We start from the raw sequence: 72,089 nt of genomic DNA on the forward strand, positions 1-72,089 counted from the left end.
ACCGCAGGTGCGAGACCGCAGAAGCGGTCCATCTATCGCAGAAGTGGCCCAAGGCCAGGCAGCCCAAGACCGCAGATACGGCCCTAAATCCGCAGAAGCGGAATCGCAAAAGCAGTGGGCTTGTCCGCAGAAGCGGTCTTCTTTCTGCAGAAGCGGTGGTCGCAGGTGCGGCCCAGGACCACACATGTGGAAATCGCAGAAGGCAGTGGCCTTCATTTATTCGGGCTCTAGGCCATTTTTGTTCATTTTCACTCATTTCTTGGGCGATTTTGGGAGCTCTTGGAGGGGTGATTCCGCCTAGCATTGTGAGGTACGTTATTTCTAATTAATGTGAGTTTAATACTTGAGTTTTGGGTAGATTAACACATAAAAATTAGTGAAAATCATGGGAATAGAGTAAAACCTAGGGTTTTGTTAAAAACAACAAGCAACCACGAAATTTGTTGTAGAATGAAGTAGAAATCATATATTCTTGATCCTTAGGTTATAAAGAACAACTTTCTTCAAAAAATTTTGTAATCCGGGCACGTGGGCCCAGGGTCGGATTTTAGGAAACTTGTGTTTAAGGTTGGAAAATTGCTTAAATAGTTAGAATGCGATCTTGCGAGCTTGTATCGACTAGTTCTTACCTCGTTTATCTAGTTTTGGATCGTTCGGCTCCAAATTGAGAGTTTGAGCTCGTTCTTGGTATTGGAAGTACGCTTTGGAGCGAGGTGAGTCTCCTTTCTAACCTTGTAAGAGGAGATTGTCCCCATAGGTAAAATAATTGATTATGTGCTCCTATTTGTGGGGGCTACGTACGCACGAGGTGACGAGAGTCCGTGCGTAGCTACTAATATGTGTAAGTCCGGGTAGTCTAAGACCCAGAAGCATGCTATACTTGGAATATCTGAAATCTTATTGACAGTTAAATTTCTTAAATCCTATCGAATTGGTAAATGAATTTCTAAGAGAATTAAACTTCATTTTTCTTAAATCGTTGAAAGAGAATTGACTTTTATTTGGATAAAATATTCCCCGATAAATTCTTAATTTGCTGTTTGAGCGTGTATTTCTATGCGTACTTGCGTCGCATGTGTGATTCGCGAGCAGAGTGCTTGTTTACCTAAATTTGACCGCGTCGCATGTATGATTCGCGAGCAGGGTAATAGATGCATCTATGGTTAGCGTCGTTCGACCATTGGCAGTGCATATTTTACATTTATGTTGGATCGGGCCGTACGACCTCGGCATGAATTGCGCATGCTTGTATTGCTTGCCTTGATATTTATTGATACTGATATCTGCTCTCCCCGACTTGAGAAAATGGTTAATTAGTGGATTATGAATCCGGAGACTTTCAATAAAAAGGAACCTTTACCTGTTCGTGACTCAATCGAATTTACTGTCGTTCTTAATAAATCCGTGATTTATCGCATTAATAATATTATTATTGGACCATTAGTAAGTGTCGAAGTTTCCATCTCGTCTCTACTTCTTCGAGATTAGGCGGGATACTTACTGAGTACACGTTATTTTCGTACTCATGCTACACCTGTTGTGTATTTGGTTGCACAGGTGCAGGTACTTCTAGTGGCCCACTGGGCGTTGCAGTATGGGCGACACGGAGACTAGGTGAGCTGTATTTCCTCGAGGCGACCCGCAGCTAGTATAGTCTCTCTCAGAATTTTATTTACTTTCTGTCCAATTTGTATTCCGGACAGCTATTGTACTTTATTCGATTTCTTAGAAATTGCTCATGCACTTGTGACGCCGGGTTCTGGGATGGTTATAAAGTATTTTGTATCAATTGCTTATCATTTAATTTGATTTGAGACGATTATCTTTTTAATTGGTAAATTTGAAGGAAAATCATAGATTCCAAGAGTATTAAAACGAGAATTTAATTATGTATTTTGGTTGGCTTGCCTGACAGTGGTGTCCAGCGCCATCACAACCCTTTTTGGATTTTGGGTCGTGACACCATGCAAAGTTTATCTAAACCAATGAAATAACACCCGATCAGACGAGGTAGTCATATTGATATCATGAAATTGTTACCTTGATTTTCGTCTCATGCTGTTGATTTTGGATAGCTAGAACCATTTAGATAAGAAATACCACTATCTCCGGAGTTCTGCTTGTAAGATGGTCCATACATTGATTCAGTTGATGAGAACTTTGGATAAGATGCCAGAGGAGGTAAAGTTTTATGGTACTTTTTAAATACAGGCTTTATTATTCATTAACAGTTCGTGTCTCATTTTTTTGTAAATTAATTTTGTTTACAATATCAAATTCTTTTCCTCCTTCATTATTTTCTCACCAAACAATACTGATATGCCCTTCACTCAACTTTTGTAGCCTTTCCTCTCTTCCGTTACATGTATGATTTTAACAAGATTTACCAGAATCTTTTGGCTGTGCAGCCTGGTGATTATGAGCCTCCTTTCTTTAGAAGCTGCAGTGAAGAGGAAGCTTTCAATCCATGGACCAAAAGTCCTTTAAAAATGGACGTCGGCAATGTTAAACAGCAAGCATTTTGTATTAGCTCTCAAGGTATGGGGCAGTTATTGCAGGAAGGATACAGTAGTTTTCGGTTAAATGTTCAACCAATTCACATTCTGTGATTTCTTCTTAGCTTGAGAGCATGCTTGATCCCTGTGAGGATGAGAATGACAATAATCAAGACAGTATTGTGAGCTTGGGAGCTGATTCCTTCCTGGGAGATGACTGTGAGGTATAACATTTTTCTCCTTGCTTTGGTACTTCATAAATTTCTTTGGTTGGACTAAAATCTGCGTAATGGTGATGATTTCAGTTCAGTCACTCTGATATTGATTGGTAGTACATATATCTGTACTTTATTTAGTATCATAGCTTCGCATTATTTTTCAATGATATATCCTAATCTGTTATTTATGGTACGTTCACCATTTTCTGAATTTACACATTGTTGGTTGCTAACTTCTCTACTCTGAAATCACTTGTTATTATAGCTAACACCTAACAGGATCCTGTTACAACACAAGAACAATGTCTTACTGTTTCTGTAAAACTAGCTTTGATAAATTCATAGAGAGGTTTAGGCTGTAATTTCTAAGTTAGCAAGTTATGTCATGTGTCATTTACATAGTTCCTCCTTGGTTCTGAAAAACAGATGGGGAACTTGCAGGGCGGCTCAAGGGGAGGCAAGTAAAGCCTTTGCTTTAGGCACCCTAAATTTTGGGGCCCCATAAATATTTTTAATTGTGGATTTACTATCTTATTTTCGTCTAGACAATATTGAAGTTTAAAGAAAAAGAATACAAAATCCTTACAAAAATGGGAAGAAAGACTGTCTATTTTTTAACAATAAAAATATTTTAGAACTATACCTAGCAACAAGTCGTCCATGATTTAGTGTGGCATTATTGAGATGTTAGCCGTAATTATATATAGTTGGGAAAGATTCATTACCATCGTCTAAACGGAGATTGAAAAGTAGAAATTCACAAAGATTGAAGTTTTAAATTCAAATTCTTGCACCTTTAGGTGGCCCATTAAGTGTTAATTTTATGGATCGTCACTCAATTTCACTTTATTATATACACCAAAACTCTTGAACTTGTATCTGCATTCGATATTTGTACCAATGAATGCTTGTGATGCATCAATTAAAAAATATAATATTAATACTATATTTTATAAGATAACTACACTATAGACAAAAAAGAAAAGAAAAATTGAGGCCCCTTGTTAAATTTTGGCGTAGGCCATGAGTTTTATTGAGAGCCTTTGGTAACTTACTGCCATCTACTTCATACAAATTTGCTAATGTTAGAGTCTTTGTTCGAAGAAATATAAATCTGTTCCAGCTCGAGGTAACTTTTTTCTGCTAAACCTGTTATGGTACCAGCCCCCTTTCAATTCTCTGCGTTAATTCTCTGCTCTAACAGTCCTTTTCATTTGTAGGTGTGTTCGATGCATTGCAGAAATATTTTAAAAGACGTTTGTCTTGGGTGTGCGAAATAACACATTAGCCAAAGGATGCTGATAACCAAAATGTGCGGACAACCAGTTCATCTAGTGCTCTCCCTTTGAGTGGATCCAGTCTCACACATGCTATACAAGAGACACCATCAAGCACACATGAGATTGGCAGCAGTAGCGTCTGTCCGGCATCCTCAAAGACGCTGAAAGAAGCTGCGAAGTCCATCCCGAAGTTATTTCCAGTTCTAGTTGTCAAGAGCAGGAAGGATTTCTACAATATGGTGCACGAACAAGATGAGGCCTCAGGTGCAGTCTTTATCCAACTGGATGTGACTGTAGACGATGAGCTACTGCTCCAATTGAATATCTTTGCGCTACAACATGACAACCTTTATGTCCTTCCAAGGAAGACAGATCCTCGATACATTGAAGCTCCTCTTGAAAAATTACAACTCTTCCTGCAAAAATTTGGACAAATCAAATGAATACGAGTGCTAATTAAATACAGGAATAGAAGCAGGAACAAGCCTACCTTCTTAATTGAGCTATGTATTCTTGTTGTGTCATGTTTTTTATTTTCCTACTGCGTTAGAGGTTTTAAAAAATTATATGACAACATAAACAAATAAAATACAGTTGATAAATAATCTTTATATACTACTGCATACCGTGAAATTTATATGTTGAGAGTCCCTAGTACTTCAGTGCTACCAAGTCATATGATCTTGCAGCTTTTTCTTCCACGTCATACCCACCTAGATTTATGATATTTATGATCATCTCGTTAACAACAAGATAGATATATACGGTCATGGCTCAATCATTTCACAGAATATACAACGTATACAGAAATTTAAATCAAGATTTACCTAGATAGACTGAAAAAATCGACATGCATCCCTAACAATAATCATGAAGGAGAAAAAAGAAGCAAGTTTGTACCAGTCCAGAGAAACAACTCACCAGAAGCTATAAAAAGCAAATCCATTAAAGAAAAGTTTGAAACTAACATTGCCTTCCTTTCCTGCTCTGCCCTTCTTTCTTACAACTCTTGTCCCATAGATGAGCTTCGTATCTCCCAGTCCATCTATGCCTAATTCAAAAGAAATATAACTAACAAGATCATGGTGTCTACCTTTTATTATGAAAAAACATATAACCACTTAAATATTACAGAATAAAGGTCATCGAAATTAAAGAAAACAAAATAGGATAAAGGGGAAGATCTAACCTAGTGACGCCTCGATACTATGAGGTTCTTTGGCCAAAAGTATCAATGGATTTCCTATGAACAATTTGCTTTTGATGATCCACCTTCTTAAGCCCTGTTTTCTTTGTTTCCATGGCAATATTATCCGCAACGGTTGGAGAGATTTGCTGCGTTCCACTGACACAACTTGATTGAGAGCCAGGGCTCATTGATAAGCTAAATGACATAAAATCTCCGTATGTTATTGCACCACTAGACCCAGATTCTCCACTATTATCAGCCATGCAGCCTACCATATTCTGCTCTAATACATGCCCTTTTAGATTTCGATAGTTTCTTGACAGCCAGTTATTAATGCCAGACATTTCATCAACTGGCATTGTTGGGACCTGAGGATTGCACTCTGTTTTCCCCTGATCAGTAGAGTGATATGCTGAGAAATCTGGGTAGTGTTGTTTTTGTTGTTGCTGCCTAGAGGTTTCTTGAACAAGTTCGAGAAATCTTGGCTGCTGGTGGTCTCATTTTCTTGGTGTTGGTTAATATTTTTTTTTTTTGGTAAGGAAAAATTTTATTAAATAAAAAAGGTACCAAAATGGTACAAATATAATAGGCCAGCAACTAACACAAAACTGATCTCCTACATATCACTTAACTCCACTAAAAGATTCATTTACTGTTCCAAATTTCCACAACACTTCTTTTGCAACAGTAATACAGATTTATCAAACATATCATGTTTAATCCTGGAAACATGTTGTCTTCTTCCTTCAAAGCAGACCCTATGTCTCTCCAACCATGTTGTCCATAAAACACATAGAGGAGTTCTTCTCCACACAGCCAATTGACTCCTTGCCATCTTTTGAAGTTGCCAAGTTTCCAGTAAGCTTTTCACATTTGAGGGCATTGCCCATCTGACTCCATACATATTTAGAAAGAGCTCCCATTATTGTTTTGCCACTTTGCAATGAATAAAGAGATGATTAACAGTTTCTAAATCTTCTTCACACATATAGCATCTTTTAATCAGAGTAGTACCTCTTCTTTGCAGATTTTCCTGAGTTACAAGCTTTCTTTGCCGCCACCCACCCAAAACAAGCTACTTTACAGGTGCTTTAGATTTCCAAATTGCTTTCCATGGCCAATCTGAATCATGCATCCTCTGTTGCTTTTCCAATACAGTGTAGCATTTGTTGACAGTGAATTTTCCATCACCACTTGCTGCCCAGATAAATGGATCTCTTATTATCCTACAAACTAACACTGTCCAGCAACTGCAGCAATTGAGCATATTCATCTATTTCCAAGTCATTTGAGGCCTCTCCTAAACATCAGTTGCCAGCCATTATTTGAGTACAGATCTGCTATATTTCCTTTTTTGTTTGTGGAGAAACTATATAAAACGGGAAATCTTGATCTGAAGCTCTAATTTCCCATCCGTACATCATACCAGAATAAAATATTATTGCCATTCCCCAATTTCAGCTTAACAAGCTGACTGTATTCACCCTTTAGATTGCTAATGGTACTCCAAACTCCTCCTTTAGAAGAAGACTGAATTGCACAAGGAGCCCAATAATCCTTCCTTCCATATTTGACTTCTACAAGCTGCTTCCATAGTCCGTTGCTGCCATCATTAAACCTCCAAACCCTTTCTTGGTGTTGATTATAGTAAATCTTGCTGTCTAAGGTGTGAACCCTCATCCGTTACAACCTTCATGGTGATGGGTTCCCATTGCTGCATCACCAAAGAAGTCCTCCAGTTTAGGTGTTGAAACTTACCATACCTTCAAACTAAAGTCACAAGGATATTCATAAAATAAGCAAGAATCCCAAAGCATAAAACAGAAAAAAGACCCCATTTAAAGACAGGACAAGTTTTGAGCTGAAAATAACCTTTTGGTTGTTCTGACCTGTTGAATGCTTTCATAATGCATAATGAACCATCAGACTTGAGAGGCATCGCAGAAAATGAAGAGAAAAAGGCTGCATCGTCACCTTCAATATTATAGTACATGCCTGGATAGTTTAGATGAGTTGGACAAAATCTAATGCGGACTGAACTTGGAACATTGCTTGAGCCAGGTTGATTGTGATGGTGATGAGGAGGAGGACCCTCTAAGCTGTTTATGTGAGGGGAGAATGAATAACCAAGCCAGTAGCTGTTGCTGTTAGTGTTGCCGCTATTGTCATCATTACTCAGAAGACTTCATTTTCGTTGCTATGGGATTGAAAAAATCCTGACACTTATTAAGAGATTCAGAGCAAGTTTCTCTTGGAGCAAGGCGGCAAGTCAATCATTGGGAGACAAATAAGCTAATCATACTCCACCCTTTCTTTTGTTCCCTCCATTTGAAACTTTTTTCTATTTTTGTTTTCTAGCCATAAATCTAAAAATAAAGTCAAAAACAACTGAATGGGCTCTGTGTGTGTGTGTGTATCACACTGAAAAGATTACCAAGGAGAACTAAGGGAGTCCCTTTAAACTAAAAAACGAAAAGAATAGGATCCAGCAAGTAATGTCGTGCATCCTTCCTGCATTCCGTTGGGATCTGTGTTGAGAAAGACGTCTTTTTTGCTTTTCTTATGCTCCACCCCCTGCATCCTTCTTTGCTTTTGCTTTTCTCCCTTTTGCTTTCTGCACGACTATATATGTACTAGTATTACATAAGGAGACTGTTGATTCGAATCTAACCCTCGTGGATTAGTGCTTCTTTTCTGTGGATAAGGGATATTATATAAAAATGTGAACCAACAAAAGTCTCTTCTTGCTAAGCAGAACTTACCTCTGCCACTTATAAGAAAGAAAACAAGAGCAGGCGTTGCTGAAGAAAACTGTACAAGTACGTACCAGCGTACTGGTTAATTTAATTGATCTAAAACCAAAGTAAAATTCCATCATCTATCTGTTGGAATTTAATGAGAAATAAGAGAAATCAATGGTCATTTTAGTAAATGCGGCAGAGGAAAAAGATTGGAGTTAATGTGGCCATAAAACTAGAAATATTAATAAGACATGATATTACAATCAATTAGCTGCGCCTGTTGCCTTTTACAGTCTTCCAACTGCATCAGGGAAGCTTAGACTAAGATCTTCACAAGAAGCAGAATTCAGAAATATCTGGTCACTTCATAGAATAGTCAATATAGCGTGCTAGGCATCTACCTCTCCCTTATTGGCGACTCCAGTTTATGTGAACATAGAGAATAGGAATAATGCCACAATCAAAAGAAAGATATAGTCTTTCAACACCTAATTTTGAAATAGAATGCATCCATTGGTCAAATTCACTAGAAAAATTTACTCACGTAAGGTGAATTGTAGGTACATATATAGTCACGTACGGAAAACATGTACCCACAATGATTTGAAGAAAGGGATTCATGGATTGTACGGGATTAATTTACTCACGTAAGGTGAATCACATTGGAATGCTAGGAAATACGGTTATGGAAGTATAGTATATATTGTCCCCAGGTGGGTCAAGAAAATCACTTCAAATGTTCCTCAATGCCACGTGAGCCCTAGTGATTACGTAAGAAGTTTCAAGTTATCATGGTAAATTGTAGATCAATGTTGAGGTGAATCAACAACGGATGGACAAAAGTCACAAAGTATGAGATGAGATTAGGCCGTCATCCTTTAGGTGAAGGATAATAAGGAAGCATTAAAGGACTTGGATTCATACATATGGGATAAGCAACGAAAGTAACCGGGAATTGGTAGCAGACCTCAGTAACGATAAAACAAAGTAAGAGTTATAGTATAATATGACCTACCTTGATGCAGTAAAGTCATACGGATGGATAACTAGGTCTATGAAATAAGATATAACAATATTCGTAAGTTCGACAAAGTATCGAGCGAAGAACTTCAGTATACCTATAGATGCCCAGAAGGACATCTTATTAAGCTCTATATATGTTTAAAAAGTGAGGACTAGAGATTGGCTAAAAGCAGAAGGAAAAAAGGACAGAAGAGTCGCATAGGCGCACTTACAGGGAAAAAGTCGTACAGACTGCATGATAGAAGGTTGCAACAATTACGAGATTGAAAGGAATTCGATCACAAGTCATGGCGTGGGAAAGAGGCCTAAAGGGGGAATGCCTTGGCCTTTAGATTTATTCACAAAATAACTGCGTAAATGGCAAGGAGAGTATTGAGGTATTCACAAGAGCTATAAGTTATGAAAATGATAAGAGCATCAGTCAACATTCGAGGACGAATGTTCCAAAGGGGGGAATGATGTTACGCCCCGCAATATTACGTCGATATTAAGCCTCGCAATTTATTACGTTGATGTTACACCTTGCAGTATTACATTATGATGATGTTACGCTTCGCAGTATTAAATTACGATGATGTTGCACCCTGTAGTATTGTACGCTGATAGTAAGGGCAACATGTATGGTTGTGAGGGTTAATCCCAAACATGTCAAGGCATCTGAATTGTAATGTAGGCATAGAGGCAAAGAGATATTTCCACCTTCTAGATAAAATGCTCGTCCTAGGAGCATCTATTACTGTCAAATGTGCAAGAATGGAAGACAAAACATCATCTGGTAGCTGGCTGAATTGATCCTCCTTTGCATCATGAACCTAATTGCATTACAAGTGGAGACACGGATTTTTAAAGAGAGAATTTATAAAAAGTTACGTTATCCCAACAAAAAAAAAAACTACAAAAAAAATGCCCTTCCCACGCTTATGAGGATAAAAATTACTACTAGTATATTTGATTATTGGACCCATGTTATGTAGCAAAATGTGGACTCGTGCATAAATAACATGCTTTTGGCTCCTCAATTAGAACCTCTACTCTTTAATTTTTTGCCAAGTTTGGGTTTAATCTTTGTTTTTGTTTTCTGAATTAGCTTCAAACATGAAGAGGATAATCTAATTCAGTACTCCAAAAAAAAAAAAAAAAAAAACCGACATTGTCAATTTATCTTGATCACTTTAAAAAAGAAAGGGGGCGGTGGAGCAACATTAAAGTTGTCTCCTAGGTCGAAGCTTGCAAAAGGGTAGACTGCCTATATCACACCCTCCTCCGTACCCTGCGTGAACGCGGGATGCTTCGTGCACCGGCTGCCCTCTCACTTTTAAAAAAAACTGCATTAGTAACTAGATTCAAAGATTTTTTTCCCCTGGAGATCACCATGACTCTGTTTTATAATTTTGTCAATTTGTTTTCATAAGACACCATCAAAAATAAAAAATAAAAACAGATGTTGCACATATCTCAGCTAAAGCTTTCTCTTTTTCTACGTGATCAGGTACCAAATACTTTTTGATTAATCGACCTGGTCTTGACCAGACTAGAACTTTACTTCTCGGTCTTTTACCCAAAAACCCGTAATAATTCATCCAAAAGAGCAATTTTCCACCCAATGTAAGCAACGGCAAAATTATTCGGCCTAACAAAAGGAAAAGGGAAAAAAAAGTTGCAATAAAACACAAAAGGAACGAGCTTTCACTATCACAATTCAACTAGTTAAAAGGAAGAGAATGTTTACCGGGAAAATCTCTTATCAGCAAGCGCCATATCTATAGAATACTAGACACACCTTTCTGCTCCGCCTATGAGCTGAATATGTAAGAAGTATTATTAGGGAAAAAAAGGAGCACCAAGACATATGTATGGTGGATATTAATGCAAGACAGAATTTGTGCAAACCTTTGATTGGATCAACATTCAACGTAATATGACACGGGTTAGATGTGCCTGATGTGGACCTTTATATACAAATAGTCACAGTTCACAGTAATGTATAAACAATATGTCATTCTGAAAAGAGTGTAACCTAAATGTAGGTTTACCTGTTTCACGAATGACATGGGGATCCAATTTACCCTTTCCTTTGTCCAAATTACCAAGTGGTGTAGTCATACAGGCTTGATGGCTGGCGGCTGGCAGCTGGCAGCTGGCAAGCAGAATAGCCAAGACGTTTAAAAGCGTACAACGAAGCCTCAGTAGATGCAAAATAGAAATGCAAAATAGCAGGTAGTATTTTTGTACTTTAATTTTCTCCAAGCAAAATAAATAATCATCCTTGTATTATAACAGTAAATTGGATCAACTTTTGCTGATAGGTATCATGCCATTGAATGGATGTTCAGATGCACCTTTTGTGAGCCAAACATATCAAACATTTCCTATTGAATGTAGGATTGAAAACCGCTATAATTCATAGGCAAGCGGAAAATAATTGTGTTCTTCAACAGGGAGATTCTCCAATTTATGTCATTTCAAACTCAGTAGAATCTGAAATATCCAAAATAATCACTGAGGTAACACTTTTAGAATTGCTATTGGACTTCCTCACCAGCTGTTGTCGTATTTGGATCCAACAAGTGACAAACACCTCATCAAGTTTGGGCTAACAATCAGGACTCTAGCATAGGCACATAGAGTTGATGCACAATTTTTATGAGACTTCATTCATGATAAAACCATGTAGTTGATAAATATTGTTTACATCGTCTTGAATCTGGTTATGTAAACTCGGAGAACATGGACTGCTGATCATTTAATTTGATGGCCGTTGCCTCAACAAATATGCAGCTATCTAAGCCAAGATATTAACTTTCGAAATAGCGCCACTTTTAGCTACTGAAGACTCAGAAGGGATTTAACCAAGTGCTACAACAATGGCACTGCAAGTATTTCATAACAGACATCTTTAGCCATTAATGTTGGACACAACGTTTGACTTGTAAAGTGGCTTATCTATCTTGCCCTTGAACAGAATTAAGCACTTCTATAAAGCACTGAAAAACGATGGATGCAGAGCACTCAAGTTGATCCAGAAACATCATATCCAATACTATCGAAAGATAAGACATCTAACCTGAGAGATCCAATATACTCTTTCTTTTTTCTAAATTATCCTGCGATGTAGTCGCGTAAACTTGATGGCTGGCAGCTGGTAAATAAAATAGCGAAGACTTTTAAAAGCGTACGGTGAGGCATTAGTAGGTGCAAAATAGAGTGCAATAGACCACACAGTATTTAAGTATTTTAGTTTATAGTCACACATGAGAATAATAAGATATCATACTAAGTCTCCAAGCAAAATACATAAGCACCGCCGTATTAATAATATATATGGTGTCTAAATATGAGCACAATAATATAACCTTTTTCCGCAAGGGAAGGAGGTTCTCGTATGGTAAGAGCAGTTTGTTTCAGAAATCCTGCTTTGTTCCAATACTCTGGGACAGCAACAATCGGACTTTGAAGAAGGCTGTGCTTTGCAGGATCTTGTCTTCTTATATGTCGCGATAGCAACATCGCTTCCCTTCTCTGAGCAGATATTTGGCTTTGCCTATCACACCATTTGAGTTGCATTGCAGCCTTCATTTGTTCTGCGTGTGAGCACTTGTTTGGTTCTTTGGAATCCATCAGTTATGCAAGTTCAACTTCCCTTTTTACCTGTAAATATTTCCATCCGAACTTTTCAATGAGATGTCTAAAAAGGCATAAATTATATTTTTAATATCGTGGAACACTCTATATATTACAGATTCTATCTATAACCCACCAAGTTAAGTTTTGTCACCGCACACAGGTTACCCAAAATCAAAAGGAGCAGCCCCTTCTCCTCCCAAGTGGAGCAAGAAATTAAATTGAAAGACAAATGGTAAACGTTTAGTAAAATCTCTTGACTGATTCAAGAATTTCCTCAGTAAGAGCAAACACAACTCGACAATTAAACTTCCTGTGTAGCAAAGACTAGCATCCCATGATGACAGAGAGAAACACAAGATAAGAAGAAGCAAGCTCACAGGAAAACAACAATCCAAACGATAAATTCGTATCTTCCTAGATTGGCAAAAAAACATTAAAATAGGATGTGTCTCTGTGTTGACCTCTCAACCATATTCTTCTAGGAAAAAACAATTTACTTCCAAGACTATAAAATTGAATTTTTAATAGCAAAAATCCAGTATATCATAAAACAAAAAATTAAACAGGAAAACGGAGGAAAAGGCAAGGTGAGTCGAATACCACACGGAATAATCTAAAAATATGTCAACCACTCAACTGATTCATTCAAGAATTTGCTCAAACACATAAAGAACAAAATCTTAGCGTGCAGTAAAAGATGAAACAAACAAATACAAGATGAGAAGAAGATAGCTTACAGGAAAACAAAGATCCGGACGTGAAAATTCACCAAAGTGTAAAGATAAGAACAGGAAAAGTGAGGAGAGAGAAGGTGAAAATGGAAATTTGCAGACGGTGAAGCTTTTCTCACATAACTCGGGTATTAACCTTTAGATCAGTGCCAGGTTTTTGAAAGACCTGTCTGCGTGGTACGGATAAGAACAAGAAGAGTGATATGAGAGAAGCCAAAGAAGAGTCGATATAATCCAAGTGAAGCCAAAAGAAAGTTAAATGGAAAGACAATATTGCCCTCGAAGTGCCAGGCAAACATGTCCTCCATGTGTGTGCTAAGTCCCTTTTATAAGATAGTAGAAAGTAGAATGTATGTATAATTCTACTGCTAATATTTTTATTTTTTTTTTGGTTGGAAAGATAAACTTGTAATATATATTTAAAGTAGGTCAACACACATAGTTAGCCGATGCAACAGAGGCATCAGATTACAAAACTTTTCCAAACGGGAGTCCTGAACATAAGCAGTAGCACCCGTAGGGTGCAAACTATTACTAAGTAAGAACTGACTATTACACACGCTAGTACTATTACACACATTAGTTGTTTGAGAGAGCAAAGTTTCAGTCAACCTATTACTATCCCTAATAAGCCGTCTTTGGTAGGTGCCTTGCTGATCCTGTTCCAAAAAAGTGGTGACAAAAAGTGGTGGTTGTCCAAAAAACATGCATTGTTCCTTCAGCTCCATGGCTCCATATGATGCTAATGTATCCGCTACACAGTTTTGCTCTCTGTAAACACGGTGCATGGACGGACTATCCAGCTGATAGAGCAAGCACCTGCAGTCGTTTATAATGTTAGTATACTTCATAACTGGGGAATTGAACATACCTATGATTGTACGAGCATCCGTCTCAATGATGATTGGTGAGAGATGTTGGTGTATAGCGATTTTGAGACCCATGTGTAAAGCAAGTAGTTCACTCTGAGTTGGTGAACTTTCTTGTGCTGTCCCAGCAAAACATAATATCCACTGTCCTTGACTGTTTCTGAAAACACCTCCAATGTCATATTTCTCCTTCCCCGGTGAACATGACCCATCAATATTTAATTTAATAAAAGGTGGAGCAGGTGGATGCCATTTTATGTAACAAGGTGTTGAAGGTGATCTTTTATTTTTGACTGTATTTGTCAAGAAGTAAAATTCAGTTGCATTGTTTATAATATGAGAGATGTTTAAGGAATATTTTTGTGTATCAAAAAGACGCTTATTCCTAGCCACCCAAATATGCCACAAGGTGAAAGGAATTAATGTCGTAGCTAGTACATCGTAAGGAGTATATGTTGAAGTTGTGTGTATAAGTTGATGTAACCAGCTAGTGTTGTGATTATGTTGTGTATAGGGAGTAAAAGTAGTCGTAGATATTCCAAGATTATTCCATAACGGGAGTGTGAGTGGGCAGGTGAACAGTAAATGTTGTATTGTTTTAGCTTCATTATTGCATTGCTTGCATACATTTGAAGGAATGATTCCTAGCCTTGCCAAGTAAGAAGCAGTAGGTAGTTTATTATGAGTAACTAACCATAAGAAAAATTTTAATTTTGGTGGAATGTGCAATTTTCATATCCAGCCGTAGGCGTGTGTATGAGGCATATCTGTTTGGGAGTCCCAAAGTAAAACCATTATAAAAATTTGATTTAGTGGTGTAAAAACAACGCGTCCATTTTACAGTGAGCCCCAGTAAATTTGGTCCGGAATTAAAGGTGTTGAAAGCATATAGATGTTGGTAATTTGAGAGGACAAACTAGGTGGCAATTGAAAAGGTAATTCCTAGATGCCAAACATTGTTGTGTAATAACTTAGAGACTACTTTTTGTCCCTCATAATTTGCAATGGTCCCTGGATATAACTCGCACTATTTTATTATGGGTGATCCAGGGGTCTGTGTCCAAAATTTTAACAATGCTGCAGTCGCTCGAGCTGTAGTTTTTTGACGTAGGGTTTCCACTTTAACCTAATTGGCAATTAGGACAGGCTCTAGTAATGTGCTTCCATATGTTCGAACCTTGCAGAGTACTGAAATTTTTGGGGCCTTATGTTAGTATGTAAAGTGTTTGGGGCCCACCATAGGATGGGTATTTTGGAATAATTCTCCATGCTAATCCAGCAATGCATTGATTATTTTTAATACTTAAATTTTGGATACCTAAGCCTCCTTGTTGGGTTAGGTTTTTGTAACTCTGTGACCATTAGACTAGGTGAAGTCTTTTTTGTGTTGTGGTAGTAGGTTCCCAAAGGAAATTTCGTTGATATCTGTTTAAGATCATTTAATTATGTAACAAGAATTTTTAATGTACTGCATTAAATGATTTGAAAGATGATTTAGAGTCGATTTTATAAGAGTAATTCTACCTGCCCTTGAAAAGAAAAGCTATTTTCCCAGCCTTGTTAATGTTTTTTTATAAAATTGTCCAGTAGAAATTAAAAAGTCTCTTTACAAGGTCTCTTTGTAAAAATAGGAAAGACCCAGGTATTTACCAAAATTATTTCCCTCCTTTATTTGGAAAAGTTGTTCTATGACTTGTCTAGTATCTTTCTGACAGTTATTAGAGAAGTAAAGTTGTGATTTGGCAAAATTTATTGTCTGACCAGATTTGGTGGTCAATTCCTTGAGTGTATTAGTAATTGCCTCACAAGTATTTGTTGTTATTTGAGCATGTGAGGATGATATCATCTGCAAAAAAACCAGTGAGAGATTGGGAGGACCATTTTTGAACATTGTGAGTGGTATCCATTGTCTGTAATCAACTGCATTAGGTATTTTGATACGCGTGATCACTTATTCTAGGCAAAGGATAAATAAATAGGGTGACAGAGGATCACCCGCCTAATACTCTTTGTAGGTGTGAAGTATTCAGATGGGCTTCCATTAATTAAAATGGAAGTACTAGTAGTCGTAACGCAGGACATGATGAGTTTGATGATAACTTTAGGGAAATTTAAGGAAACTAGAGTGTCACGAATGAAAGGACCATTCTAAACTTGTCGAAAGCCTTTTCGAGGTCTAGTTTTAGGAGCATACTTAGTTGATGCCCTTTCCTCTTTTGAAAGCAGTGTAATATTTCTTGTACAATTAACGCATTATCTAGCCGCTCTCCTTATTTTTCATGAAGCTAGACTGAGTAGGATGAATTAAACGCTCAAGTAGTGGTTTTATTCTATTTACCAGTATTTTTGTTACTACTTTGTAAATAGTGTTACATAGACTAATAGGTCTATATTGAGATATCATTGAGGCATTATCATTTTTAGGGATGAGACAAACGAGAGTGGTATTAATAGAGGGTTCAATACTAAATTCGCTAAACACTTGATGACAGAACTGTTTTACAGAATCACCTATAATATTCCAATATTTTTGATAGAATAAAGGGTGGAGGCCATCCGGTCCGGGAGCTTTCATAGGTTGGAAAGAATATATAGCACTGATGATTTCCTCATCCTTTAAGGGCTGGACTAAACACTGGTTGTCTTCACTTGTTAGAACATTATGAGGAAAGACTGTGTTGTTAGGTATTGAAGTATCTGTAGTTGTAGTGAATAGTTGGTTGTAGAATTGAGTAATGTGCGCTTTTATTAGATGTGGATCGTTGATCCAATTTCCCCCTTGATCTTGAATATTAGTGATCCTATTTTGTCTTCTATGATTGATAGTTGATAAATGGAAATTTTTTGTATTAGCATCCCCATTATTAAGCCAATTTATGCGGGATTTTAACTTCCAAAAGTCCTCCTCTAGGATTAGAATGTGTTTAAATTCCAGAATAAGTTCTTGTTCTAATTTTTGCAAAAAACTACTAGTAGGATAATGTACGGAAGCTTGAAGACCACCTAGTCTAGCTAATATTTTATTTTTCCTTTTAAATAAATTACCAAATGTAGACTTATTCCATTCCTGAACTATTTCAGTGAACTTACTAATAACAGGTAATAATTGTACATTATCCATCCAAGCCTGCTTGACCATAGTAGGAAAAGTTGGGTGTGAAGTCCATATTGTTTCAAATCTAAATAATTTTTCCCTAGCACGAGTCTTATGCTGTAGGTCAATTTTGACAGGACAATGGTCAGAGTGGGTTCGTGGAAGATGGGTAACCAGTACATCCGGAAAATTATTTATCCAGCTGTAATTTGCAACTACGCGATCAACACGTTCTAATATATTAGCAGTGTTGTGTCTTCCATTGGTCCAAGTGTAACGGCTTCCTTTATAACCTAAGTCTATCAAATGACAGTAATTAAAACAGTCAAGTAATCTATTTGAACGTGACATATTTATTGGTAGCCCCCCAAACTTATCACATGCATGTGTTATATCATTAAAATCCCCTCCTATAATCCATGGCCCCTTATAATTATCATAGACAGTCATTAAATTTTCCCATAAAGTTTTCCTATCTATTAGGTCAGTGCTAGCATATATTGTTGTAAACAAAAAAGTAAATGGCAAAGGACTTACCCTTATGTGACAGTGCACCTCCTGAGCAGTAGTAGCTATTGGCTCAATATTAAGTATGTTTGAGAGCCACAGTAGGGCTATTCCCCCAGATTGCCCTATCACAGCCACCTCAATGAGCCCTGAAAGTTGAAATCATCCTTAATATGTTGATGAGTCTGGCAATGAGTCTCCAGTAGGACAACCATAGCAGGCCTATTGTAATCCAGAAGTGAACGGAAGTTCCTTCTGAAGTCAGCTGACTGTGCTCCTCTGCAATTCCAAATTATGATATTCATATTATAGTTATCTGTTTCAAGCAAGCTATTCCTTGGATTCCTCCAGTTGTTGCTGCTCTCCCGTAGACGCAGACTGAAAGTTGGGAGAAGCAGCATGGCATATTTTTCGACGTCCGAATTTGATGTTGGCCTTATTCTCATTGAAGCCTTGATCAGTCGTTGAGGGAACCTTACGTAAATTTTTCTTTCGTATTGTTCTTTTTGGACAAATATTTTTATCCCATCCAAGCACGCATGCACTGGCCTTGTCTCCCTGTTGTAGACGGTGGCCGCTTCGAGTTCTGCTTGAAAATTGTCGTTCTGTTCTGGTGAGTTGTGAGGATGAGGGGGTGAGTGGACTGGGGATGTTGGTGGTGTTTGGTGATGGTGTGTGCTCCAGTAGTGATAAGCGTGGCTGGGGAAAGAAATAGGATTATATCCATGGGGTTACTATAGTTGTGGTTGGGTAGAAAGGGAGATGGACTCGATGAGGGTATAGATGAGCTTGGTCCCAAGTTGGAGTTGGGAGGGTTAGTGGTTGGTAAGGGGCCAAATGAGGGGCTTGCATTAGAGCCCAGTGATATCGCCCGTATGCATTGGTGCCTATTCTCATCCCCTCCGCAACAATTTGGGCCAGATCCCTTGGATTGTTTATCAACGGTGTCACCTCCTGGTGATTTATCTCCATTGTGACTGTTAACGCATGATCTTGTAGACCTATCTCTAGCCACGAGACTGGGGTTGGTGTGGTTGGAGGACTCTGGGCAGTGTAAATTATGGAGTGAGGTTCCATTATCAAGTGTGGTGGTGGAAGTGCCTGTGGTGTTGCTGCTATACTTTGGTGGAGATGGTGAGTGTTTTGCCCCCACTGACGCTGCGATGGAACTCTGATGTGTTGGAGTGGTGGTGGAAACATTTTGTGACTTAATTGAACTTGTTGGTGAATTTATGGAGTGTATCGTTTGAAATGTTGGATTAAGAAGTGGGCATGCAGCTATATTAGTGGCAGATGAAATCGGTGTTATTGATGGAGTTGGATTGTGTGTAGGTGCAGGTGGTGAAGAAAGATCAGATGAAATCTCATTATTGCCTACTTGCATGGCTTGTGTGGTAGGGTTTGGGGTGGACGTAAATGCATTGGGTAAGTCGGTCAAAGCTAATTTGTTTGCTATGGTTGTTTTTGGTGAGAGCTGATGTCCCACATTAGGGATAGAGATCATGTTTGTGATATTGTGATTTACTGGCACGTGAGATGTTGCCACATGTCCGTGTGCATGTGTTGATGTAACTAAGAAATGATTAGTTTGACCTAATGGTACCGAGTGGACTGTGTGTGATAGGGGTATGGGAGTGGGAGGGTGTATCTGTGGTAGTCATTAGCGGTTGGTTAATAGGTAGTTGATTATCATTACAGTCCAACTGATTTAACAAATTGTATTTATTATTAGTCCTTAATAATTGATTAGCCAAAACCTCATGTGTATTGATACTAGAAGGGGTGAGAGAGTTTCCTAGAGAGAGATTAGTGAAAGGAAGAGTATTAGCAGTAGGTACATTTTTTAAAACAGTGTCATGCATACCTGGCTTACGAGGGAACTGTTTTTGTACTTCAACCATGTCTGCATGTGGAGTTCCTGTGATTGCATTATTTCCTCTACTGGATTTCTTTGGGAATTGTATTATTTTGCATTCAGCTACACTATTTGGAGTAGTAGTTGTATTAGTCGGATTTATAGAAGGTGTAGACGTTGAACTTTGTTCATTGTGAGAGTATGTGCAGAGCCTTTGATTATGACCTATTCTGCCACATTTTTTGCATAACAGATTGAGGCTCTCATATAAAATGGTTTGCTTGTGGTTGCCAATGAAAACATGTGCTTTTAAGGGTTGGTCTAATGGCACTTCTACACATAGACGGGCATATCTCCCCCTTGTTGTGGTGGAAGTACATGTATCCACTGTTAATATTTTTCCAATCCTATTGCCCACTTGTTGTAATATTTTTAAATCATAAAACTCAGTGGGTAATTCTGGTAATCTCAGCCATATAGCAGAGTAGGTTAATTTCGTTTCGGATGCCATGAACTTTGGCTCCCATTGGCGTACTGATAGAAAATGGTTTAAGATGAACCAGGGCCCATCATGGAGAGCATGGTTCTTGTTTTCTTCATGTTGAAATTTAAGCAAGTAAAAGTCAGATCCCAAATCTATCAGCGGTAGGTTTTCCGTTGATTTCCATATGGTATATATTTTCTGCCTAAGCAGATCGTGGCCAATTCTTCGACCATATAACTTTATAATAATGGCATGTTGCCATGGTTTATAGATTCTTGCCTTTTCCTCTGTAGATAGAGGAATAAATAGGTTGGGGTCAGTTGGAGCCTCTAGTTCATCGTCAAAGGCCAACTGATGTGGAAGATGCATCTCCATGTTGATTGTTGAAGAAGGCATATTTGTTGAAGTTAGAGTAGAGAAATATGTTTTCGAGGCAGTGTTGTTGCCGTCCATGTGGTGGGTTGTATCAATGTTCATATCGTTTTCTAGTAGTGGTAGAGTTTCTGTGGTAGTAGGGCAGTTGTAGGGTATGAGATTCATGTTAATATCTGGTGGCTTTGTAGGAATGGGGGATGAAGATGGAGAAATGGTAGTTGAGGGTTTCATGAGAGAGTTTCCTTTAGAGTATTAAAAGAATTTCCTACTTCTGCTGCTAATATTTAACCGAGAGAGAAAGCACTCCAACTTGGGGCAGAATACGGTCTTTTATGTGCACTGCCTCGTCTTTTGTTATTTTTTTATTTTGGGATTTGGGATAATTTAAAAATAATAGTGCTTCATTTGTCCTAATTTATTTGCCGGAGCTAGAATTTTATAAGAGTAACTTAATGTGATTATAAATTTAAACACTTCAAATTTTTTGAAAAGAAATTTATATATTTGAAAACGATGTAAAAAGTACTATAACTATAATAATATAAAAATTAAAATATTTAAAAGATATATCAAAAAATTTGTTTGACTCTCCTCAAAATTTCTCAAAAATTGTTTGGCTACTACAGTTAGTTGAATGCGTGATCTCATAAATTTCATTATTATCGATATTGACATGTAAAATGGAACTCTATCTTTATCCTCGTCCGATTAATCCAAGGTTGTAAGAAATGGAATCAATAAAATGAAAGAAGCTCCTTTGAGAAAGAAGGCTGGATGCGTCTGTAGGAATGGATATTTGCTTATTGAGATTTGAGACACAAAATTTAATTAGTTTTTCAGCGAAAACCTTAGAAATTGGTATGTATTTTATCTTAAATAGACATCAGTTGTACAAATAGCAAATTTTTATTTTTCAACCAAGTAATTTCTAACTGAATCATTGTTGCGGCAATTTGTGTATTATTTGTATGCCTAAAAGATTGACTTAGACCATAATTCCTTTTCTAATATCTTTCTTATTCAGATGAATACTGTCACCCATGTTGAAAAAGGTACTCATTCTATTCTGAAGCAAGATGACAAAGAGCACAAACTCTTGTCGCGAAATCCCTAGTATGGAACCTATTATTCTTCCCGTGGCGGAGCTACAATCAAGTAAGGTTGATCAATCGAACACCCTTCACCGAAAAATTAGACCGTATATAAAAGTAAAATATTCTCAATTGTTATAAACTAAAAGCAATATATCAAGAACCATGCAATTGACTAGAATTAATAATAGAAGAGAATGATAATATTAGAAAGAAACGTTTCTTTCTTCGTTTTCAAAGCGTCTTCTTTAGGTTCATGAACGAACCTATTTATAGATACTATTACTTTTTTACAGAACCTCCTAAATCAAGTTATGAGTCTCAAAACAAACACGAATCTAGACATGTCAAGACAAATCTAGATATGACAAGATTTTCCAAATTGCAAGTTGGACATCCACCTTCTGTGCAAGTGAATTTATAGGATAAATTTCACGGTATAGCCAATTTTCGGACTGGTCAATCAAAAATAGCCAGCGTTTACCAAGTCAATGAAAAATAGCCACCATTTTGCTGCAATAGAGACCGGTCCGGCATAATATACTGGAGTTCGGTGCACTTGTGTATGAACTCCAGCATATTATGTTGGACAGGTATACTTTGCTGGCTCCAGTATAATATACTGGAGACTGGAGCACTGGTGCTCCAAACTCCAGTATATTATACTGGACCATTATACTTGCTGGAACTCCAGTATATTATGCTGGAGTTCTAGTGTATTTATGCTGGAATTCCATCATATTATGCTGGAGTTCCAGCATACTATCCTGGAACTCCAGTATAATATGTTGGAGTTCAAGTATACTTATGCTGGAACTCCAGCATAATATACTGGAGTATTTTCCGGGTTTTGAACAGTGTTTTCGCTCAGATTTTTCTTTACATAAAAAGTGGCTAAATTTCGATTACTTTTGAAATTGGGCTATTTTTGAACGACCAGTTGTAAATCTGGCTATTTTTAAAAATTACCCGAATTTATAACACTCCCCTTTGAATGTCAATTAAAATATAATAGTGGCTCGTTAAAACCTTACTAAGAAAAATCAAGTATGGAAAAGTCTAGTGAAGAAAAAAGAGTACACCTATCTTGTAATACGCATTGAAAGTTGTCTCACCAGGAAAACCTAATTTGGACAAAACCTTTAAGCAAAAAAGAGTACAACGCGTGTTTTTCTCCCTGATGAGAGCATCAATTCACATCTTTGAACATTCGCATCCAAATCTTGTACTCTAGCTTCTTGAAGGTTGATGCTGGCAGAGATTTGGTGAACAAATTAGCCATATTATCACTTGAACGAATCTGTCGCACATTGATATCATCATTCTTTTGAAGATCATGTGTAAAAATAACTTTGGTGAAATGTGCCTTGTCCTATCTCCTTTTAGCATCCTTCCTTCATTTTGACTATGCATGATGCATTGTCTTCATACAAAATTGTGAGTATTTTACCATACTTTAAACTATATTTTTCTCGAATAAGATGTATTATAGACCTCAACCATAAACATTCTCGACTTGCTTCATGAATAGCAATTATCTCAGCATAATTAGATGAAGGAGCCACGATCGATTATTTAGTCTATCGCCAAGATACGACAGTGCCTCCACATGTAAACATAAAGCCCGTTTAAGATCGGGCCTTATATGGGTTAGATAAATACCCAACATCGGCATAACCAACAAGATCGGGGCTGTAATCATTGCCACAAAAGAAACCCATATTGGTAGTCCCTTTTAGATACCGCAATATGTGTTTGATTCCATTTAAATGTCTCTTTGTAGGAGCAAAACTATATCTTGCTAAGACATTAACTGAAAAAGTTATGTCAGGCCTTGTAGTATTAGCAAGTTACATTAGTGCACCAATTGCACTAAGATATGGTACTTCAAGAACAAGAAACTCTTAATTCTTTTTTTGAGGCCGGAATGGATCCTTATTCATATCAAGTGATCGAACAACCATCAGAGTACTTAATGGATGTGCTCCATCCATGTAAAGTCATTTCAATACCTTTTCTATGTAGGCAGATTGATGAATAAAAATCTCCTTCGCCAAACGTTCAATTTACAAACCGAGACATAATTTTATCTTTCCGAGATCTTTCATCTCGAATTCCTTCTTTAAATAATCAATTGCCTTCTGGAATTCTGTGGAAGTTCCAATGAGGCTTATGTCATCAACATATACGGCAAGTCAACAAACTCCGATGAAGTTTTCTTTATAAAAACACATGGACAAATGACATCATTTATATAACCTTCCTTTAATAAATAATCAGTGAGGCGATTATACCACATTCATCCTGATTACTTTAGACGATACAAAGATCTTTGCAATTTGATCAAAAACATTTCTCGGAACTTTGAATGATGTTCGTCATGCATTTTAAATCCTTTAGGAATTTTCATGTATATCTCATTATCAAGTGAGCCATAAAGGTAGGCTGTAATCACATCCATTAATATACATGCCAAGCTTTTCATGGACAATAAAACTAATGAGATAACGAAATATTATTGCATCCATAACAGGTGTATATGTCTCTTCATAATCGACACCAGGCCTTTGTGAAAATCCTTGTGCAACAAGTCGTGCCTTGTATCTTTGTACCTCATTTTTCTCATTCCTCTTACGTACAAAGGCTCGTTTATAGCCAACAGACTTAACACAATTAGGTGTTTGGACTACAGGTCCAAAATCTCCATGTTTCGCAAGTGAACTCAACTCTGACTGAATTGCTTCTTGACTTTATGGCCAATTAGGTCTTTGTCGACATTCTCCAACAGACTGAAGTTCAAGATTGTCACGATCCAAAATCCACTATAGGTCGCGATGGCGCCCAACATCGTCGTTAGGCAAGCCAATGGTGAACTAACAACTTAATTATTCATTTTATTATTTTCGAAATCGTGAATCTTATTAGATAAGGAAATCAATGCTTTAAAAATCATGGAAACTTGCAATTTAAATACAATAAATAATAAAAATGTGTAATAGCTAGGCAACACCACAAACAATTTACAGAATATCCCAAAATTCGGTGTCACAAGTTCATGAGCATTTACTAAGGAGTACAATAATAATAATATAACATCTGTCTTGAATGTAGATGAGACGGGATAAAACAAATAGTACGATGGAGACTTTGTGGGCTGCAGCGTAGCCTGGAATGCAGCTCACATAAAGTCTCCTCAACAACTGTGCATATACGCCAACAACAACAACAACAACCCAGTAAAATTCCACAAGTGGGGTCTGGGGAGGGTAGTGTGTACGCAGACCTTACCCCTACCTCGAAGGGGTAGAGAGGCTGTTTCCAAAAGACCCCCGGTTCAAGATAATAAAAAGACAATAGGAGAGAATATTAGATTCATCACGGAGATCATAGGAAAAATAGGAACATAAAATGCAAAAGAAAAATGTGAAGCAAAAACGATGGCTAGTAAGTGGAACCTGCATCGAAAATAGAAAATAGTAAGAAATGACATTACCCCTAGCTATCTTAGACAAAACCCTACTGGACTAGGCTCACAAAGACACAAAGTAACGCAAGACTCAACTACCTCCTAGCCTACAACCGTAATACTCGACCTCCACAACTTCCTATCAAGTATCATGTCCTCGAAAACCTGAAGCCTCGCCTTATCCTGCCTGATCACCTCTCCCCAATACTTCTTAGGCCGCCCTATACCTCTTCGTGTGCCTTTCACAACCAGTCGCTCACACCTCCTTACTGGAGCATCTGGGCTTCTCCTCTGTACATGCCCGAACCATCTGAGCCTCGCTTCCCGCATCTTCTTATCAATGGGAGCCACGTGCACCTTCTCTCAAATATCATCATTCCTAATCTTATCCATCCTAGTGTGCCCGCACATACACGCCAAGATGATCATCAAATGAACCAGTCAGATCCTGCACATTGAGTGCAGAAGTGTAGCATGAGTATGTAGATCAACGCGTACCCAGTAAGTATGAAGCCTAAACCCGGAGAAGTAGTGACGAGGGGTCGACTTCAACACTTACTAGAGGTCTAATAAAATAATATAATAAATTATAAGCATAAATGAAGCACACAACAATAATGGGTAAATCTGTAAGTTACATAATCTTCCAAATATTTCTTTTAAAGTATGAATTTCTCAGTCTTGTATTCTACCTCAACAACTCAGATGTATCAAGTTCCAGTATAAAGCGGATAAGAAATACCATATAAGATGTCGAGCATCAGTGGAAGGATAATCTCGTGAATATTTGTACTACCAGCAATATAACGCACGTGTCACGAACCTAGTTCGCCCTCCGTGAACTATCGTGACAGCACCTAGTCCCTACGACTAGGTAAGCCTAACAAATTGCGAAAAAAGAAACAACAGAAAATAAACTAGCCAAACTGCAGAAATAATACAAATCAAACTCTTAAAATGAACTACATTTTCCCAAAACCAGGAATCGCATGAAATCACAAGCTGTGGAATAACTACAGTGTTCTAACTCCAGAGTGTCTAAACAAAAGTAAATACAGAAGGTCTAATACTATGAGCGAGAATGGAAAGGGACTCCTCGGTCTGCGAACGCGACATACTTACCTCGAAGTCTCTGGTGGATCACTCCACCTCAAGGATGGTAGGGCTGAGTCGAAAAACCTGGATCTGCACATGAAAAACATGCGCAGGAAGGGCATGAGTACACCACGGCGGTACTCAGTAAGTGCCAAGCCTAACCTCGATCGGGTAGTGACGAGAAAGGTCAGGGCTCTACTGAGGTTAAAGGAAATACAAGATATGACAGTATAGAATAAGACAGTATACTTAAGTGCAACAGTAAGAAGTAACATGGATAGAAGAACAACAACAACTTTAACAGAGACAAAATAATCACGGAACAAGGAATACAGCTCAACGCAGAGATAACAACCGGGGATCTCCCCAGATACCGTCCTGTAGTCCCCAAATATAAATATCCAGTGGATCTCCCGGGTGCAGTACCGTAGTTCCAATATAGAAGTGCTGGGGGGTCTCCTGGAATACAATTCCGTAGTCCCAAAGTAAACATACAGGGGGATCTCCCGGGATACCGTCCCATAGTCCCAAAGTAAACACACAGCAGCAACACGAAGAATACTCAATTCAATTCAAGTTTCCATACCAAAGTAAAACATATATTTCTAACCTAGCATGCTACACATAATCCAAATAAGGCAATTTGAGCAAGTAAAGAAATTAAGTCAATTAAACCTACTTCCCAAGGCTAATAGCAGGCGTGAATTACACGCAGTATGAATAGGAAAAAGGAAATCACATCATAGTTACTTAAAGAAAAACGGATTTTCAACAATTAGCACAAGTACGTACTCGTCACCTCACATACAAGACATTTCAATTATCAACAAACCAAATCCTAAGGGGAGTTTCCCCCATACAAGGTTAAATAAGCCACTTACCTCGAACCGACTCAAAATCAACCCGAAACCACATTCTTGCCATGAGTATTCGACTCCAAATGGCCCAAATCTATTCAATTCAATTGCATAATACAAATATGACTTCAAGTAACTGATTCCACAAATAAATTCTAAGCAAATACGCGGAATTAAGTAAAATGACCAAAACGCCCTCCGGGCCCGCGTCTCGGAATCGGGTGAAATTAACATCGATGAAATCCTTATTTTCCCACGAGTTCATGCATATCAAATTTGCCAAAATTCAACCACAAATGACTCCTCAAATCCCAAGTTCTAGGTCTCCAATTCCAAGCCCTAGTTTCTTCAACATCTACCCACAAATTTCCATAAATTTCGAGCCTAATCAATGAAATAACACCATAGGAACGAGTTTTATGTTCAAAAATCTTACCTCAATGAAGTTCCCTCTGATTCCTCTTCAAAATCCCCCCAAAAGCTCCAAAAATCATTTTCAAATGTGAAGAAGGTCTGAAAATCGCGAAGGGCGAAATATATACTCTATGACCCAGGGATTCCGCACCTGCATCCCATTTTTCGCTTCTGCGGCACCGCTTCTGCGGTCTAACCCACCGCACCTACAGTTTTCACTTAAACGTCTGGGACCGTACCTGCGATCGCACATCCGCACTTGCGATGACGCAGGTGCGCTCAACCAGCCGCTTCTGCGGTTCCAGCTCCCATGGCCCAATTCCGTATCTTCAACCTACTGGGCGCTTCTGCGAGCCCGCACCTGCAGTCCCCTAGCCGTTGGTGCAGTTATGACAGAAAACACAACTTCAGCTGCCACTCCAAATGCGTAACTCTCCGTCAACCATCCGAAATCATCCCGAGGACCCCGGGACCTCAACCAAAAGCACGTACAAGTCATATACCACTATCCAAACTTATACCAATCCTTAAAATACCTAAAACAACATCGAAACATTGAATTAACCATGGATTCAAGCCTAAGAACTCCAAAAGCTCTCAATCTACGCTTTCGATCAAAAAGTCTATCAAACCTCGGTTGAATGACCTGAAATTTTGCACACACGTCACAAATGACACAACGGACCTACTCCAACTTCCGGAATTCCATTCCGACCCCTATATCAAAATCTCACTATCGAACCGGAAACTTCAAAAATTCAACTTTCGGCATTTCAAGACTAAATAAGCTACGGACCTCCAAAACACAATCCGAACACGCGCCTAAACCCGAAATCACCCAACGGAGCTAACGGAACCAACGGAATCCCATTCCGAGGCCGTCTTCATGCTGCTCCGACTACGGTCCAAATTCTAAAACTTAAACTCTCATTTAGGGACTAAGTGTCCCAAAACTCTCCGAAACTCTAAATAAATCCTCCCGGCAACTCACAACAGTAGAAACAAACACGGGGAATGCAGTTAATAGGGGATTGGGGCGTAAATTCTTAAAACGACCGGTCGGGTCATTACAGCACAATTATGCCGAGGTCGTTCGGCCCGATCCAGAATAATATGTACATTGCCGAGGGTTGAGCGGCACGAACCATAGATGCATCAATTGTACTGCCGAGGCGTTCGGCCCGCTCTACAAGAAAAGGAAGAAAATTATTAAATTACGAGACATATGCATACAATACAGTACATGATCACAAAGTAAATATAACTTACCGTTCCTCGAATAACTTGCCCACAACTCAAGGTGATAAGGCTCGACCTAAAATATATATACTATATATTTCTGAATCAGGTTCCATTATAACTCAATTAATTAAGCCAACAGAATGAGTTCAATTAATTCAAATATTATATGATAAAGTCCTAAGTCTACCCGGACATAAACATGCTTTAGCTACATATGGACTCTCGTCACCTCGTCCGTACGTTGAACCCACAACTAGTAACACATAACAATTACGTCACCTAGGGGATAGTTTCCCCCTCACAAGGTTAGACAGGAGACTTACCTCGCCCCGAAGTTCCATAACCGGCTCCAACGCCACTCTAACACCTCAAACTGATGCCCGTCACTCCAATACTAGTCAAACAATGTGCAAGCCAATAAAAATATACTCTAATACTCATCATAAATCAATTCATAACAATTCCCAACTCCGCTCGAAAGATCAATGAAGTAAACCCTCGGTCCCACATGCCCGGATTCCAAAACATTTCGAAGATATACTTTACCCATAACATTACGAACTCAAATATATAATTTATTCCCAATTCCATATCCAATTTCGTGGTCAAAATCCAAAAGTACCAAATTCTAGGTTTTCTTTAAAATCCCAAAATTTTCCATAAATTTCCATGTTAATCCTTATAGAATCTGTGTAATTAATGTACAATATGCGGCAATTACTTACCTTGCAATAGATGATGGAAATCTCCCCTTGAAGCTCTCCAAAAATTGCCCAAACCAAGAGAGAAATGAGTGAAATGAGCAAAAATCCCGACGTAACACAATCTGCCCAGGCCCGTCCTTCTTCGCGATTGCAGGAATACGTTCGCGATCGCGAAGGCTAAAAATACTGCCTCTCTAAATTCCTCTTTGCGTTCACGGTCACACAACCGCGTTCGCGAAGGCTAAACACTTCTAGGCCCCCAACTCCCTACCTTCTTCGTGTTTGTGACCATTGTGTCGTATTCGCAAAGAACAACACCAGCACCAGTAGTTGCGAAATAGGGAAAAATGGTCTGAAACCACTCCGAATCACACCCGAGGCCCCCGAACTCCGTCTAATCACACCAACCAGTTCCATAACATGAAACGGACCTGCTCGAGGCCTTAAATCACACCAAGAAACATCAAAATAACAAATCGACGATCAAAATACTTCTTTTAAACTTCAACATTCAAACTTCGATGAATGTGTACGAATCATATCAAAACATTCTGGGATGACGCCAAACCTTATGCACAAGTCACAAATCACGATACGAACCTATTCCAAGACTCGAAATATCGATAAAACCAAAATCCACTTCAAATTAAACTTATGAAATCCTAAAACTTTCAAAATCCAACCTTCTATAATAAGCGCCGAAATGCTCTAGGTGACCCGATACTCAACTCGAACACACGCCCAAGTCCAAAATCATCATACGAACCTATTAGAACCTTCAAATCTCAACTCCAAGGTCGTTTACTCAATAGTCAAACCTTGGTCAATTCTTCCAACTTAAAGCTTCCGAAATTAGAATTTTCCATCTAAATCAACTCTGAACTTTCCAAAATTCAATTCTGACCACACACACAAGTCATAATACCTGAAGTGAAGCTACTCAAGACCTTGAACTGCTGAACGACGCTCTAGAGCTCAAAACAACCGGCCGGGTCGTTACAAAGATCCTCACTATCTTGTATAACTCTAGATGCAATATTATATGCAAAGACACAATCCACCACTATTTCCAATCGATTCAAAATTCTTCTCAATATCAATTGAATTTATTGATAGCTCCTTATTTTCTTGCATCTGAGGCTCAGTGATTTCCTCATGAATCTCAGGAGTAGTTAAATCATGGATTTCTTTGTGAGACTCTTTTGTAGTGTCATCTTGATTATTTATTTTCTTTTTCTAGGATTTTAATCCTTAGAACCCAATGGTCTGCCACGCTTTAGATGTGTTTTTGACTCATTAGCTATGACACTAGAAGATTGTCGAAATGGAACATCAATTCGGATTGGAACATTCTCTGCAGGAATATGTGATTAAGTTATCCTTTTCGGATCCGTAAATGCATCGGGCATTTGATTTGCTATTTTTTGCAAATGAATAATCTTTTGCACCTTTTTTTCACAAATAGAGGCACGTGGATCAAGATGAGACAATGATATATTTTCCACAAAATTTTCCGTTCCATTTCACTGTTTTCTCCCCCTAATTTTGGGAGAAATACCTCATTGAATCGACAATCTGCAAATGAAGCAGTGAATAGATTTCCCATTAATGTTTCGAGGTAGCGAATAATGGAGGGCGATTCAAACCCAACATATATGCCTAACCTTCTTTTGGGACCCATCTTGGTGCTATATGGTTGTACTATAGGCACATATACGTCCCATCCAAAAATTCTTAAATGGGATAAATTAGGTTCATGACCCAAAACTAATTGCAACGGGGAACATTTATGATAATTTATTGGTCTAAGACGAAATAGCATTGTTGCATGCAAAATGGCGTGACCCCAAATAAAAGTGGGCAACCTCGTTTTCATGAGTAACAATCTTGCTATCAATTGCATACGTTTAATCAAAGGCTGTGCAAGGCCATTTAAGTGGAATGTGAGCTACAAAATGTTTCACTTTTATCCTTATTCCTAAGCAATAATTATTAAATACTTGGGATGAAAACTCAGTAGTGTTATCAAGTCGAATTGACTTAATTGGATTATCGAGGAACTGTGCCTGAATCGAATTATTTTTGCCATTAATTTTAAAAATGCAGGTTGCGAGATGACAATAGGCACACATGAGACCATCTAGAATATGTTTCTATTAAGACCATAAAATATCTAAACGACCCACTAGGTGGGTGAATAGGTCCACAAATATCCTTTTGTATACGTTTCAAAAACTCAAGGGACTCAATCCCAACCTTTGTTGGTAATGGTCTAATAATTAACTTGCCTTGTAATAAGAAGTGTAAGAGAATTCATTATTCAAAATAATCTTTAAATTCTTTAATGGATGCCCATTTGAGTTTTTTGTAATTCGTCTCATCATAATTGATCCAGGATGTTCCAATCAATCATCCCAAAATACAAAAATATTGGAAAAATAACCTTTTGATTTACGATAGAATGTGTCTCAATTGTACTTATTCTTGTCCAATACAGGCCACAAGATAAAGATGGGAACTTCTCAATAACCCTTTTCTGGCCAGAGGCATTCTTGGTAATGATGAGATATTCAAGGTTATTATCATCTATTGTCTCAATATGATATCCACTTGGGCGGATATCTTTAAAACTCAACAAGTTCCTCCTGGATCTGGATGAGAATATTGCATCATCTATGATAATTATTGCTCTCCTAGGCGGAGTATAGTAGCTCTTCCAGAGCCTTCAATTAAATTAATACTACCATAGTAACATCTGCCTTACACATACTTAAATGAGAGAAATATTTCTTCTTTGAATATTGTATATGTCGTACATGAATCAATTAAATAAATATTTTTGCAATTGAACTTTGATCCAAGTTTGCTTTGTAAAATATCCATGTTTGCTTCCCATGGTTTGACATACAAAAAGATATATATGAATAAATATTAGTATTTTCAAATAAAAAGAAAAAGAAAACAAAGTTAAACCAATGATTCAATAATGAACTTTTAATGCAATTTCGAGCAAACTTTGATAATGATACAAATAATTTGGTTTATTTTTCGGAGTGATAGTTCTATCTATTACAAATGGTTACACATAATTATTCTTTTAGTGACTCAACTATTGTAACGACCCGTACGGTCGTTTTGAGAGTATTAGCCTCGATCCACTATTTAATGCTTCCTCTGTTTCATTTTATGCTTATGCGACTTGCCAGGATGATTCGCTTTTGGTTTTGGAGTGAAATGGGACACTTAGTCCCTAAAACGGAAGCTTAAGCTCTAAGATTTTGATCGTAGTTGGAATTGTGTGAAGACGACTCGGGAATGGAGTTTTGTCGGTTCCGTTAGCTCCGTAAGGTGATTTTAGACTTAGGAGCGTGTTCGGATTGTGATTTGGAGGTCCGTAGTTTAATTAGGCTTGAAATGGCGAAAGTTGAATTTTTGGGAAGTTTGACCGGGAGTGGACTTTTTGATATCGGGGTCGGATTCCAATTCCGGAAGTTGGAGTAGGTCCGTAATGTCAAATGAGACTTGTGTGCAAAATTTGAGGTCAATCGGACGTGATTTGATAGGTTTCAGCATCGGTTGTAGAAGTTTAAAGTTTCAAAGTTCATTAAGCTTGAATTGGGGTGCGATTCATGTTTTTAGCATTGTTTGATGTGATTCGAAGGCTCGACTAAGTTCGTATGATGCTTTAGGACTTGTTGGTAGGTTTGGTTGAGATCCAGAGGGCCTTGGGTGAGTTTCAGATGGTTAACGGATCAATTGGACTTAGTGTTATAGCTGAAGCTTCAGAATTTGCTGGTGTCTGGTTTCTTTATACGCGATTGCGTGGGATGGTCCACGATCGCGTAGGCTAAGCTGGGCAGTGGAAGGATTTGTTCATCACATTCGCAGGCAGGAGTGTGCGAGCGCGTAGTTGTGTGAAGTGGTGCTTCGCGAACGCGTGGCCAAGGTCTCATTAGCGTAGTGTTTATGAGGCAGAAGCTGGAGCACGCGCTTTGTTCGTCGCGAACGCGTGATGTCGTTCGCAATCTGTAAGTCTGAGGGCCAGCACATCGCGTTCGCATGGAGTATTTTGTGTTTGCGTAGGGTTAATTTCTGGGGCAGCTAAGTTGTGCTTCGCGATCGGGAGGCTATTTCCGCGATCGCGATTAAGGAGCACCTGGGCAGATTTAATCATTTAAAAATTGAGGCTTTGCCATTTTCTTCATAACTTAAGATAGAGAGTAGGCGCTATTTTGAGGGTTTTTCAGAGGCAACGTTTGGGTAAGGATTCTACACTTGTTTTTGATTAACATCCACCAATCCCTCGTTAATTTTATCATTCAATTAAGGTTTTGGGTTGAGAAATTTGGAGAGAAAGTTGGAAAGTACTTAACCGAATTTTGAAGTTTTTATTGAGGTTTTGGTATTGGATTCGAGTAATTTTGGTATGGGTGAACTCGTAGCTGAATGGGTGTTCATTTTTTGTGACTTTTACCTGATTTAGAGACGTGGGTCTGGGTTGACTTTTTGGGGCGATTTTCTAAATTCTTGCTAAAGTCTTGATTTCATTAATTAGATTAGTTTATTATAGTTGTATTTATAGTATGTAATTGCTTTTGGCTAGATTTGGGCCATTCGGAGTCGCAAAATCGAGGAAAAGGCATTCTCATAGACTAATTGAGCTTGGTTCGAGGTAAGTGGCTTGCCTAACCTTGTGTGGGGGAAATCTCCTTAGAATTTGGTACTGTTGTGACAATTCTGTGATATGTGAGTGCCATGTACACGAGGTGACGAGTGCGTACACAGGCTAAATGTTGAAAATTTGATTTTTACTGAATAGTAACCTGTTATATCTTAAATGAGTCATCCCAACATGTGTAGTTATCCTGTTTAGCCTAATCTATGTGTCTTAAATGCTTATTTGAAATCTGTGCAGCATGCTTAGTTGAATTCCCGTCTTTCCTTGATTTGTATTAGTCTTAAACTATAGGATTCTTGCTGTTAATTGTTGTTCCATAGGTTTCGAGCTGTGTGTTTACTTTTGGGACTACGTGGCGGTACCTCGGGAGATTCCCATTGCATATTTACTTTTGGGACTACAAGGCGGTACCTCGGGAGATCCCCTGTTGCATATTTACTTTTGGGACTACGAGGAGGTACCTCGGGAGATCTCCCGTTGCATATTTACTTTTGGGACTACGATGCAGTACCTCGGGAGATCCCCTGTTGAGTATTTACTTTTGGGACTACGAGGCGGTACCTCGGGACTACCCCTTGTTGTTTACCCCTTATTTGCTGTGTAGCTTCCTTTTCTGTATTCCTCGTTAATAAATTCTAAGTCTTTCATTATATTGCTATATCTTCTGCTTTCTTTATTATATCCAGTAGGGCCCTGACCTGACTTCGTCACTACTCTACCGAGGTTAGGCTTGGCACTTACTGGGTACCGTTGTGGTGTACTCATGCTACTCTACTGCACATGTTTTGTATGCAGACCCAGGTACCTCTGTTGAGCGTACTTGTTGCTGCTTCGGAGACTTCAAGGTATATCTGCCAGCGCCCGCAGACCTCGGAGTCCCCCTCTATCCCTTTATGTTATTTTTTCTTTATTTTCCTAGATACGGATGTATAGACACACTTAAAACCATTTCTTAGAGCTTGTGACTTGTGACTACCGGGTCTTTGAGAGATATTTTTACTCAGTTTTGTTGGTTTTATTTGTATATGTCGAGCGGCAGTTTCCAGCTTTACCTATATATATATACACTGATGTTGTTATTCAGTTATTCCGCAACTGTTAGACTTACCTTGTCTTAGAAAGTAGGTGCCGTCACGACATTTTACGGAGGAAGATTTGGGTCGTGACAACAACAATAAATGAAGAAGTTAAACTCAACTATAAAACATTTCCTAACTTTCACATGAATCATGATGTTCAGATTAAAACGGTCCATTATCATTTTTTAGAAATTTTAAGCTTGAACATATATATTAGCTTAAGGTTTAAATTAAGCAAAGATTTAAGACTTTAAACTCTATAAGTAATAGGAAGTTGGTTAGGAGAATTCCAGAAAAATTCAAAATGAGAAAAGTGGCTTTTGGGCAGTTGGTTTAGCTGAGGAAAGTGGGTGTACAATTAACCTCTTAACAACTAACTCTTGAATAGACATTCCTCTAGTGTCAGGCTTTTGGCCGTCTATTCGTTCGGTTGTTTCAGTTTGAATTTTAAAGGCTGAAACATTATTCAAAATGAATACTAGAATTATATTTAATTAAAACAAACTAACACTATTTTATAAAATATTATGATTACATGATGTTTATTCACTAACTACTACGAATAAGTAAAAATAAAAATCAAAGTACTCGATCATCGTTAGTCACGGATCCATCACTGATCAACTGGATTATTTTCTATTAGGATCCTCAAAGAAGTCTGCCACATCCAAATGGATGATGTCAAATTTATTGTCAGAGATAAAATTAGCTTCATGACCTTTATTCTTTAGATAAAGCTCAATCAAATATCTTGGTGTATGATAAATATTTTTCCAATGCCCTTTTCAACCGCAATGATAGCATTCAGTTTCTGAACCTTTTGCCTTTGCCTTTGGTTTCATCCTTTCCTTTCCGCTTTTGGTGATTATTTTTCTTTGGGGGGTGATTAACACCAGGAAGATTTCTTCCTTGGCCACGGCCACAGCCACGACCTTTTTCAAGCTTTGCATAATGGGAATACATCGATTATCGTGATTTCTCATAAGCAACTTATTGTTTAGTTCAGCCATAAGGAGAAGAGAAATTAACTCAGAGTACTTCTTGAAACCTTCCTCTCGATACTGCTGTTACAAGACTATATTGGAGGCATGAAACATTGTAAATATTTTTTCAAGCATATCACAGTCAGTGATATTATCTCAACAAAGCTTCAATTTAGAAGTAATTCTAAACATCGCCGAATTATATTTAGAAATAGACTTAAAGTCTTGGAGTCTCAGATGATCCCAATCATATCGTACTTGTGGAAGTGTGACCAACTTTAGGTTGTCATATCATTCTTTTAAGCCATTCCACAAAACGAGTGGATCTTTAACTGTAAGATATTATATTTCCAACCCTCCTCAAGGTGATGGCGCAAGAAAATCGAGGCCTTAGCACCGTCTTGGGTAGATGCTTTATTTGTATATTTAAGGGCGTCTACAAGACCCATTGCATCTAGATGGATTCAGCATTCAATGCCCATTACATATAGTTCTTGCCCGAAATTTCAAGTGCAACGAACTTTCATTTCATAATATCAGTCATAGTTGAAAGAGGAAAAAATGTTACCTTAGTCTTCTCAAAAGAGTTTCTTGAGACGGTAGAGTCTTGTGCTGATAAAGTGTTATGAAATAAAAGCAATATATGAAGAACTATGTAATTAGCTAGAATTACTAATAGAAGAGAATGATAATATTAGAAAGGAACGTTTCTTTCTTCGTTTTCAAAGTATCTTCGTTAGGTCCATGAACTAACCTATTTATAGATAGTATTGCATTCTTACAAAACTTCCTAAATCTAGTTATGAGTCTCAAAACCAACAAAAACCTAGATATGACAAGATAAATATGGATATGACAAGATTTTCAAAGGGATTTTTACCTTCGTATACCATATATGAAACCTTATTACCCTCAATGTTTAAGTATTGTGTTAATTATATTTCAGCATACCAAATTACCATTTATATACCATAATTCAAATTGAGGGTATAATTAATGCTTCATTTATATTAGGCGTTAATTTAGGAGCGTATATTCTCCCATTTTCGTTTACCCGCCTCTCTCTCCTCCCACACCCCACACACCCCCACGTTTTACCTTCAGTTAATTCCCCCATTTTCGTATACTCGCCTCTCACCCACGTTTACCATCAGTTACCCACGATTCTATATTTTTCTTCTCCAGTTAATTTCACAAAATCCTATTTTGAAGTTGCATCGTCCCAAATAATGAAAAAATCAACACTCCCAAAAAAAAAGCTTCAAAAGCTACATTAGCTGATATCCCATCCTTTGATTTGGGTGTTTTAACACCAAAATCACCACCCAAAAACGCAAAATCGACACATGCAAGTGAACCTACTACTAGTATTTCATCTCCTAGACAAATCCGTGCGGAGATGAGAAGCAAGCATTTGCACGATGTTGATGCTGGTGGAGGTGATAAACCAGTCGAGAAACAACTCAAACGAAAGGGGAAAGAGTTGTGTATAGATGATGATTTTGTTGAAGATTCCTCTAAAATTCCATCTGTGAAAAAACCCAAGGTCTCTCCTTTTTCATCAAAATCAAAAAAGAAGAAACCCTCCAAAAAAGTACCAAAATTGGTTCACAAAAAGATTTTGGTAAAGGTAAACACTAATTATTTTTCTTTACATTTTTTTAGTGTGATTTTGGTTGTAAAAATCTGTTGTTCAAGTGTTTTTTGGTAAAATGTGGAATTGTCCAAATTTTGTAGATTGTTTGTCTCAATTTTGAAGGTTAATTGTAATTGTGATTTTTAGACAGTGCATAAATGTAGTTATTTTGTAGTTGTTTTGTAGGCTGCTGTGTAAATTGTAGATAAGGTATATTTTTCACCTTTTGTATGCTGCTACATTTACCTTCATACTAACTACAATTAATCTACATTTTGTGAGTTACTTGAACTAACTGTTATATTTTTGTAGTTATAGAGCTGTGGTTACCCTTTTCTTCCTTATTGTTTTGAGATAATGTTACATGTGTAGATGTTCTGTATTATTTTGTAGTTATAGGTGTGGGTAGGCTGTTCTTCTTTTAGTTATATTTTGTAGTTATCATGTAGTTATATGTAGATTACTGCTTCTTTTTTATGCAAACTACTAATGTTCAATAATTTTTTATTTTCTGCAGAATGGCCATTACTTTGCACCATAAAATGTTGATTATGGTGTGCTTAGATTCCACAGTTTGTGTGATCCGAGCATACCTAGCCAGATAAAAGCTTTACTCTCTCCAAATGCTTTAAAGCTTTTCCAAAAAACTTGTTTTGGTTACTTATTTGGTCTCCCCACCATCTGTATGCAAAACCAAACAATTCATCTTCTGATGAAGTATGAATTGTCAAAGTCTACTGACTCATATTTTTCAGTACTATTGAAGGGTGAAAAATTGAATTTTTCCTTGAGAGAATTTGGGTTGATTAATGGTTTAAATAGTGTGAATAATTTTTCAGACTATAGTTACACTTCCACTTATGTTAGCCATTTAATGACTACCTATTTTCCGAACAAACAAAGGGTTGAAAAGTGGCATTTGAAAAATGTAGTCACAAATAAAGTTTGGGCAAACGATGAGGATGCAGTGAGGTTGTGCATTCTTTATCTGTTGGAATTTTTTGTTTGTCCTTCTGATAAAGACCATGTGTCTTTCATAGACAAGTTTATGTTCTTTCTGATAGAGTCTGGTAATTTTGAGTCATACCCATGGGGTATCAAATCCTTCAAGCAGGTTATTGAATCTGTCCGACATCGTCTTAATCCCCATGTACATTCTTATCTGATACGGGGATGCTCATTAGCCTTGCAAGTGTGGCTATATGAGTGTTGCTCGTCCGTCAGCACGGAGCTTGCTACGAGGTGTTCTGAATCTATACCTCGCATTTTAAGATGGTCAGCTACAAAGGGCCAGATTTGGTTAACTGCAATTGAAGAGAAGATGATCAAGCCTGAGTGGCTCAAGGTATATTTTTTCACTTTTGTATGATGCTACATTTACCTTCATAATAACTACAATTAATCTACATTTTTATTTACTTGAACTAACTGTTATTTCCATCATTCAGTTCACAAGCATGACTGAATCTGGAGAAGAGATTGGAGTGCTTAATCTTCCAGACAAGATTCAGTATGAAGATGAACATGGTGCTCAATCATCACAGGTTCCAATTGATGCTTCTCCAACATTTGAACCAAAACATACAGATTGTCAAGAGGACACTGAATCTGTGACTAGCAAGCTCAGGAAGTTGGAAAAGGGGATTGAGCAGGTAATATAAGTAACTACAATATATTGACATTTTTTGCTACAATTTAACTTCATTCCATAACAATTATTGTATGTTATACATTGTAGTTAATTTGTGGTATAATTCTATATTGAGCCCTATTGGTATTGCACAAATCATTGTTAAATTGTTGTGGAACTGTAGCACTTTGAATAAGATTAACAACTAATTATATATTTAATTTTTAGGTTGATGGAAAGTTAGTTGAATTTAGTAAGGCTGTTTTTGAGGAACTCTCAAGCCTTCGAGAGTTCATAGATGTTTCTGTGAAGAGTGTTATGAAGGTGATAAACAGCAAGTACGATGTGGACGAGTCAAGGGTAAGAATTGACATATATTTTTGTACTAAAACTAATTATGACATATGAAACAAGTATACTCAAACATACCCAAAAATTGTAGTTTGCTGGTAGTTCAACCAAAAATAATGATCAACAACAACGAGAGAACAACCAGCAATTTCAGTTCAACATTGGTGATCAAGTGCATGCAAGTACAAGCAATACCGGTATCTACAGAATTCCTACAGATATATCTACAAACTTCAAGAAAGCATTATCTAATTATATTAACCCCTTTTTCACTATGTTTTGCAGCTGCAATTTCTCCGGACCATGTCCAAGCACATGTTGAGGAAGAACCAGAATTTGAAGAAGTAGCTGAGGCACAACAAGCAAGTATAATATCAGAAGCTCATTATATTCACTTTATATCTACAATATTGTGCATAACTACATACATCTACATTTATCTTCAGAAGCTGGAGTTTCTCCTGGAGCTGTGCCAGCAATGGTTGAGGAAGAACCAGGATTTCAGGAAGGAGCTGAGGTAGAAAAAGCAGGTATAGTATCATAATATACTTTTGAATAGATAATTGTTGCTTATACACTTATACAATACTGTTAAGTATGTTATTTTATATGTAACAGATATTGAAGATAACGTTCCACAGTCGCCAATTCACGGTGCGACTGTGAATGAACTTGTTCCTGAAGGTTCAGGCATTGACAAGAAAGGTCTGACATTGGATGACTTTGAGTTGCTAGACAACTTAACACAATTGGTCATGTATGTCGAGCCCATACCAGATGAAGCAACCCCTATTCATCCGGGTAGAACCAGGCAACCGGGGAAACATGCACGATCACCTTTCACACCTCTGTATAGTTCTGGAGGCAGCACCTATGTCGGACCTAAATTTTTCTACCTCAAGCACCCCTTCACAACTGTTATAGGTGAAAATGTAGATGCTGATTTGATAGAAAGGTTCACCAACTGGTTATACCTTCGTAGTGACAAAGTATCTAAGAGGTATGAATGCTTAATTTTACACTTTCATTTCACCATTTTTAAACTTTAAATATGTAATTCATTCTGTCATTTTTTTTTTATTTGATATTTTTTTGTTATTACAGGAGGAAAGAATACTTTTCCAAAAAGGATAACCAAATCAAGCCTTGGTTAGACCTTGGTTGTGAAAAGGTGGATAAGAAGGACTGGTTTTATGCCCTTGCTCACCCAGGACAAGTCATCAATAACACGGTAAGTATAAAGAACAGAATCATTCACAATATGCGTTTTGTCTTCAGCTGTGTAGTGTAATTCTGGTTATATTATAGTTTTGTCTTCAGCTGTGTAGTGTATTTGTAGTTATATTGTAGACAAGATATATAGGTTACTATGTTTTGTCTTCAGCTGTGTAATTGTGCTTTTTATGGACCTTATGTCTCATATTTGATGATGATTGTACGTACAATTTGGATTTTTTGGTACTTTGGACAGAATTGGAAATACCTGTGTACCATAATTGTAGTTACTTTGTAGTAACATTGTAGAGAAATTTACATAGACTTATAATATTAACTGTAGGTTGAATTTGGTTATTTTTGAGACCTTATGTTAGTTGCTATGTTGCATTTGTTCCTCTGTATAGTAGCTAAAGTGTAGCAATCTGTTAGATTATTTGATTAGTTCAAATTGTAGTTTAAGTTGTAGCTGTTATGTAGATAATTGTGGTTACTATGTAGCTTACAATAGACTTTATTTTATTTTGCAGCACATTGATGTTATTATGTATTATTTGAGAAAAAGAGGCAAGTATGGCCCCAACAACGACATTAGGTTCACAACAACCGATTGCTTGTTCAGGACCAAGATTGAACGAATCTATGACAAGTTCATAAGTTCTCCACCAGAACTTAAGTATTCGGTTGTTAAATCAGATGATGATGTTGCAGAATATATCCTTGGGTATAGACTTCTTGCTAATGTTGCCTGGGATGTAGTTGACTATGTCATCATGCCTGTGAACATTGTAGAGAATTTCCATTGGTTGTTGCTCGTTTTCGACATAGCGGACAGGCAACTTTATGTTTACGATTCCATGGTTTCTTCAAACCGTCATAATACTGTTGAATCATTGGTTGATAAGTTTTCAATCATTATCCCTCTGTATTTGTCTTGCACTGGTTTCTACGGGAAATGTAAAGACATTGACTTCAAGACCACAAAGGCATACATTGAGAAACCAGTTACAGACCCTCTCAACATACAGTGGATGGTTGCGGAGATTCCACAGCAAAAGGAAGGATCACTGTAAAAAAACTATTCTCACTTTCTATATGTTTAATTATTTTATTTTAATCAATTGTTACATAATGAAAAAATTTGATCTTATGCAGCGATTGTGGTGTATTTGTGGCGGCTTTTGCGGAGTATGTTAGCCTTGGAGATTTGGCAATCCCAAAAGAAGATCTTTCTGATATCGACCAACACCGTAGACGCTATGGAGCTCTACTATGGGACTATGCTGCAAAGAAGCAAGAAGATGGGTCAATCAGTGAAAGTGAGGTTACAGGCAGGCTATTAAGGAGGAAGGGTGCTCCTGCTAAAAATGAGAGGACTAGAGTACAGAGAAAGAAGAAATAGAGTCTTGTGTTCCTAGTTTAGTTGATGTCATTTTGTAGTTGAAGTGGAATACACTGTAGGAAATATGTCATTTTGGTTGTTTACAGCACTTTATCTTCATTACATTAAACTCGAGTACTCTAATTTGCTAGAATACAATTCGCCTTTAATCTTCAAGTAATTTTTATGAAATACCTTCAAGTTCTAGGTAATTTCTGTATATAACTGTCATTTGTAATTAAGGTACACAGCCAAAAGATGAAATAAATACAGGAATCATATAAATAAATTATCCACAATTTATCTACAAATCATCTACAAATTATTAACAAGACTACAATTTAAATACATTTAAACTACATTTAAACTACATTTTAACTACAAATCATCTACAAATTATTAACAGGACTACAATTAGACTACATTTAAAGTACATTTTAACTACAATCTGGAAACACTTTACATTGAATGAATTCTTTATTAATATCAGTTGTTTTGTATATAGTAAATATTAAAGTTTAACTAAGCTATAAAAAATGACAAATTAAGATGCCTGACAGAATACATAAAATCATATTAAATGCAAATAAAGAAATTGTATTATACTTCATAATCATCTTCAAAAACTTGAACGATTACACAAAAAAATCGGATAATTTGAACTCACTAACATTTATTTTGAATAACTATTCTAACTACATGATATTCATTTCTTTTTGGGCGCATTCTTGCAAGTTCTTTTGTTATGCCCTTCACCTCCACAATTTCCACATGACACCTTGTACTTCTTTGACTTTATTTCATCAAATGTTTTATATCTTTCCTTGTGAGGTCTCCCTGCCTGCCTTTTATCTCTTGCTGGTGGCTTTACTACCTCATCCAAAATATGTTGTGGCACATCCCATTTGCTTTTATCAGGAAGAGGATTTACTGGCATTTCATAGGTAAGCAGAAGGCTCTTCCTTGTGTAATACGGAGAGCAATAGTTTTCGTATGTTTCCTTCCTGTGCCTTAATGCTGCCAAAGCATGCGCACATGGAAGTTCATCAAGTTGGAATTGTCCGCAGCTACATTTCTTGTTTTCTAGACACACAATGTACCGCTTCACACCATCTAACACAGTATGTATATGATCTGAGAACAAACAGAAATAATAATATATCAATCATTAAAAAGGATTATCCACAACTTACCTACAAATCAGCTACAAATACATTACAACTTATCTACAATCTACAATTACCCACAATTTGACTACAGTTTATCTACAATTTGGAAACAATGCATATTAAACAATTTTTTTTCACCAAACAAATAGATCTTACCCTTAGTTTCTGAGATAATGTATTGTTGTCATCCAATTCTTTGTTGAATTTGTACCCAAGGTATGTGAAAGTACCCTTTGCCTTCAATAACTTCTCTTTCGTCCAACGTTCAAGAAGCGTCCTCATATACTCTAATAGATCATATTTGCAGCTCTCTTGCCTCTTTTGTTACAGCATTCAACGACTCGGCAATGTTTGATGTCATAGTAAAAGTTCTATTCACCGTTGCATGTACTATTGACCATCTATGATAGCCAATATCATATAGGTAAGATTTTCAACGCGCGGGTCTACCTCTTCAAATCTTCAAACTNCTCCATGCTTGCATGTAGCTTAGGTTCAGTCCATGTTCGGATAACATGTCAGTTTGTATGTCCTTTGGTGTGTAAACAGTCTTAGGATTACAATACTTTGGAACGACCATGCTACCAACTACAGCTGCAGTACGTTTGCGCTGTATGAATGTTTCGTCCATTAAGGAGCATGTGTGTTGTCGGCTGAAACTCCTTATCTTGAACATTGCCGAATCATTAATTGACGTTGCCTTGAAGTGCCATTTACAGTTTTCAGCAACGCATATAAGCCAGTAGCTACAAAAAAAATACAATATTTAATACAGGCTATAGATGTAGAATCAACAAAAAGGACTGTTTTAACACAAATTCGTCAAAACTACAATTAACTACAGTTTAACTACAATTTAACTACAATTTATAAAAATCACATATCTTCACTAAAACACTGCTTTTATTGATCTATTCTCCACAAATAACTCCATACCTTCTATGACTTGATCTTTTTACTCTGACCTGGAACTTGTGCATCACAGAAAAATTCTTCATTGCAGCAGCTACAGTTTGCTTGTCCTGATAAACTTGTCCTTCTTCAATATATGTTTGCGTAGATTCAGTTATTATTTCACTTTGATATTCCTCTATAGCTGGTGAGGATGGAATTTCAAGTAACTTTAGGGATCCAGACGAACCTGCAGCAACATAGAGATAAATGTAGTAACTATGTAGATAATTTTGAAAACGACATTGCTTTATGAGCTTCAGTACGTTGTTTTTTGTAGTTAATTTGTAGATAAATGTTGTAATATTGTAGATAACACACTAACACAATAACTCTCTGCAATGTCGAATTAAACATACCTGCACTTGTGCTTTTGTTGGTGATTGCCAATTCCATATTGAAATCTCTTACGCTTATACATAAAGAATACGAACCTAAGTTCTTATTCTCCTTTTTGGTCTCCATATACACACGAACCCCCATATCATTCCTAATCTCCATTGGAGGACAATTGTCGTTCACAATGTATTTGATTTCTACAATTTTATCCGATGTATCAATCGATAGTTGTTCTGCAATTGTAGAAATCAGAATTCCGTAGCTTGCATTCTCATCTACCACAATGGCATCAACTTCAAAATCTCTAAATCTGCCATAGTTATCCCAATTTCCATTCAATTTTAGCATTATTGGAATTTTTGACATGATTTAGTGTAGTTGAGAGAAAAGAGATGAAGAACAGATATAGGTTCGACAATTTGAGTACTGAGGTCGATGAAGAACAATTTTGAATTCTACAATTTGTATTGCGTTGTAAAATTTGTAAAAGCAAATTGAGTACTGGAGCTCCTGAAGCTTGCGTTGTTTTAGAATTGTAGTGAATGAGAGAATTACGCAGCAATGAGATCTCTTTACGTTTCAAAATTCGAATTTAATGTGGAAAGAATCAAACGCAGATTTCGTGCCTTCTTTTTAGCGCGTTTTAAATGGGAGAATCTGCTTAATTATGGATTGATATATAAATTGTAGTAAAAGTGTGGACTGGGCAGGTAATTAATAAATTATGAACATTTTTGGTAATAAGGTTTTATATATGGTATAGATAGAAAAAAATCCCATTTTGAAATCGCAAGTTGGACATCCATCCTCTGTGCAAGTAGATTTATAACATCTATTATAATGATATATAGATAAATGTACACCCTTAGACACAATTGAGAGTGACGGTCCTGGGGTAAGGGTGTTCATTTGAAGTCTCGGAGGTCTACGGTTCGATCTTGCTTAATAAAAATAAATTTCTAAAACAATATAAAAAAAATATTTAAAGATGTATTTGTGCTATAATATAAAAATTAATAAAATTTTGCAAGTTAGCACTTGGGTATATGCATTGCATGTATATTTCATGTTAGTTATAAAATTTATGTCAGGTAATTTACCAATAATTGAAATTTTTTTATCTATTAAAACTGTAACCTTATCTTTTCCAAACTCAATTATAATTGCAATTAGATTTTTTTACCTTAGTTTGATCGTTATCTTATTCTACCCATGATTTCTTTCTAAAGTATTTCTTTTACTCGGGACCAATTACATATATATGCCATTTTCCTATTCATCGTTATCTTATTTAAAATAGATTTAACATTTAAAAAGATTATTATTTGGTTATTTTCTAATATTTAGACAATATAAATGAACTAAAAAATTGAGTATACTTTCAATTCTCGGTCTTTCTATTGTTCAAAGAAAAAAGAGCGTCCTAATTTTCAAAATCTAAAATATTGCCTACCTCTTACCTTAAATATTTATCATCATTGATGCTTCCATATATTTTTAATACAAATTTGTGTTTTTCATACATTTTTAACGTGCTCTTTATTATCATAAATTAGTTAGATACTTTAATTTCATTAATTTACTCTTTTTTCACAGAATATACATCCATGAAAAATATCATATAAAAAAATATTATTATGTTACATATATAGTTTTAAATAAAGAAAATAGTTTATGTAAGGTAGAATTTTAATTGGCTTTAAATTCCTAAACTTTAAGACTTCTTAGCTAGTTCAAATAAGTAAATATTTAATAATCAAAATTTTAATCGATTTCAAAGTACTAAATATTAGGATAATAATTAAATAATTTTTTTTTCTAGTGCGAACTCTATTATTTAAGGATAAAAAAGGCGAACGACATTTCGGTAAGGGCCTTCGTGCTTTTAATGTAGTACTATGCTAGCTCATAAGAAGATACATTTTAGTGATTTATCTTTAATTGGTTTTGCCCTAAACTTATTGACTTACACTGAAATTCGGTGTATCAGTAGTTAGGTGCATTTTCCAGGTAAAAAATCTAATTGCAATTAAAATAAAAAATCATGAAATAACAGAATAAACAACTACTACGGAGTACTATATATACGAAATAAAGTTATATATATGTAAACTCATACATGATATTGATAGGAGTACTTTCAGAGATACTTCTGAAAATGCAACGACCAGAGGGATCACTAAATCCCAAAATACTTACAATTGCAACACTAGGGTGCAAAAGTTAGAAATAAAGAGTTTACACGAGATTAACTTATAAATACAATAGAGTTGAGGCCCAGTTTTTAATCGAATTAATAAAAACCTTGCATAAAGGGCTTCCAATAACTATTAATTAGCTTAGTATATAGCAGCTTCCAATATTTATTGTCTTGCTTTTAAAGTCTTTTACGCAGGAGATTTGATTTGGGCATCTTCATGATTTTTACCATCTTTAGCCTCTCCATTTTCACTGCCCATGGATGGTAAACTAACTGGATAAACCTCAAAATTAACTTTTGTAGGTGATAATAGGTGAATTTGACTATAATCACACCTTAAATAATCACCTTCTTGTGTAGTTTTTAATGCTAAAAGTGATGACAAAATGCTCTTATTAGTGATTTTCATGATTTGTAGGTGATATATGTATAAAGAAGACTAAGGAGCAGTTTTGGAGTCAAAAGTGATGAAAAAGAGGCCAACTGTGAAATTTCCCAAGTAACGCGTGCAAAAAACAGGCCGAAGATTCAGAGAACTGGGCCCACCGCGGTTCCACCGCGACCGCGGCAGAACCGCGGTGGGAAGCAACTGCTGAAGATTGGAGATTCCGCGAGGGTGTTTGGCCGCGGTTCTACCGCGACCGCGGCAGAACCGCGGCAGGCCCAGTAAATTTCAGGGACCAAAGTGTCAATTACGGGATTTTTAGACCTAAACCCTATTTAAAACATTAGACTTCGCCCAAGAGAGGCATGTATTGATTTTTTAGGTTTCTTAGCAAGGAAAACCATTGTGAGAAAATACTCTAAACATCTTTCTTCTTTTCTTTTGATTTTATGATGAATTCAAGCTTAGTTTATTCTCCCATATCTATGAGTAGCTAAATTCCTTGTCTAAGGCTTTGATGGAACCTATTGGGTGATGAACTTCTTGTTTATGTGAATACAAATTGCTAGTTTAATCTTTATTTGTTCAACTTCGTGTTCGTTGTAGTTAATTGACAGGATCCTCAATTAGCTGTGCCTATTTAGTGTGCATAACTTGGAAAAGAGTGCATATTTAGGGTATTGTTGAACAACACCACTCCTAGATTATTAGAGGAATCTATAATTGCGGGTTTAAAGGCGGGATTAGGAATAACGAAGCCTTGGGTGCAATCTAAATTGAATTGTGCTAAATAAAGCAAGTTAGTGTATCTCGGGAGAGTGCAATAGTAGATTACTGTAATTACTCGGGAGAGATTTGCGGTAAGATTAGCGTTCATGATTGATAGAGAGGTGTGAGTAAATTTGTATGAGCATAAACAGAAGGAATTCCATCAATAGGGGAAATCATTGCCTTAGCTTTTTCTCATAATTGTTTACAACCCTTTTAATTTAGTTACAGCCATTTAGTTACTTGCAAGCTAGTTATTAAAGAACACTCAACTGAGAATTTGAATATTTGGGAAGCTGGTTCTGAAGACTTAGTGGGTCTGAAGATAGCGGTTGATAGGTCAACTCTCTGTGGATTCGACCCTGGGCGTAATACTCGGGTTATATTTGCAACGTCCGCAGAGTCCTTTTTATAAGGCATAGTTGGGCGTGATCAGTAGGCAACTCCTCCAGCTTCACAACATTGGGTAGTTTCTTCTCTTCTGTCTCATTTCACTTGGGCCTTCGTGCTTTTAATGTAGTACTAGTCTTAGGATACACACTTTACGCGTGTACCCTATATTAATATGTTTAAAACTTTAAAACATCTCATATATTATTAAAAATGTATCTAAGTTATAAAATAGAGAGTAATGACGAATGTATATAAGTTTCTGAAAATGATAAATGCGGAGCCACAGGTGTGTAAAGAGACCCAATCTTGAGTTAGAAAACTCAATAGAGAAAAAGTTCTGCCCATTTTTTTCCTCATCCACATGTTAATATTTTTATATTTATTTTCTTCTTTTCTTAAAAATTAAGAAAGGAACTTTAAGAATACTAATCCATGTATTTATATGATATTGTGATAATCTATTTATCTATTATTCTTGTTCCATGAAAACAAAATTCAATTCAATTGAATGTTGTTATAATTAACTTTTTAAAACTAAAAATTTGAGAATCTAGATCTATTTAAATAAAAGAGTAGAATCTAACATGACGTTTTTTTGGTCACTGTCCCGTTTGGGTTTTATAGATTTTTTATTAAAAGAAATGTTTGACTGTTGTAAACCAAAGAATATTTATTAACAAAAAAGATAGTTATTAATATATTATAAACCATTAATTAATTAAGTTTTCAAATGGTTCAAACTTTGGAAAAGTTTTAATTTCATTGCAGTCCTACTTGGAAAACTCCTTTAACTATTGTAAATCTAGCATATCCATTCTTAATTAAAGGTATCAGATTTAAGTCTTGGGTATAAAATTATCTTTTTCAATATGAGACTTCTCGACGCGAAATCGAATTTGATTAGCCCCAATACAAGTATCAGACATCGAGTAGAAAACTAAAAAAAACTTAGAGTAGCATATTTTTATTAGATTCATAATCCTTGTGAAAACTAACTTGAGTTACAAATCTAAATGATTTTGTTATGTTGATTGAGCAGATAATATTTTTGTAATATCTATAAATATTTATGAAAGTTAACTTTAGTTACAAACGTAAAGAATTTTGTTATGTTGATGCACAAATTATTTTTATTACATTTCTAAATTCTTTTGGAAGTTAATGAATAGCTAAACCTAAAAGGAGTTATAACTGCTCGAAAATTTGACCTAAAATATTTAGACCTTTGTGTTTTATTCAAATTGAAATTATGTTCTACCTATTGAAATTCCAAAGTCACACAAATAATTACTTTTGAAGGGAAAAAATGCGAACGACATTATACTAAAACATTCGTGCTTTTAATATAGTTCATAGATATAGATAAAGAAATGAAACATAGAAAACTTTGGTAATAAAACTGTTTAATTACCTCCACTCTCCCCCCCCCCCCAAAAAAGAAATTTTTTTTTTGCACGGCTGACACGTGGATTGATGGGCCAGATTCTACTAGTAGTACATATTTATTCTCTTTCTTATTAAACCCTATAAATTCTTCTTTAATTTTGACTGCATTAACATATTCTTTTCCTCAGTATCTTTTTTCATATTAACTACATGTCTATATAACTAAGAAATGCATCATCTAAAATTAAAATACCGCACATCCAGTAAAAATGTCCATATTCTTCTTCTGGTTTCTACTTCTTCAGTAAAAAGCAATGAACAAAAAAGAAATTTTTTAACTTTCTTTCATTTCAACTATTATTTCTGTTTTTTATTTTTATATTACGTATAGATTGTTTTGGCCCATGACTTTTTGTTGTACTGTACCAATTTAAAGGAGTAGTTACTAATTATATTTCTATGTTGCATGATTATTCTTTTTTTTTTTAATATTTAATTTCGTTACATTAGTTTTGATGTGTGTTATTCTTCATATAATTCAGCTAGTAGCTAAAATTGTTTTTGTAGACTTTTTAATGTTAGTTTTGATTTATTACAATTGATAGTTTTATAATTATAAGTTTTCGTATGATTTAGTTAAATGATAGTATGTAATTTGATTTTAAAATTTTGGGTGCACCCACTGTAAAACCACTCATCTAAAAAGATTATTCACTCCTTCAAAATTTGAACATCTTTGGCGAAATTTCTAGCTATGCACTGGTTCTTCCATATATCACATCAGAAAAAAATGCTCTCCTAATAGGAATAATCTTCAATTACTTTAGTTTTTTGATGTACTTCTCTTTTAATTGCAACTGTATAGGAGTTTCAGTCATCTTCGTTACCGATTGAACTTTGTGTCGCTGCATTTGAGATGTTTAGATGGATTGCTCCGGAAGTTCTTTAAGTCTTTCTTACACATAGTTATCACTTTCATGAATAAACAATACGTCTTTAGTTTAATTTTTTACTATCCAGCTGAATATTATATTATGTAGGGGTTTTGACACAGTTACCCACAAAAATAAAACTATTTACTCTTGTCTACCCATAAACTAATTACATTTCCTACCCATGAAAGGTTTTGTGGGGAATTTTTTCTTTATTCTCCTATTCTTTTTTTATTTCTATGTTTCTTTTCTTTTCTTTTTTCTTTTCTCCTTTTCTTTTTTCTCGTTTTCTTCTTATTTTTTTTCTTTTTTCCTATTCTAATTTCATTTAGCTTTTTTTTAATATTCTTTTTCTCTTCATAATCTAATTCATTTACTATTTTCACTATTTTTTATTATTCTTTTCTTTATATTATTACTAAAGAAAAATCAAATTGTGTACCAATTAAATGTAGCTAATACAACCAAAAAATATTAACTAACATATGATACCAGTATAGTATATAGTTATACCAATAGGGTATACAATTGTACGCAAAGAGTTTAAAAAAGTTTAATTCAATTATTAAACTGAATAATATCAGTTGTCAATAAAAATTCTAAAAGGATCTAATTGTAAGAGTATACCGTTACATTATATAGCATACTATAATTTTTTTTTTGCATTTTCAATTTGCCTCTCACGCTGGGTAAAAGCTTAAAGCAAATTAAAAGGAAAAAAACAAGTGAATTTACGGGTAATAAGTATACTATTATAGTAGATTGTATATTATTACAGCATATTGTTACAGTATATTGCATATTATTACAATATACTATAACAATATATTGTATACTATAATAGTATACTGTTGCAGTATAACTATATACTCCTATAATATATTGTATACTATAGCGGTATACTGTTAGGTAACTGTATTTGCAGTATAGCTATATACTCCTACAACATATTGTATACCGTAGCGGAATACTGTAGCTGTGTTCTTCTTTGATTTTCAACTGAAAATTTCAATCCCAATCACCTCAAATCAGCTCCAAATGCTATCAAATTTCAGTATGAACTTCCAGAAGGTACTATAAGCAATATTTAACAGCACCCACTTTGAATCAAACAAGAAATCTTCAAAAATAAAATTGAGCTTCAAGCCCAACAATGGTGGATATTCAAATACACACAAAAATTTAGATCTGGAAAGCTTACTCGAAGAAACTATAAGCAATATTTTATAGCATCACATCGAACCAAACAATAAATCTTAAAAAAAAAACTATTTTCTTCCTTAAAACTTTACTATAACATATAAATTGAAAGTAAATACTATTGACAAAAAAGATAGAGACAGAGGGGGGTTGAGAGTGGGCGAGAAGTTTAACTAATATTTTCAGAATGGGGTTTTGACACAGTTCGGGAGTTGAGCAAAGAATTGGAGGAAGGTAAAATGAGGAAGAAGAAGAAGAGGAACATAATAAAGGCGGGTAAATAGTTTGGGGCGCATGGGTAGGAGTAGTAAATAGTTTGGGCTTGGGCATTAAAGAGTAAATAGTTTGGAATTAATGGGTATAAAGTGAGATTTTCTCTATTATGTATGCTAACAATTGGAATGAAATACATTATAACGCAAAGTGTTGGCCCGCGCTTGCACGGGCCAATCCCATCTAGTCCTTCAAATTAAGGGCATTTATTTTTTTATCGACTACTTATGCCTCATTTGTTTGCACTTAATGGAGGTCTGAATCTTAATCATTCAGATCTTAGACATTAAGTACGGTTGTTTTTAAAGTCTGAATCTTAATTATTCATATCTTAATATAAGTGTGTTTGTTTTTATTACTTTGCAATCACTCAATGGATCTGAATAGGTATGTATGATTAAGATCTATAACAGAGATTTAATTTCATTAAGGTACTATAAAATATTCATTATTAACTGTCGCCACCACCTACCATTATCAACTATCACCATGCTGCCGCCACCACCACCACCACACCACCATCATCCTCAATCATAGCTGCCACCATTATCGACCATCACCACCCGCTATCCCAACCACTCCGATCACCGTCATTCTCACCCACAATCAACACTCATCCACCTCAACTGACCACCCCATCACCATTAACAACCATAGCCGCCCATCATTATAACCTACCACCCACCGCCCACCACCGACCACCTTCCTCTGTCACAACTACTATTACCACCCGCCATATTAACTATCACCACCACCATCCTCAATCATAATCGCCACCACTACCAGTCACTACTAGCTACTAGCATGAACCACCATCATCAACCAAAACTACCACCAACCACTGCCTCTAGTCGGCTTACCCGTTAGCCATTATCACCAACAACTATCATATTTTAAAAAACTATATATTTTATTGATAGAATATTATATTAGTTAGTATTTTATTTAAATTTTATGTTTATTAATTTTTAAATAAAGATAAATTTTATACATTCAGATGTTAAAAATCAAACAATCTTAATTATTTAGTATTCGAATCTTAATACACATCTTAATACATTCAGATGTGTAATCAGATTCAAATGTCTTAATCTTCATACACATCTTGATATTCAGATGCGTATTCAGATTCAGACATCTTAATTTTAAAAAATAAATGAGGCCTTAGTCTCTTTCAATAATCATATTGGAGAGATGGACTCTATATCAGTATAACTAGTTAAATTACTCGTGCTTCACGCGGTGAGATATCATTAGATGCACAAAATGATTTTCTTTAAATTTAATAAAAGAGATAAAGTGTTTATAGTAGCAAAAAATAAAAAATAGGTAGTATTAGGGAAAAGGCATAAGTATCCCTCAACTATGATTGTGTCACGACCCGGAATTCCCACTCTCGGGATTGTGATGGTGCCTAACATTTCACTTGCTAGGCAAGCCAACGTTAGAAATAGTATTTAGATATTTTAAAAATTTAAATTAAATGATAATCAAGAAACTGAATAAATTGAGATAGAGTGAATAAACTAAAATAACAACGATACCTAGATACAATCCCGGAACTGGTGTCACAAGTACACGAGCGACTAGAGTACTACAAATAATAGTAATGAAAGCATAACTGTCTGAAACAAATTAAATAGCTAGAGAAATGTAGGGGGACTTCAGGGCTGCGAACATTGTGCAGCTGTACCTCAAGTCTCCGTCGAGCACCGAATCCGAGCAATCTACTAACCGCTGCTAGGACCGACTCCAAAATCTGCACAAGAAGTGCAGAGTATAGTATGAGTACAACCAACCCCATGTACACTGTAATGCCGAGCCTAACCTCGTCGAAGTAGTGACGAGGCTAAGGCGGGTCACTTACAATAACATGTACGCTGTATAATAACAATAATAGAAAGTGGAAAAAGGAAATGACGACAGAGCAGTTAACTAATAAAAACAAACTCAATCCTCGAAATCAGTGAATCTAGAAATATCAGTCCTCAGAATCTCATATGAAAATACTGAAAGCTAACACAATACAACAATGAGTACAATGCACACAATTTCTGTTGGGGCGAGCAACCCGATCCCACCATACAAATATAATCCTCCCTTATTTCACCATATTAATGTCAAGAATAACATATAAAATCCGTTGCGCGCACAATCCGATCCCATCATATACAGGGGCGGACCCACGTGTAAGGTTCTGGGTACTGCAGCACCCACTGACTCCGACGGGGACTTGGTATACTAATATAGAAATTTTATAAAAACTGATATAATATATTAGCAAGCACCCGTTAACCAAAAAGTCTAATGGGTGCTTTGGTTTGGAGGCTGAAGTTTGGGCGCTTGGAAACCTCAACGTCGCGAGATTGAATCCAGCCGGCAACGTTTTTTGTTTTCCAAAAATTAACACTTTTCCTTATTAAATGAATCGTTGACTTCCTTGTTTGCTTATTTATTACTTACCTTCTTTTACTTTCTTTTTCCCCATTTTTTAATTTCCTCTTGTTTACTAATTAGATGAGGAAAAGGAGAAAAAGAATCCTCCGCTAGTCAAAATATTGGTTGGCTTTCTAAAGATAACAAACCAAAATGTTAAAACAGACTTCCTCTCGGGCCTCGGCTTCTCCAGTTCTTCTTGTAGGTTTTGCAATTCGCAGGTTACAAAGTGAACAACAAGTTTTCTTGACCTCCACATCTCAAAATTAAAACACAAGGAACAAGTTAATAAGATTTGGTATTTTGATTTAAGCTAGAGATTTTGGGTATAAATAGCAATATTCTATCGAAGATATTGGGTTTTACAAATTACAATTCTTATTATCTATTCTTTGTAAAATAAATTCAGTAATTTTATTTATTATGTGAATACACCCACTGCTTGTAATTATTTTGTGGAAAATAAACAATAGTTATGTTTACTTGTCAAAAAGTGAAAAATAAATTTATCTCTATTTCTGACTTAATTTCAAAACTGATTTTCTTGGGGATAAATGTAGGTTATTAGCATCAGTTTGTGCGGTTGATGAATATATCCTCATTGGTTCAGTGCTTCAAAAATTTGTAAGTTTTCATCTTATCTTCTTGTCACGACCCCAAACCCGGTCGTGATGGCGCCCAACACTAATGCTAGGCAAGCCCGACCATTTACTCTCTCAACCCGAGCACAAAGCTCAAAACCAATTAATCAGATACTTAAAATCAAATATTAATACTCATAGTTGAGATACTCAATTAAAACAATACGAAATACTGATATAAACTGTAACTCCCAAAGACCTGGGGTCATGAGTCTAGAGCCTCTAACTAATACAGAGTCAAGAATCCTCAAAGTAAGTATGTTCTAAAGTACGAAAATAATAAAGGGATAAGAGAGGAGTCGGGTCCTGCGGACGTCATAGCAGCTACCTCGACCACTCCTGGAACTCTAGAAATCAGCGACTAGCTCAACTAAGCTCCCGAAGTACCTGAATCTGCACACAAGGTGTAGGGAGTAGGGGTGAGTACTATCGACTCAGTGAGTAATAAGCATATAAAATGTCTGAAGATAAGAAATCCACGAAATGCCACAAAGTAAAGCTAAAACTAACAGTCCAACACCTAACTACGAACCAACAGCAAAACAACTTCAAATATATCAGTCAAGTATAATGTAAGGATGCAATGCAATGCACATGACCGCTACGGCGCGTAGCCCGATCCATTTAACGTCGACGGTGCTCACTGGGGGTGTGTACAGACTCCGGAGGGGCTCCTTCAGCCCAAGCGCAATATAATCATATCATTCGCTGCAGCGTGCAGCCCGATCCATACTCAGTCCACAACATGCATATGAGTCACGTAACAGATTCAATTAATTTCCCAATTTCCAATTTATTAAGAAGAATATACTTTAGATATTTAACTTCAGGAAAAGTGACTTAGCATTTCATAACAGTGATTAAACACAGGACTGAGATCAATGATTATACAAAGCATGCTATCACAATGACATTCATCCTCTAAGGATGCTACAGATCGGCACAAGGCCCCAAACACGGCAATAAGCCCAAATATATTCAATACAGGGTGCGTATCAGTCGCCAATATAGAAACATTCTTGTTCGGGATGGACTAAGTCTTAATCCCCAGTCATAACCAATCCCGCACCTGCCATGGGGTGCGAGTCACGCCCTACAATAGCGTCACAGTGTGATAAGCCGGGGTTTCAAACCCTCAGGCCATCATATACACCAACTACTCACCTCTATCCGGTGGTAGAATGGTCCGCAATGCCTTTTCCTTTCGTATCAACCTCCTCGCGCGTCGAATCTAGTCAAAATCACAACGAATACATAAATATAGGTTAAAGAAACATAACCCAATCAAAAATACTCGAAAAGTACTAAAATTCACGAAGTTGGTAAAACCCGAGTCCCGGGCCCACTTCTCGAAAAATTCCGAAAATCACACCAACCGATTCCTCGTCTCGCCACGAGCCCGTACATATAAAGTTTACCGAAAACGGAGCTCAAATGGCCTTTCAAATCCTAAAAATTCGTTTTCAAAAACCAAGCCCTAGTTCTTCACAATTTCTACCCACTTTCATGAATTTGAGTGTTGATTCTTCCATAAAATGGTGTTTTCTAATCAAGAGACTTACCTCAAATCAATATCCGTTGAAAACCCTCTTCAAATCGCTCAAAAAGCTCTCTTGGCGGAGTAAAAAATGTTTTCTTATCTTCTGAAATTCGCGAACACTGATTCATTAAAACCCTTCAGCAATTTTCGCTTCTGCGGTCCCGTAACCGCTTATGCGGGACAGCTTCTGCGGCCATATGACCGCTTATGCGGTTTTTCATTAAATCCTTGGCCTTCCGCTTTTGCGCCCAACCATCCGCTTCTGCGGATCTCACCATTCCGCTTCTGCGGCCTCATTTTCGCCTATGCGGACCCGCTGAAGCGATACCCCGTCCGCTTTTGCGGAATTACCCCGGTCCCTCATGGAACGCTTATGCGACCTCTTAGCCGCATCTGCGGAACCGCTTCTGCAGCTCCTTTTCCGCAGATGCGGAAATACCAGAAGCCAGGTGCACCAGACCTGCAACAACATCAAGATTCTCCGTTTAACCACCCGAAATCACTCCGAGGCCCCCGGGACCTCAACTAATAGCACCAACACACCCCAAGACCTTATTCAAACTTGTTCCAATCATCAAAACACTATCGTTAACATCAAAATCATCGAATTACCACAGATTCAAGCCTAAGTTAAACTAAAACTTCCTAAACTTGCATTTGATCTAAAACCCGTCCTAAACACCTCCGAATGATCTGAAACTTTTTACGCATATCCAAAATCACCTAACGGAGCTACTGCAACTGTCGGAATTCCATTCCGACCCTCGGATCAAAATCTCACCTACCATCCGGAATTCACCAAAATCCAACCTTAGCCAATTCAAGCCTAATTCTACACCGGGCCTCCAAATTCAATTCCGATTGCGCTCCTAAGTCACAAATCATCCCCCAAAACTAGTCGAATCATCAGAAATCCATTCCGAGCCTTCTAACTCATAAGTCAACATTCGGTTGACTTTTCTAAACTAACCTTCTCATAAAGAAACTTATTGTCTCATTTCTAACCGAACTCTATCAGAATTACTTCAAATTCTTCAAACACATATAATGAAACATATAGAAGCATAAAACGGGGAAAATGGGGCGGAAACTCCCGTAACGACGGGTCGGGTCCTTACACTTCCGAAAGAATAAATATTTCTGATATTTTTAGTGATAAAGAAGTGTGATCAATTTTCCGGTGCAATGTGGTTAAATATGTTGTTATTGCTTTATTATTTGTATTGTTATAGAGGGGCATGAGTTCCCCAATACGATTTAGTTGAATTATAATTGAATTTTAGGTAAAATCGAATAAAATTGAATCTTATTCTGTTGGAATATTTCATCAAGCTTTGTGAATTGAGATGGATAGGTTTGTCACAAGAACGAATATTGGGCAACCAAGTTCTAGTTCTACTAATCCATCTATTGCTTCATCCATAGCTTCGGAAATTCAGAGGGACACATTTCTTTCTGATCTTGATTTAGAATCTCCCAACGCTGATCCGGGAGATAGAAAGCCTATTACAGAATACAACCCTAATATACGTGATGAAGTTAGAAGACATTATATTCAAAAAAGCCTTGTCAGCCTGCGAATCATGACTTTTTCTAAAACTAAGTTTGGGAGGATAATGCGTCAGTTTTGTCCTGGTTGGTTTAAGGGTCAACATTCTAAGTGGTTGGAGTACAGTATATCAAAAGATGCTGTATATTGTTTGTGTTGTTATTTGTTCAAAAATGAACATGAAAGTCATGGAATTACGAGAGATGCTTTTACAAAAAATGGCTTTAAAGCTTGGAACAAGGCTATTGAAAGATTTAAAGCTCATGTTGGTGAAATAAATAGCATCCACAACAAGTGTTTCAATAGGATGCTTGATTTAATGAATCAATCACAATCAATTCGCACTTCTTTTGACAAATAGTCTGAGAAAGAAAAAAGTGAGTCTCGACGTCGCTTAAGTGCTTCAATCGATGTGGCAAGATTTCTTTTGAGACTAGGTTTGCCATTTTGTGGGCATGATGGGAGTCAATCTTCTACAATAGAGGTAGTTTTCTTGAGCTTTTGCAATGGTATGGGGATATTGATCGGGATGTTGGAAGCATTATATTAGAAAATGCTCCAAGAAATGAAATGATGTGTTCTCCAAGTATTCAAAAAGATATTTTTGATGCTTGTGCTAAAGAAACAATCAAAGCTATCATTGAAGACATGGATGGGGATTTTTTCGGGATACTAGTTGATGAATCAAAAGATATATCACACAAGGAGAAAATTGCACTTTTTTTGAGATATGTTAACAAAGAAGGCGAAGTCATAGAGAGATTTGTTGGTATTGTTCATGTTAGTAATACATCGGCTATGTCATTGAAAAAGGCAATCTGCTCTTTTCTTTCTAATCACTCATTAAGTCCAACGCAAATACGTGGGCAAGGTTATGATGGGGCTAGTAACATGCAGGGAGAGCTAAATGGTGTCAAGACTTTGATTTTGAATAAGTCTCTATCAGCATATTGCATTCACTGTTTCGCTCACCAATTGCAATTAACACTTGTGGCTCTTGCAAAGAAGCATTCAGATGTAGATGACTTTTTTTGTATAGTTACTAATGTCTTACATATTGTTGGAGCATATTTTAAGCGTAGGGATTTGCTTCGAGTACATCAAGCTGAAAAGTTAGAAGAGTTGCTCAAATCAGGTGAAGTGCATACTGGACGAGGATTAAATCAAGAGCGTGGGCTTCAACGACCAGGTGATACTCGTTGGGAGTTCTCATTATAAGACGTTGGATAACCTTATTGTCCTATTTCCATCGATTATTCATGTTTTTGAATTTACTGCACGTGAATGTCCAAACTATGCTGACAGGATTGTTGTTGAAAGTCTTATGGGTAAGATTAAGGAATTTGATTTTGCTTTTATGTTGCACTTGATGTTAAAAGTTTTAACAATGACAAATGAGTTGAGTTGTGCTTTACAAATGATGGATCAAGATATTGTCAATGCTATGAGACTCCTTGCTCTTACAAAGCAACGATTACAAACGATGAGGAAGAGTGAATTTGGATCTTTAATGNAAGATGTCTCTTCTTTTTGTGACAAACATGATTCCAAATATGGACGCTGGCTACTTTCCTGGGAAGTCGAAGCGTAGAGCTCTTGATGTTACATATTCTCATCATTTGCGTGTCGATATTTTTTATGCTGTTATAGATTTGTATTTTCAAGAGCTTAATCGTCGCTTTGATGCTGTGAGTACCGACTTACTCCTCGATATGGCTAGCTTAAATCCCGTTAATTCATTTGGTAATTTTGATAAGAACAGAATAATGAGGTTGGCCGAATATTATCCGAATGAGTTTGATAGCAGCAAGCTTCGAGATCTCAGTTGTCAGCTTGATAGTTTATACTTTATGCCCGTGGTGTTGACAAGAGGTTCTTTGGCTTGAAGGGAATTAGTGATCTTGCTAAAGTGTTGGTTAAGTTAGATCTGCATCAAACTTGGCCACTTGTTTATTTGCTTATCAAGTTGACTCTCATTCTTCCTGTTGCTACAGCTTCTGTGGAACGAGCTTTCTCATCCATGAACTATATTTCATAACAGCATCGGTGATGAATTTTTAAATAGTTGTTTAGTTTGCTATGTAGAGCATAAGATATTTGCAAGTGTCAGCAATGATGCTATTATTCATCGTTTTCAACATATGAAAAGTCGTCGAGCACAGTTGTGAGTTGTGACTAAGGAAGTCCTTTTTTTGTAAGATAACATATTAAAATTATTATCTGACTCGTGGCTAGAAGTCATATGTGATAATGACAATAGTAATCATATTTTTCTCATTAATTTTTTTCATCGCCCCGTTCGAATAAATTGCACTTATATTATATGATTGATAGCACCTTTATATTAAAAGAAAGTGAGCACCCACGACCTTAAAATTCTGGATCCGCCACTGATCATATAATCAGAATCAATATCATAATTCTCCTTTATCTTACCATATCAATATAAAAATCACATATAAAATCCGTTGCAGCACGCAACCCGACCCCACCATATAATCAAAATCAATATCATAATCCTCCCTTATTTCACTATATCAATATCAAAATCACATATAAAATCCATTGTCGCGCGCAACCCGATCCATAAAAAAATTTAATAAATGTAACCAATCCAACAACTCAATTCACAAGAATCTCTACGATTAAAGAATATAAAAGCAACACAATAAAGGAACCCCGTACCAAATCTAGGAATGCTACAATTAATACAAAGCAACAAGACAAGCCAAATATATGATAGTTAAAGTGTACAAGTAAGACAGTTAAGGCAAGTAGCAATTAATCATGGAATCATGGAAGAAAGAAACATTTCAATACAAGAGTATATATATGACAAGTAACAAGTTACAACATAGAAAGCAATTAAAGCATGTAACAGTTAAGACATGGAATGGGAAAGCATGGAAACAATTATTTTGACGGCGTATATAGACTCGTCACCTCGCATATACGCCGTTACACACGTAATTCACATAACATACAGTTCAAGGGTTCCTAATTCCCTCAAATCAAGGTTAGACCCAACACTTACCTCGCTCCGCAATCAAATCAAAGCTCAACTGGGGCCTTTCCTCTAAAATTCACCTCCAAACCAATCCAATCTCATCAAAATCGACATAATATTAACAAACAATGCTAGGGAAATCAATTACAATACGTAAACTTAAGATCATTACACTTTTCCAAAAATCCAACAAAAGTCAACCACGAGCTTGCTTGGTCAAAACCCAATATTCGGACAATATCCAATTATGTGATTAGTTTCGAAATCCGACCTCAATTTGAGGTCTAATTCTCAATTTTACAAATACCCCCAATTCTACCAAAATCCTTAATTTTCTACCATGAAAGAGCATAAACTAAGGTTAAAAACCAATGGGTGTTGATGGAAATGGAAGAAAACGAGTTAAAGTATACTAACCTACGAAGTGGGGATGAAACTCTTCTTCAAAATCGCCTCTAGGTCGAGCTCTAATATAAAGATGGTGAAAAATGAAGAAAATCTTGTCTTTGGGATATTTTAAATCACTGGCGTCAGGTTTTCATCGCGTTCGCGAAGGACCTGACACAATGCGAAGCAATGCAGCCCAAATGGCCTTCGCGTTCCCGATGGCTCTTCCCCCTGGCAATCGTGTTCGCAACCATATGATCGCATTCACGTAGAACGCTGCCCAGCTCCCCTACAATACCCACAAAGCTTCGCGTTTGCGGAGGTCGCGTTCGCGAAGGGTAAGCACCCTCCACTTCACGTTTGCGACCAGTACCTCGCGTTCGCGTAGAGGAAATCCTCCCCAGTCCCCATCTATCCTTCGCGATCATGGGAGTAGCTTCGGGATCCTGAAGAAGGATACACCAGATATCAGCAATTGTGAAAAGCCAGCAATCCATCAAGTGCGGAAGGTTTGACCGCAGATGCGGTTCGCACCTGCGAGATTTGTACCGCAGAAGCAGAATCTGGTCTACTAAGTGAAAACCGCAAAAGCGGTTGCTTTTCCGCATAAGCGGGACCGCAGAAGCGGTCCCTTGTTCGCAGAAGCGGAAACACCTGTTCAGAAAAGGGAATTTCGAGGGTTGTGTTTCAAAAGTTGGAAAAATCAATTGAGAGCTCGGGAGAGGGCGATTTTCAGTGGGTTTTGAAGTGAAGATCATTGGGTAACGTTTTCTTAATCCCTTTTAGTTGTATTCCATCAATATATAGCTTAATCCATCATCTAATTTCGAATTTGGCATCAAAATGGGAGAAAACTTCTTAGACTAAACTATTGAGTTTTGAGCGAGCATTTGACCTTCGATTTGGGAGATTTTTATATGGTTAGACTCATGAGAGTACGAGGGTTCTGAAAACGTGAAAATTATTCGATTCCGAGGCAATGGCCTGAAGGGCATTTTGGTCATTTCACATAATTTCACGCCGTAGCTTTGAATTAAATAGCAAAACCAGTTGTTTGCGATGTTATTTACAATGTGTAATTGAATTGAATAGATTTGGGCCATTTGGAGTCGGACACTCGTGGCAAGAGCGTGGTTTCTAGTTGATATTGAGCCGGTTCGAGGTAAGTGGCTTGACTAACCTTGTGTGGGGGACCTCTTCCCTTAGGACATGATATTTGATATTTGAAAGCCTCGTACGTGAGGTGACGAGCGCGTACTTGAGCTAATTGTTGGAAATCCGTTTTTACTTGAAGTATTTAAATTGGGTTTTCCTTGCTTACCTGTTTATTTGAATTGTAAGTTTATCTTATGCTAGTTTAGAGAAGCATGTTTAGTTGACTTACTTGCTTAAGGCTTAAACTGTCTTGTTTGTACTACGTGAAGCATGTTAGGCTAGGATTTCTATTACTTGTTCTGAGGTTAGCATTTGTCCTAATGTGTTGGGCTGTTATTGTGTGTTTTAAATTGGGACTACGGGACAGCATCCCGGGAGATCCCCCTGTACTTGTTATGTTCTGGATTGAGGTGCAGGATACCAAGAGATCCCCGGCACATGTAAATGTAAGATTTGAGGATACCAAGAGATCCCTCGTGTAAATGATGAGGATACCAAGAGATCCCTAGCGTAAATAATGAGGATACCAAGAGATCCTCGGGATACCAAGAGATCCCTAGCGTAAATGATGAGAATACCAAGAGATCCCTAGTGTATATGATGAGGATACCAAGAGATCCTCGGGATACCAAGAGATCCCTAGTGTATATGATGAGGATACCAAGAGATCCTCGGAATACCAAGAGATCCCCGGCTATTACTTCCTGTTGTGAGCAGTGTTCCTTATATTGTTTTGTTTCTGCTTCCTATTACCGTTTCCCTTATTTATCCTGTTTAGATTCTTGTTGTAAACTTTATCTATACTGTTTCCCTTAACCTATTATATATTGTGTTTACCTCAGTAGGACCCTAACCTTTCCTCGTCACTGCACAATCGAGGTTAGGCTTGGCACTTACTGAGTACTGATGTGGTGTACTCATGCCCTTCCTGCGCATGTTTTTTTCATGTGCAGATCATCCAGGTACCTCTACTCAGTCGCACTATCCTTGAGGCGAGGAGATACACGGAGACTTCGAGGTATATCTGCCGCGTCTGCAGACCAGGAGTCTCTATTCTGTTCCGGCTTTAGTATTTAGTTTATTCCTTTCCTCTCAGTTGCTTAGATGTTCTGGAGTTAGAGCAGCGTACTATGTTTCTGTTAGCCTGTGGTTCCCGTGAGTTTCCGGGTTTTGGGATTTATGTTGTAGACTTCCGCATTTCTTTTGAGTTATATAGGCCGAGTGGCCTTACACTCAGCTACTATTTTAGCATGTTCAGTTTTTAATTAAATTTTTCCGCAAGTCGAGTTAATTTCCGCATTATTAGGCTTACCTAGTTGTAGGAACTAGGTGCCATCACGACATGTTCATGGAGGGTGAACTGGGGTCGTGACAATGCTCCTTGTGGAAGAGTAGTCGGGGTACTATTTCGTCGTCAGCTATTTTATGTAATGATATATTGCGTCGTATGAGTTGTGAGATAACTTGGTGAATTTCTTATGTGTTGAGGTTCCGCGTAGAGATGATGTTATATGAGCAGGATGGCTCTCGAGATTCAGATCGTATATCGCACGTCCGTTGTGCTTGAGTTTTGTAGCCTATGCCTCTATATGTCTCCCAGGGATGGTATTATTATGCACATAGCGTGCTTGTGACCGACATTCGGTATTTTGTTATAATGAGCAATCTAGCTCGGTGTGTATCTCCTTATGTGAATTTTATGTATGGATCGGGTGGCACACCACCATGGGTATGTTGTTTGGATCGAGTTGCGCGCCGCAATAGTGTGATGTTGAGTACAGTTCCCCGTATATGTCTTTATATGTTTTGTTTCCTCTTTTCCTGAGGAAAAATTATATTAGCTGTGTGCCTGCGTCGCATGTATAATTCGCGAGCGGGGTGTCTGTCTAATTAAGTTGACCGCGTCGCATGTATGATTCGCGAGCGGGGTAATTGGACTTCCTTTTCAGAGTTCGTTTTCCTTTTGTATCGCATTTGAATTGGTAGCCTATTAGCACATTGTGGCATCATATGAGACTTTTGATCATGTTCGAGGTGGCTTATTGCCTGAGCAGTTCGTACTGGGTGAGACGAGATCATTGGATTAAGGATCAGTGCGATCTGATTATATGAAGTATCTTAAAGAGCAAAGAATGTTATTTGGTTCAAAATGAGGTGATGGTTCTTGTCAGGAGAATAGGCCTGATGAATTGTTGGTTCAGCAGTTGGTTATGAATTTCTACACATCTCTTCCGTCGCGGTGGTGTTGTAAGAGTTAGACCAAGACTTATGTATATCATGAGGTGCAGTGGGAGCATCAGATTCGTGGAATTTCGACTGATTTGATCAGAGAATGTTATTGTGGTCCTGTGAGTAAAGTAGTGTAGGGTGTGAATACAGCTAAGGTATGCAGTCATGTTTTGGTACTGCGTATAGTTATTGATACGATGTTCGTATGATGGAAACAGGCCTGGCAGAGAATTCCGGATGTTGGAATTGGGCTCTAAGGCTTATTTGCTTAAGTGAAAAGGGTATCTTTTAGATGGATTGAGATAGGGTGCCCAGTTGAGTTGTGGTGGCACGGGTAGGTGCTCAAGGTGTTAAACAGTGATTTCGGACAACTCCAACATGGTCCTTAGCACGTTCGAGGACGAACATATGTTTAAGTGGGAGAGAACGTAACGACCCGACCGGTCGTTTTGAGCTCTAGTGCGTCGTTCAGCAGTTTGAGGCCATGAGAAACTTCATTTCAGGGATTATGACTTGTACGCATGGTCGGAATTGAATTTCGGGGAGTTCGGAGTTGATTTAGAAAAAGAATTCTCATTTCGGAAGTTTTAAGTTGAAAGAATTAGCTAAGGTTGGATTTTTGAGTAAACGACCTCGGAATCAGGATTCGAAGGTTCCACCAGGTACGTATAAGGATTTTGGACTTGGGCGTATGTCCGGATCGGGTTTTGGAGGACCCGGGGACGTTTTAGCGCCTATTGTGGAAGTTAGCATTATGGAAGAATGTCATAAGTTTGGGTTGAAGTGCATTTTAGTGTTGTCAACATCCATCTAGGATTCCGAGTCTGGGAATAGCTCCGTATGGTGATTCTGGTGTTGGGAGCGCGATCGGAAGTGAATTCGGATGTCCGTGGGTCATTTTGGAGTCATTTGGCTAAAGAAAAACATTTGAAGGTTTTGAGAAGTTTGACCGGAAGCGGACTTTTCGATATCGGGGTCGAATTCTGATTCCAAAAAATTGGAGTAGGTCTGTGATGTCGAATATGACTTGTGTGCAAAATTTTAGGTCAATTGGACGTGATTTGATAGGTTTAAACACCGAAAGTAGAAGTTTGAAATTTTAGAGTTCATTAAGCTTCAATTGGAGTGTGATTCGTGGTCTAAGCATTGTTTGGTATGATTTGAAGCCTCGAGCAAGTCCGTAATGTGTTTTGGGACTGGTTGGCATGATTGGTTGGGGTCCGGGTGGATTTCGGGTGTTTAACGGATCGAAATGAAATTTTTGGAAAAGGCTGAAGCTGTTGGTTGCTGTCATAACCGCGCGGTGCGAGACCGCAGAAGCGGTCCACCTATCGCAGAAGCGGCCCAAGGTCAGGCAGCCGAAGACCGCAGATGCGGCCCTAAATTCGCAAAAGTGAAACTGCAGAAGCGGTGGGCCTGTCCGCAGAAGCGGCCCAGACCGCAGAAGTGGTCTTTCTTCCACAGAAGCTATGGTCGCAGGTGCGGCCCAGGACCGCACATGCGGAAATCGCAGAAGGCAGTGGTCTTCATTTATTCGGGCTCTAGGCCATTTTTGCTCATTTTCACTCATTTCTTGGGCGATTTTGGAGCACTTGGAGGGGTGATTCCGCCTAGAATTGTGAGGTAAGTTATTTCTAATTAATGTGAGTTTAATACTTGAGTTTTCGGTAGATTAACACATAAGAATTAGTGAAAATCATGGGAATAGAGTAAAACCTAGGGTTTTGCTAAAAACAAGATTCAACCATGAAATTTGTTATGGAATGAAGTAGAAATCATATATTCTTGACCCTTAGGTTATAAAGAACAACATTATTCGAAAAATTTCGGAATCCGAGCACGTGGGCCCGGGGTTGGATTTTAGGAAAACTTGTGTTTAAGGTTGGGAAATTGCTTAAATAGTTAGAATGCGATCTTGAAAGCTTGTATTGACTAGTTCTTACCTCGTTTATCTAGTTTTGGATCGTTCGGCTCCAAATTGAGGGTTTGGGCTCGTTCTTGGTATTGGAAGTACGCTTTGGAGCGAGGTGAGTCTCCTTTCTAACCTTGTAAGAGGGAATTGTCCCCATAGGTAAAATAATTGGTTATGTGCTCCTATTTATGGGGGCTACCTATGCACGAGGTGACGAGAGTCCGTGCGTAGCTACTAATATGTATAAGTCCGGGTAGTCTAGGACCCAAAATCATGCTATACTTGGAATATCTGTAATCTTATTGATAGTTGAATTTCTTAAATCCCATCGAATTGGTAAATGAATTTCTAAGAGAATTAAACTTCATTTTCTTGAATCGTTAAAAGAGAATTGGCTTTTATTTGGATAAATATTCCCCGATGAATTCTTAATTTGCTGTTTGAGCATGTATTTCTATGTGTACTTGCGTCGCATGTATGATTCGCGAGCAGGGTGATTGTTTACTTAAATTTGACCGCGTCGCATGTATGATTCGTGAGCGGGGTAATAGATGCATCTATGGTTCGTGCCGTCCGACCCTCGGCAGTGCACATTTTACATTTATGTTGGATCGGGCCGTACGACCTCGGCATGAGCTGCGCACGCTTGTTTTGCTTAATTTGAAGTTTATTGATATTGATATCTGCTCTCCCCGACTTGAGATAATCGTTAATTAATAGATTATGAATCCGGAGACTTTTAACAAAAAGGAACTTTTTCCTGTTTTGTGACTCATTTGAATTTGATGTCGTTCTTAATAAATCTGTGATTTATCACATTAATAATACTTTTATTGGACCATTAGTATGTGTCGAAGTTGTAATCTCGTCTTTGCTTCTTCGATATTTGGTGGGATACTTACTGAGTACACGTTGTTTTCGTACTCATGCTACACTTGCTGTGCATTTTATTGCAGAGGTACAGGTTTTTCTAGTGGCCTACTGGGCGTAGCAGCATGGATGATACGGAGACTAGGTGAGATGTATTTCTTGAGGCGACCCACAACTAGTATAGTCTCTCTCAGCATTGTATTTACTTTCTGTACAATTTGTGTTCCGGATAATTATTGTACTTTATTCGATTCCTTAGAAATTGCTCACGCACTTGTGACACCGGGTTCTGGGATGATTATGGGGTATTCTGTAATAAACTTCTAAATATTCTTTGTTTATTTGTAAGGATTATCTTTTACTAGCCACATTGAAAGAAAAATCGTAGTTTTCACAATTATTCAATGAGAATTTAATTGAGTGTTTATGGTTGGCTTGCCTGACAGCGATGTCCGGCGCCATCACGATCCTTAGTGGATTTTGGGTCGTGACAACGAAGCGGTACTTCGGGAGCTCCCCATTTGTATATTTACTTTTGGGACTATGAGGCGGTACAGCGGGAGCTCCCTTGTTGTGTATATACTTTTGTGACTACGAGGCGGTACCTCAGGAGCGCCCCTGTTGTTTATCTCTATTGATGTATAGTTACCTTTCTGTAATTTCTCATTGTTAAATTCTCAGTCATTTCATCATATTATATTAGCTCTTTTGCCTTTGTTTCTTTTTATTCCAGTAGGGTCCTGGCCTAACCTCACTACTCTACTGAGGTTAGGCTTGGCACTTACTATGTACCATTGTGGTATACTCATGCTACTCTTCTGCACATCTTTTTGGGCAGATCCAGGTTCTTCCTATCAGACCAGATACCAGTGAGATAGCATGTGCGTGGAGACTTCAAGGTACATCTGTCAGCGTCCGCAGACCTCGGAGTTCCCCTCTATCCTTACTATGTTGTTTTTCCTTATTTTTCATGAATCTAATGTATATACACACTTAGCATTTCTCTTAGAAGCTTGTGACTTATTTCTACCGGGCTTTGGGAGTTGTATTCATTTTAAATTGCAATTTTATTTATTTCAGATTTTGAGATTTGAGTTTCAACTTAATATTCAGCTATTACGTATAATTGTTAGGCGTACCTAGTCTTAGAGACTAGGTACTATCACGACATCCTACGGAAAAAAATTGAGATCATAACACATAAGCAAACACGATATATCGAATGCTGCTATACCAGATATGTGTAGCTTATAAGGATACTTGCAATATTTTAGCTCTAATACGTTAAGCTCCAAATAAGAAAAGAAATATCCCAAGTTGTCCGCTTATTAACAGAACACTATTTGAAACTCGGTGGGACAATGCAATGGTACAAAAGCAAGTGTTTCAATGAGGATACCTGAGAGAGAAGCTCAAGAGAAAATTTAAACAACTTGCTAGGATCGCGGATGTGATTGGAGTTATGGATGGGGTAATCGGGTCGGGGATTTAAAATTTAGGGGTTCAATTTTTTAGGTTTTTAGCATTGAATTTATTATATTTTTATAGTTATGGATTCATATTTACAATTTTAATAAATTTTTATACATAAATTTATACACCAAATCGAAAGTTGTGGGTACATTTTAATTCATCCTTATAATGATATATTCCCCCTTGGCCATAATTAGTGTTGGCAAAATGAATATAATTTATATGTATTCGCTCATATTTTTCGCTCAAAAAATAGGTTGGCAACTTGATTTATTAAAAGTGGGTTGAATATGAATCAACTTATATTATTCATTCAAAAAATAATAACTAATGAGTCGAAAATTAGTTTCGCTCAATAATGCGAATCTTTTTCTTCGTTGTTATGCTCGTCCTCCGTCTCATTCTTTTTCTCTCTCTCGCTCTCTCCAAAACTTAGACTGGTTCATTCTCTCTTTTGAAGTTAAAAGAGCTTGATAGAGCTCTTAAAAGGCAAATTCATTCTTTTTTCCCTTCCTGCTTGGGGTGTCAATGGTTCGGTTCGATCGGTTATTTATAACAATATTTATACCATACTAACTTTTTGGTTATTCTATTTTGTATTAACAAAATTATACTTTTCTAAATCGTCCCAATTATCTCTATTTTTCTTTGGTATCAGTATGATTTAGTTAATTTTTTATATTTTTCTTAACATATCATATAAACGTCGCTAATAGAAGTTAGAACGCGATACGATACGTACTTACCTATAACTTCGGCAAAACTCTCTAGACATTTTTATAATTTAAAAGATGATGACGTCGCCACATTCATCTGTCCCTTGAGCCATCGTCTTGTACCAACTTCAACTATACTCTATTCAAAGTTGGCAACGGATCTTGAGCAAACAAATTCGACCTCACTGTTCCATACAGTGTTTGATCTAACCATATAAGAAAAAGACGAACCTTCTCCTCTTCTCTTTTCTTTTCCAAGATTGCACCAAGATCTCATGTGCAGTTATCACATGTGCAATTCGGTGTTTTGTCAAAATTAGCAAGTTCTTCCTAGAGTTTTGTTTATTTTCCATAGTAATTTATTGTGGTTATGCCCTTCTATTTGCACTCCACAAGTTCGGCCTTCAACTGTTGTATTATTGAACCACAAGAACCCGAAAAACGTTCTTCAATATTAGTCCATAAATCTTCAGCAACTTTCATATGTGGTATAACGAACATAAAGTAGGCTAGTATTACATATCCAAGGCAACAACGAGTTGATGGTACACCAATCTTCAAGATCTAAAGATTTCTCATTCTTTCTCCTGATTGTTCCATCAATAAATCCGAACATCTTCCTCGCCCTCAAGGTGGTCCTCATGGACCTTGCCCATTCATCATAGTTTTGTCCCTTCAGTGCCATTTGTGTAATCAAAGTCCCCGAATTGTCATTCGATGCTTTATCGTACGAAGAGATGGTCTTTCATTTATTTGTTTCATCACCACCACCGCTCCCGTCGGTAGCGGCGACATCTTTACATTGTCCCCTACCATTGTTACATCACTCCGAGTTCCTTAGCTTTGGCTCGACCTTGGCTCTGATACAATGCCAATCACGCAGTCACACGGTGGCCAAGTGTGGAAGAGAAAGGCATGTCGTTTTCTATTGATTAACCAATACATATTATAAGTCAAGTTGTAAACCCTATTCCTAACAAATATGGAAAAGGAAAATTCTCCTAGTCCTAAACATACAATATATTGACTATCCATATATACACTAAAATACACACGCTTTAATACTAATGTATACGGTGAAATCAGGTGCCCCCGATTTTGTGGGCTCGAAGGTTCATATCGAGGAACAGAAGGCTTGCGTCGAGGAATAGATTCACTACGGACCGATTTCAAGCTAGAAGAAGAAGTGCGAGGCTCGAGGAAATAAGTGTTCGAGGAACATCGGAGCCTAATATGACCAGCCTCGGGATACTGCCATTATGGATTTGTAATAGAATGAGCTATATTCCTGCCACATCCCCAAGATCGTGGCGTAATCCCGGAATAAATTTGTATGAATCCATACTAGGTGGTTAGACAGTTGTCCCAATAAGATTCTTTACTGTAAATAGAAATGTACCTTATTTAGGATTCGCCTATTATATAAAGGGGACCCCAATCATTTGTAACGATCATCAATTATTTGGCAAAGAATATACTCTCTTACTTTTTGGCTCATATTTCGTCAGAATCATCTTTTTCCTTAATTGTTCTTGCTTTATTGTTCTTAACCCACCTCGGGCCTGATCACGCCCAACTATGCCTTATAAAAAGGACTCTGCGGACGTTGCAAATATAACCCGAGTATTACGCCCAGGGTCGAATCCACAGAGAGTTAACCTATCAACCGCTATCTTCAGACCCACCAAGTCTTCAGAACCAGCTTCTCAAATATTCAAATTCTCAGTTGAGTGTTCTTTAACAACTAGCTTGCAAGTAACTAATGGCTGTAACTAAATTAATAAGGTTGTAAACAATTATGAGAAAAAAGCTAAGGCAATGATTTCCCCTATTGATGGAATCCCTTCTGTTTATGCTCATACAAATTTACC

General features: G+C 37.1%; 4 protein-coding genes and 1 long non-coding RNA gene across 17 annotated transcripts; 3 read left to right on the top strand and 2 right to left on the bottom strand.

Annotated features, from left to right (window-relative positions):
• Window positions 1-3,645: 3,645 nt before the first annotated feature.
• Window positions 3,646-8,811, bottom strand: LOC109218932. 6 transcript variants are annotated; one of them, XR_002066843.1, is made up of 6 exons: window positions 7,055-8,811; window positions 6,197-6,952; window positions 5,183-6,072; window positions 4,915-5,044; window positions 4,620-4,706; window positions 3,646-4,409 (listed from the first exon to the last, which is right to left on the bottom strand). It is a non-coding gene; the product is annotated as an uncharacterized LOC109218932 (long non-coding RNA). The 6 variants fall into 6 exon arrangements; XR_002066844.1 differs by having other exon boundaries at window positions 5,183-6,896; window positions 7,072-8,811; XR_002066842.1 differs by having other exon boundaries at window positions 5,183-6,952; window positions 7,072-8,811.
• Window positions 8,812-9,645: 834 nt separating this feature from the next.
• LOC109218933 lies at window positions 9,646-13,521 on the bottom strand. 8 transcript variants are annotated; one of them, XR_002066851.1, is made up of 7 exons: window positions 13,308-13,521; window positions 12,300-12,594; window positions 12,011-12,085; window positions 10,980-11,083; window positions 10,837-10,895; window positions 10,676-10,746; window positions 9,646-10,576 (listed from the first exon to the last, which is right to left on the bottom strand). XR_002066851.1 is itself a non-coding variant. In XM_019383328.1 (4 exons), the coding sequence occupies exons 2-4, from the start codon at window positions 12,562-12,564 to the stop codon at window positions 11,046-11,048; spliced, it is 378 nt and encodes a 125-aa protein (XP_019238873.1). In that variant the 5' UTR covers window positions 12,565-12,594; window positions 13,308-13,517; the 3' UTR covers window positions 9,646-11,045. The 8 variants fall into 8 exon arrangements, 1 of the variants encoding a protein (XP_019238873.1); XR_002066850.1 differs by having other exon boundaries at window positions 9,646-9,758; window positions 13,308-13,520; XR_002066849.1 differs by having other exon boundaries at window positions 9,646-10,746; window positions 13,308-13,519.
• Window positions 13,522-37,493: 23,972 nt separating this feature from the next.
• Window positions 37,494-42,376, top strand: LOC109218928. Its single transcript, XM_019383324.1, has 11 exons — window positions 37,494-37,724; window positions 38,497-39,075; window positions 39,179-39,382; window positions 39,589-39,720; window positions 39,803-39,908; window positions 39,997-40,077; window positions 40,158-40,241; window positions 40,330-40,711; window positions 40,816-40,942; window positions 41,457-41,995; window positions 42,082-42,376. The coding sequence occupies exons 1-11, from the start codon at window positions 37,494-37,496 to the stop codon at window positions 42,326-42,328; spliced, it is 2,712 nt and encodes a 903-aa protein (XP_019238869.1). The 3' UTR covers window positions 42,329-42,376.
• A 15,890-nt stretch (window positions 42,377-58,266) lies between these two features.
• On the top strand, window positions 58,267-58,830 carry LOC109218930 (zinc finger MYM-type protein 5-like). The gene has a single exon (XM_019383326.1). The coding sequence runs from the start codon at window positions 58,267-58,269 to the stop codon at window positions 58,828-58,830; it is 564 nt and encodes a 187-aa protein (XP_019238871.1).
• A 212-nt stretch (window positions 58,831-59,042) lies between these two features.
• LOC109218931 (zinc finger MYM-type protein 1-like) lies at window positions 59,043-59,687 on the top strand. The gene has a single exon (XM_019383327.1). The coding sequence runs from the start codon at window positions 59,043-59,045 to the stop codon at window positions 59,685-59,687; it is 645 nt and encodes a 214-aa protein (XP_019238872.1).
• The last annotated feature ends 12,402 nt before the right edge of the window (window positions 59,688-72,089 follow it).

This window comes from Nicotiana attenuata, unplaced genomic scaffold, assembly GCF_001879085.1.
Source record: "Nicotiana attenuata strain UT unplaced genomic scaffold, NIATTr2, whole genome shotgun sequence".
Classification (NCBI taxonomy): domain Eukaryota; kingdom Viridiplantae; phylum Streptophyta; class Magnoliopsida; order Solanales; family Solanaceae; genus Nicotiana; species Nicotiana attenuata.

Bases quoted from the DNA above. Each gene is read 5' to 3' on its own strand.
- LOC109218933 (XM_019383328.1), bottom strand. From the start codon at position 12,564: ATGGATTCCAAAGAACCAAACAAGTGCTCACACGCAGAACAAATGAAG. The intron at 12,086-12,299 runs GTTATATTATTG...TTTATTTACCAG, and splicing joins TCCTTCCCTTGCGGAAAAAG to CTGCCAGCCATCAAGTTTAC. The intron at 11,084-12,010 runs GTTAGATGTCTT...TCTGCTTGCCAG, and splicing joins GAGTATATTGGATCTCTCAG to CTGCCAGCTGCCAGCCGCCA.
- LOC109218928 (XM_019383324.1), top strand. From the start codon at position 37,494: ATGAGAAGCAAGCATTTGCACGATGTTGATGCTGGTGGAGGTGATAAA. The intron at 39,721-39,802 runs GTAAGAATTGAC...CAAAAATTGTAG, and splicing joins ACGATGTGGACGAGTCAAGG to TTTGCTGGTAGTTCAACCAA. The intron at 39,909-39,996 runs GTATCTACAGAA...TATGTTTTGCAG, and splicing joins TGCAAGTACAAGCAATACCG to CTGCAATTTCTCCGGACCAT.
- LOC109218930 (XM_019383326.1), top strand. From the start codon at position 58,267: ATGGATAGGTTTGTCACAAGAACGAATATTGGGCAACCAAGTTCTAGT.
- LOC109218931 (XM_019383327.1), top strand. From the start codon at position 59,043: ATGTGTTCTCCAAGTATTCAAAAAGATATTTTTGATGCTTGTGCTAAA.